Genomic DNA, 72,089 nt, shown 5'->3' with positions numbered 1-72,089 from the left:
AGGAAATATTTGAAGATTATCAGATAGCTACTTTAGATAAATTACAGTATTTTAATTAAAGACACAATTCAATATGTTATTCTATCCTCCAGCTCCCAAATATACCTATATTTCTTCCCCACCCTTCTTCCGGTCTTTAAGCAAAGTTATGTGGGATCTATGTGCTATAACTCACAACGTTAGATCAAGGTTGTACCCAGTTCTTAACAAAAGGACAGAATAGCTAAACATATAAATCTAAGTATTATTCACATACAGATATCTTATCCTGTTTGCAATTCCTTAGTGTTCTGAATTGCAAAATGTATAAATATTTACAAGAAAAAGCATACCTACTAATAACAAAGGGAGCAAAGGCATGGTAAACTTTGAAAGATTGCTTCTCAGTTTCTAAACCTTAGATAGTAGCCACAAAAGATTTATTGGGCTTTAGGTCTAACTTTGCATATGCTTACTAGTCTTAAAGTTTTTTAGTTAAAACAAAGAAAAAAAGCTAAACTTGCAATCTAGCAGATGCTCGATATAGTTGTGAGATATTTCACTATGGATACAAGATCATTACCACCTGTTTCAACATTTACATTTGCTCATAAGTAGAGCATCTTCTTCAGTAACAGTTGGCAATATCTTAGGAGCAAGACTGTGTGTGTCATCTTTTTTTCCATAGGTGGTTGCCAGCTAACAAGACTAAACTGGCATGCACTGCTCAGGTCAAAAGCCATTCTGCACTCATGTTGTACTTGTTAATGTATGCAGTCTTAACGAAGTAGACTGAAGTGTTCAATAAAATACAGATCTCTAAAAAGATCTTAAAGTATTCTGTTGCTATTCGAAGATACAATTCCCACCACTCAGCTAAAAGCTTTGTAATCAACAGTTTTGTAATCAATAATTTGAAACCTAAAATGCAACAACTGAAACCTAAGAACATTCTTACCAGCCTTTGTGTTCAATCTAGTAATGGTCTGCTGGAATAATTGCTGTTGGCCTTGCTAATTCAAAAACTATGTTAGAAAACTTCAAGAACTTGACTGTGAAGTGTGTATACTCTGATATGCATATAATTTCCTATGAGCCACATAGATCAAAAAAATAATACAAATGGGAAAACTGAACTGCACAAAAATAATATAATATAGGGTACTGAACACCTTAATAAAACACAAAAGTAATATAGACATTGGCTAGCTTACTTTTATGTTCAGAACCAAATTTATCAAGGTTGCAATGGAGAAAAATATATGTGGGTAAATTAGCAGAGATGCTAGTAAAAATCATAAGTTTTACTAATATTTTGTGCATTTTATAAAATAGGAAGTCTTTTGCAGATTTTTTTTATATTTCTTAGTAAATTATCTTTAATGAATGCAACCAAGAATAGCAAATGTTTTCAACATAAGTTTAGTTACTGTTTTCATCTAAAACAATTAAAGGAAATAAAAGACTTTAACTTCCACAAATAAACAGATTTTGTATGTGGAGTTGTTATTGGACCTATAAGTGAAATTATTGAACTCTTCCTGTTACAAAAGCTAGGTTCATATGTAATTTTATTAAGCATAAGCCATTTAGAATGAAAATTTCCAATTTGCATGAAAGTCTCCAGCTGAATTTATTAGGAAGAAAAAAAAAGCTGGGACGAATAAATTATCAATACCTGTAAGCAGAATTTCAGTAATTTTTACTGAAGATCTTGATGCTTGATGTGACAGGGAAGGAGGGTGCAGTCAATTACCGGTGACATACTTTCTCTAGTCTACCTATGAATGTATGTAATTTTGGCCCAATTAAAAACATTGGAACAAGGGTTTGAGTTTTCAGAGATTTACTTCAAGATTTGGCACATAAACATCCTAAAGATTGCATCTGCAGTATTCATACTTTAACCCTTCACAATTTCCATTTGCTGTTTAAAGGGTATGTGGGATACCAAAAAAGCAGACAAGCCTGCTTGACCAAAAAGGACTAAGAAAGATTTTCCTTCCAAACAATATCTGCTTTGAGAATAACACCAGACACAGAAAAGTGGGTAAGGTTTTCTTTCCTATGCCTCCATCTATCCTTCCAATGGTGCCAATGACCTTAAAGATGAAAAATCCTGAATGAAATGTAAGGGGGGTAGTAAGCAAGGAATAGAGAAAAAAGGAAGATGGTACCTTCTCAGAGGAAGCTTCTAAGAAATACTTACAGAACATAATCATTACTGGGAAGGCATGAAGGAAGGGTGAGGGTGGGGATTACAACTGAAAGTGCTGGACAGGAGAAGGCAGTTTAAGGAGAACACATTGCAGGCAGTGAGGAAGACAAAGCCTTTTGGAGTTTAATTTACCATAGGCAGAGTTTAATGTTAGGAAAAAGATAATGGAAAAGGCTAGCTGATAGCACAAGATTAAAAGTGTGTGTAATTATGACAGCTGTAAGTACTGATTATTTTCCTCAGAATCAAAAAAACAACTGAATTCAGTGATGGACCAAAAAAAGAAAAGCAAGCAAGTTCTTTTTTATAGAGGAGTGAAAAGGTGTTACTTTTACCTAAAAGCTACCTCACATTGAAAATAATTTCCTACTGCTACCATTGGTTTCTGAGACCTTAAAGAGTGAACATCTTGTTGTGATTCTTATTTTCCAAGCCCTGCTAGTAATGGATTTTTTCCAGAACAATGGGGTTTTTTTCCCCTCTCATACAAGTTCCTTTTGCTTTTGTTTCATGTTTTAAAACTGGAAAATAATGTGATAAGCAACTAGGTTAAAAATAAGATTATAAAGAAGATGAGAAATCTTACATTACTTCAGAACATTTATTTAACTGTTCATGTTGAATGAATACCATTGGATTCTGAGACCCCATGTGCCAAAAGGAACTCACTGAACTAGGATTCAAGCTTACCTGAAATAGGGACATATGGTTAATAACAGAGGTCAGAATGGTCCAACAGTAACAGCTGTGGATTGCATTGTCTTCTCAAACATCCGCTCCTTGCCTCTTCCAGAGGTGATATTATGGTTGTGAAATGCCAGAAGACTGCAGGTTAGCCCTTGTTTGTGAGCAAAACCATGGTGATTTGCAGACTAATTGTGGTGATTTAACCCCAGCCAGCAACTAAGCACCACGCAGCCACTCACTCACTCCCCCCGCACCCAGTGGGATGGGAGAGAAAATCAGGAAAAGAAGTAAAACTCGTGGGTTGAGATAAGAACAGTTTAATAGAACAGAAAAGAAGAAACGAATAATGATAATGATAACACTAATAAAATGACAACAGCAATAATAAAAGGATTGGAATGTACAAATGATGTGCAGTGCAATTGCTCACCACCCGCCAACCGGCACCCAGCTAGTCCCCGAGCGGCGATTCCCCCGCCCCCACTCCCCAGTTTATACACTAGATGTGACGTCCCATGGTATGGAATACCCCGTTGGCCAGTTTGGGTCAGCTGCCCTGGCTGTGTCTTGTGCCAGCTTCTTGTGCCCTCCAGCCTTCTCACTGGCTGGGCATGAGAAGCTGAAAAATCCTTGACATTAGTCTAAACACTACTAGCAACAACTGAAAACATCGGTGTTATCAACATTCTACACATACTGAACTCAAAACATAGCACTGTACCAGCTACACTAGGAAGACAGTTAACTCTATCCCAGCTGAAACCAGGACACTAATTTATAAGACTGATTCTTTCCTTCATCACACCTTCATTTTGGAAAAAGGGACCAATTCCCTTCTTTTACCATGAACTGGACAGAACTTCTGTTTTCATGGTTCTCACTCTTGATACATAAAGCTAAGCCATGAGCAGCCCCGTCTGAGGCATGTTAGAACTATTAGGACAGGAAGAAGGAAAAAATAACACTCATGCAAAGGAACCCCTACAAAAGTTGCCTTTCCCTTCCAGACTTCAGCTGCATTTTTAATATACCCTGTATATTTCTTTGCAATTGAACCATATTTCACCAATTGGTGTGTCAAGGTGTTCTTCACCTCAGAATCCTTCAAAAGCATGTGGGTTTTTTAGGATGAAATTACCTTGTCTGGATTTCATTGTATGTTGTTTTAAAATAAAAGAATAAGATTAACCACTAAAAAGTAACAGAAAATAGTTCTGGTATGGCTGGATTCAGAGCCTGTTTATTTTATACCAACTTTAGGTAATTTGCCTATATACACTATGAGCTGCCTGAAACACTGCACTTGTGACAATCTGAGTTCTGCATAGTACTTATATAATGTATTGGGTTTTTGTGGCAAGGTTTTGGTAGCAGGGGAGCTACAGGGATGGCTTCTGTGAGAAGCTGCTAGAAGCTTCCCCTGTCTCCGACAGGGCCAATGCCAGCCAGCTCCGAGACGGACCCACTGCTGGGCAAGGCCAAGCCCATCAGTGATGGTGGTAGTGCCTCTGGAAGAACAGATTTAAGAAGGGGAAAAAAGTTGCTGCAGCACAGAAACTGCAGCGGGAGAGAGGAGGGAGAACATGTGAGAGAAACAGCCCTGCAGACCCCAGGTCAGTGAAGAAGGAGGGGGAGGAGGTGCTCCAGGTGCCGGAGCAGAGATTCCCCTGCAGCCCGTGGGGAAGACCATGGTGAGGCAGGCTGTCCCCCTGCAGCCCAGGGAGGTCCACGGTGGAGCAGATCTCCACCTGCAGCCCGGGGAGGACCCCACGCCGGAGCAGGTGGGTGCCCAAAGGAGGCTGTGACCCTGTGGGAAGCCCGCTCTGGAGCAGGCTCCTGGCAGGACCTGTGTCCCCGTGGAGAGAGAAGCCCACACTGGAGCAGGTTTTCTGGCAGGACTTGTGACCCCTCGGGGGACCCACGCTGGAGCAGTGTGCTCCTGAAGGACTGCAGCCCGTGGGAAGGACTCACGTTGGAGAAGTTCGTGGAGAACTGTCTCCCATGGGAGGGATGCCACGCTGGAGCAGGGGAAAAGTGAGGAGTCCTCCCTCTGAGGAAGAAGGAGCTCCAGAGACAACATGTGATGAACTGACCGTAACCCCCATTCCCTGTCCCTCTGCACCACTGGGGGGGATAGGTAGAGAATTTGGGAGTGAAGCTATGCCCGGGAAGAAGGGAGGAGTGGGAGGAATGTGTTTCAAGATTTGGTTTTATTTCTTATTACCCTACTCTGGCATGATTGGCAATAATTTAAGTTAATTTTCCCCAAGCTGAGTCTGTTTTGCCTGTGATGGTAATTGGTTGAGTGATCTCTCCCTGTCCTTATCTCGACCCACGAGCCTTTTGCTCTATTTTCTCTCCTCTGTCCAGTTGAGGAGGGGAGTGATAGAGTGGCTGCGTGGTGCTTAGTTGCTGGCTGGGGTTAAACCACCACAATTTATTATAATGTAGAGGTATATATGCCAATCTTTAGAATATGAAATCCATTTGATTTCTGAATTCATGTATTTTTGCTATGATTTTTGGAGGTTTGTATCAAAATTCCAGAAGGTAATGGTTATTGATTGGCCTGTAGACAGAGATTCATAAATGTCTTTTGCAGTGTTTTACAAGCTGAATGCTATTAACATAATCACAGTAAGTTCTTGTTATGCAGACAGTATTATATGCCCCAAAACAACCAGCCAGCTAGTTCCCATGCAAGGAACAGAGGAAAAGCCGACCTTGTAACAAAGACATTTAAGCATACTCAATGACAACATAAACTGGGTCAGGACAGTTTGAAAACTTCAATAAGTTGATGGAAATGCAAATTTAGAATTGACTGTCTATAGCAGATCTGAAATCTGTTGGACGGTAGAAAATAACTCTAAGTAGCTCCTAGAAGACTAAAAAAGGCTGTCTAACAGGGATAGAGAAATGGAGGAAAAAAATAAAAGGTCCTGACCTAACAGCATTAATCAGCGTCAAACAGCAAGGAACACCAGAATGAGTGGCAAAACAAGACAAGAACCTGGAAACTATTTTAGAAATTTATGACATAGTCAAACATTGGTGAACTGTAGCCTTATTTATTTGCTGTATATATTAACTTATTGTATGTTGTACTTGTTGACAGTAATGTCACAAACAGGATAAGAGTTATAAAGTGTCCATCTATTCGTGCTTTAAAATGTCACGCTAAGTCAGGACAGCTTTTTGTTTTCACATAAGAGACCCCCTTGCTACTAGCTGGTAAACAGCATGAGTTTGGTGTTTTAAGCCTGAAGTATTCACCAAATACACTTTCATATACAGTCAATGGAGGAAAAGAGTCACCACCAGAATCTGATATCTAGATATCTAGATGCCCACCTTAAATTAATATGAATCCCTTTCTGGAGGTGGATTTTTCTCTCGTATATGTATAGACAGGAGATAATTAACTGGCCTTAGCTGCCTAAGTTGTAGATGCCTCCTTAGGGAATATGAACCTTATGTCTTGCTGACAAAGAAAGATGGTAAAACTGTGATGATCCACCAGTGACATGGAAATACAAAAGATGGGTGAAGGAGTAACAGAGTAATGAATCACCAGAGAATAAAGGAGTAAGCAGTGGATACTTTGGTTTAATGCTAAAGCCAACCAGTACCTCTGCTCACAAAGGAGTTAATGGTAAGAGGACACAATGTCTTTCTCCAAACATAAAAGAGAAAGAAGCAGACTGGAAGATGGCAATGAAGAGGGATTTTTTATTATTTGGAGGAGAGGCTATACCCAGGAGAATGTTAGATATTAGACAACTGAGTAAATTCCAGAGAATGGTTAAAGAGATGAGGAAACTGAGGCAGGGAGAAATATAGAAGTTAGATGGATTGTGTCTGACTATGCCCCTTTTTTATACTGGTGTAATAGTGAGAGAAACTTCTCCAAGGGCAATGAGGTCAATAATTCACCTACCAGAACAGGCGGTCTGTAAGAACAGAGCACCTGGAATTTTTCAGTACTAAAAAAAGTCAGAGTCAATATAGACATACAGACAAGGCCATGTCTTCATAGTCAAAAAAGGGACAGTCATGGACCAGCCTCTGACTGACTCACTTTGGTAGATGAGAAATAGCTTAGATCGTGAATGCTGACAGACAGCAGATAACTGTGGGTGGGCGTGAATGTTGGAAACTGAACTTTTGAACTCTCAAGCATTAGCCTGCCACTTGCTACCTGCAACCAGCAAGGTTTGGCTGCAAATTTTGATAACAACTAGACTATGCAGAAATGGCACATACTAAGACCTCCAATTAATAAACAGACCACAAGTTAGGAGGCTAATCATGCATTATGCCTCTGAATATAAGCTATTTAGATGGAGAAGAAAAGGTCTAGAAAAAAATAACCTGGAAATGGAGGCAGAACCTTGGAGACAAATGTCATGGAGCACCCAGGGATATCGTGGGTGATGCCTGAGACTGGCAACTTCAAGCAGCTGTGCAGCACAAACCAACATGACTTTCTGTTTTGACCTTCCTAGACCAGCAATTATCTCCTTAACAGAAGGGAAGTTGATACCAAGTGAATGTGACTTTGAGGGAGGAAGCAACTGAGAAGTTGCGTGTGATAATCAGATAGGGTAAAAGCTCTACTCTCGGTTTTTAAATAAACCTCAGTATCCAGAGCCACTATAGGTTGTCATTTACTCTATCTCATTCATGACACTTGCATGCACGCTGCTTAGGACTATGCTCCTGGAAAAAATTTGTACAGAAAAGAAATGATTAGCACTGTCAAAATCAGAGCCAAAGAGTAAACCAAGTCGTTAAGCTCAATTCCTGGTTTGTTTTTTTTTTTTTTTTTTATTATTTAGCAGTATAACGATGACCATTGGAACCACTTACATAAAATTACAGGAGACTGACCTCTGATCTGAGTGCAAACCTAGAAAGCCTGCTTGAATTCAGAAAATTATTCTTTTCTATCCCAGAACAATGAATCATAATACCTTAATCTAATGAGTTTCTAGTCAAGCATCTCCAAGAGGGCTGTAACAAATCCCATTACAGTTTGCAACCAGAATCTATACTTTATTGTATTTGAAACAGTTTGCTCATATCTTGCACAGATAATATAAATTGTAGTCTTACACCTCCTGATAGCACACCTTCTTGCCCCACTTTGACAAGGTAGAGACAAGCAAAATACATGATTTGGAATGCAGTTGTTTTATTTTACAACTGCAGGTTTCTGTTTTGACATTGTATCATTTCAGGGCCAAATTAGAGTCCTGCCTCAGAAGACTGTAATATGTCCTTTCTTCTTGCAACAGAGTAAATCTGTATCTGGTTTAATCTCAGCCAGCAACTAAGCACCACACAGCCGGTCACTCACTCCCCGCCAATCCAGTGGGATGGGGGAGAGATTCAGGGGGAAAAAAAAGTAAAACTTGTGGGTTGAGATAAGAACAGTTTAATAGAACAGAAAGGAAGAAAATAATGATAATAATAACAACAATAAAATGACATCTTCATAACAACAAGAACAACAACAACAAAAGGATTGGAATATACAAAACAAGTGATGTACAATGCAATTGCTCACCACTCGCCGACCGATGCCCAGTGAGTTCCCAAGCAGTGATCACCCCCCAGGCCAATGGCCCCAGTTTATATACTGGGCATGACATCACATGGTATGGAATACCCCGTTGGCGATTATGGGTCAGCTGTCCTGGCTGTGTCCCCTCCCAATTTCTGGTGCCCCTCCACCCTTCTTGCTGGCTGGGCATCAGAAGCTGAAAAATCCTTGAATTAGTACAAGCACTACTCAGCAACAACTGAAAACAACATTAGTGTGTTATCAACATTCTTCTCATACTGAACCCAAGACATAACACTATACCAGCTGCTAGAAAGAAAATTAACTCTATCCCAGCCAAAATCAGGACAACCTGGAATAAAGCAATTGCTCTTTCTCACTCATAATTTCAGAGACTAAGCTGTCACAAAATATACTGTCTAAGCAGTATGGCATTGGGGTGGGAATTTCTCTTTAACATTAGAGAAGAAAAAAACAGTATTTCAGTTAGTATAGTATAAACCATGCTATTTTCTGATGAGTTTGCTGCTTTTCTATAAATTTATTTCCCTATAAATGTTACTGCACGTAAACAAATTAAAACAAGCCTTATCTATTAATCAAGCTGAAATTCTACCATGTAGGCAGACATCTGATTCATAATGCAGAAGACATTCACTGTCCTCCCTTACCAGATATTACCACATTTCCACTTACTAATGAAATACCACAGATGCAATATCTCATACTGAATAGCCTCAAACTTATTTAAATTCCAAATTTTAATTTGTCAGCAATATTCCACATTGAATTTACACTAATTTCCAAGAGCACTATGAAACTTAAATTAGATGAAACCAACCTACACCATTTTTTCTCCCCTTGGAAACATGCTAGTAGGAAATTATGTTCTTTGTATATGACCCCAAGCATGGCAGGTTATATATTCCTACATACACCATGAAATTCATTAATATGGAGAGTGTGTGAGGATTAATTTATCTTCTTATATTTTCTATCATTCCCACTGGTATAATGCTATTATTTATATATCTTTGTTCATTCACAGGATTGAAAAATATTGTAACCATTTTGTACATTTTATAACAGCAAGTTGAATGTACAGACAAGTTGCACAGAAAGCTTGAATTTCAAGTAAATACTGACAGCTAAGGAATGTCTTATATTTAATTTTTCATTTATCTAATTGAAATGACATCTCAAACTTTTTACATATAGCTGATATTGCTGTAATAAAAAAGTTTTCTTGAAAATATGATTTTGCAGTCAGGGAATGCATTTCCTTGATTTTAGTCCTGTCACACCATTTAAAAAATAAAGATAACCTATTTCCATTTTCCCCTAAGATTGCATAAGGTTTAAATGAAGCTGTCATGACAGAAATGTAAAATGTGAAGAATAGTCTAAAAGATTACAAAAAAAACTTTCACTTATGCTATGGCTCTGCCATCAGAGGCTATTTGTTCCAATTTTCATACTAGCAGATGATGCAGTGTATGTCACCATGAGTAGAAAAAGAACAAAATAGATAGGAGAGTGTATGGGACAGCGGGGAGAAAAATATTGTAGGATTGAGCTAAAATAAACCCCCAAACAAGGAAACCAACAAATAAACCATTTAAATACAATAGCCTCCCCCCAAAATTACACTGCTTGCAGTCCCCAAATTTAAACAAATAAAATCACAATGGAAGGGTGTGATTCTGTCACCAGTAGGCAACTGTCAACGACTCTTTAAATTTATTTCTCTCAAAACACAAGATTACACATCTGACCTGTGTTTGAATTTGAGATGCTATGAGGAAGGACAAATAATACTGCTGTGTTCATCTGGGTAGATTTTGTTTTCAGGATGGACTGTCTCACTGAGTGGAGTGATCCCTGATTACACCAAAGTGACATGACTGCTCTTTTATTCCATGCGTTAGATGCAGCTGGTCCACAGGTCACGGCATTGCCCTACATTTGTGAGATAACTTCAAGCAGTCTGTAACAAATACTTTTCATTGTGTGCCTGTTAAAGATACCCACCAGATCATTCTCAAGCCTAAGCTACCCTCTTTCTTATGGAACCATTTTCCGAGCAACCTTAGGCAGAGTTTTCCAGGAAAATACTCTGGATCATGTGGAATCAGAAGTTCAAAGAGAGCAACAGCTGTCTCCTGCAGTCTTATGGGCATGATTCAGCTCCCCAGGCACTGCATAGGGTGCCATCTAAGAGCTCCTGGAGCATCTTGGGCATTGGCATGAGACTGGTAGACAAGGTACCACAACTAAAGGAGATCTGTGTCCTCTGGAGCAGTAGCTGTCCTGTCAGATGAACCTCATCTTTGGTATCTGAAGGTTGATACAACTAATATGTACCAATCTATACAAAACCAATTTTTCTTTCTCCGTTTCTCTAATATACACACAGGAAACAGTAATTGAAGGCCTATCTGTGGCTACTGTGTAAGTGAAACTATTAAGTGTTCACTTAGGCCAACTTTAGAGGGGACTGTGTCTTAAGACAGTTCCTTAAAATGTGCCTATCTTGCTTGTGAATTCAACAGTTGTAAGTTACAGGAATACTTTACCTGAAATGTTGCATTATTAATTTCAGGTAGTTTATTATAACTGATGTTCCCGCAGAGACAGTTTCTTGATATTCATTGCAAATTATACTGCTACTCTTCTACGAACTCTGTGAAAATAATCAGTATTAATTATACGGATTTTCTTTTCAAGTTCCTTGATGAATGTGTTACAATGATGACACTATTCAATTTACCAGCAAGTATTAGCTGCCTTCTTCCAGACTGTGTTGCAATGACTACAACCAAGTGTTTAATATGTTGTTTCTTTTGCTTACAAATGGCATAAGCAAAGCTAGTGTAGGAGTAAACATTGAGGTTCAGAGAATAAGAATGACCTCTCTACAGAGTACATGTCTAAACCTACTTCTGTAACAATGTTAAGTTTCAGAGTTAAAATTTACAATTAGTTTATAGTACGTGGAAGAGCAGCAAATGCTCCAAATTGTTTGGGCTTTGTTGAGGCCATGAACTCCGTGAACTAGAAGAATGTAAAATTCATCTCTGCTAAAATGGAATTAGGCCATCAGGTTTCAAGGGATGAAAATAGAAATACATAGGACATAAGTCAGTGACAACTACATTTGAGATCTTAAAAGAAAGGCAATACTACACTCTTCCTTTCTTTTATATATCTTCATTTAGTTTTGATATATAGAGATAATTCTTAATAAATTGGAAAGTCAAAGCTTCACAGGCCTCTACTTGATATTTATAGTACAATACCAGAGCTAAACACACTGTTCAGTAAAATTAGGGGTCCTCATTCTACAAAGATATTTCTTTGCATTCTTATATATATTAAGTTCTCTACTCTGCCTTATTCTGTAATCAGCTAACTATATGACTGAAAGTGGCCAGGAACAGAAATCTTTAAAATGAAGGGGTTTTTTTCTAATTTGTTTGGGTATCACCTAATATGTTGCAGGCACTATTGTAGAGAAAATAAATCTAGAACTGTGGCATAACTGACACTTTTAGCAAAGGGCTCAGACAATAATAATGTCACCTCTTTTCTTAAATTTATACAAAAGTAAATGGCAAAATAAAAAATAAAATAACAATGTAATTGGCTTAAATATAATAATAAAGCTTAATACATTACTATTGCTATCAGCTCAAGAACAACATGTTGCCATCAGCAGGCCTTGAAAAGGGATGTGGTGTCTATTTCCTCATTTTGTTGTATCACTGTTGTCTAGCCTTTTGTCTAGCCTCAACATTTCCTGAACTGAGCATGGAAATAATGAATACCACTGCTATCCATCAGTACTTTCATTTTATAAGCATTAGTAACCAGTAAAATCAGCTTAGAAATATGATTTATTCAGCGGAGAGACTACTAAGGAGAGTACAAACATTACTGTGAGTGAGAGGTTTTATAAAATATTTTTTCATTGAACACTAATCTCATTATGACTTCTGAAATTCAGACAAAAATGACATATTCTTCAGCAGAAAGATAAGAATTTCCATCAGGACACATCTTAAACTGAGTAAAAGAAAATGCATGTGGCTAGATTTCCCTTATGCCATAAAAAAAAAGACTCTCAATATTTTATTTACTTTTAAAAGGGAATTGGAAAAAAAAAAAAATCTTTTTCCCAGCACAAGAAGAGTATTGCATTGGATAGGTTTCATGGAAATTAACTTGTACCAAATTTAAAAATAATCATAATTGGTGTGTTTAGTATTAACAATGAGAACCACCTGCTTTAAAAAGGCCGATACGCAGTTAAATAAGTTTACGTTTTGATATCTGAAACAGGATTTACTACTATAATTATCCCCCTATAAGAAAAACTTGCAAGTAATACTGAAAGCAAGAAAACATAAGTAACTTCTACTGAAATTACAGCTGAAACACATCTGGAGGAAAAATGAATACCCATGTTCACAGCACACACAGTACCCCAATACCTACATTTTTCTTAGTTTTCATAGATAGGCAGCTTTTTCTCATTCAAAATGTAAAAGGGTTTTTTTGATATCTCTTTGCACTTGGAAAGGTAGACATAAAGCAGAAAAGCCACTAGACATCAGGTCAGTGTCCTTTTACCCACAGTCTCTCTGTTTACTATATTACTTTTAATAAAACTCCATGGTATTTGATAGTATTTTTGGTATCACCTTCTACTGGATAGCATAGTACAAAGTGTGCCTGCTGCTTTTTTTAAACAGACTAAACGGAGATTACTAAAAATACAACTTTTTGGGAAGTTAATATCTATTCCAGCCATTATACTGAATAATTACAACCTAAATTAGTCTTGATTATCCTTCAGCTTATGAATTAAAAATTGGGTCTGTCAAAAGAGTATTTGTAAAATTTAAGGTAACACTTCAAATTGCTTTATTAAGCTCTATATCACCTAGTGGAAAGTAACTATTTAGATATTTACAGTGTAAATATGTGTGTGTCAGTGTCTCTCTGTGTGTGTTTGTGTACAGACAGTGTTTATATCACTAATAAAATATTGTATATGTACTTATTTAACTGATAAAATACAGATGTACACATCTGGCTTCTGACAAAAATACTTTTATAGATACAGTCTGGGAGCCTAAGGAGTAGAATATTACTCATTCAGTACCCACAATTACTAGATATATTTACAGCTTGAGTATAGGATTAACTACTGCAGCATTTATGGTTAATGGCAGTCATTAAATTTAAGTCTTCTAAATGCAGAAAATTAAAGTACCAGTATAAACTATAACCAAACACTAACTCTTTTTCATACAGGCTGTCTCCACAGATGGAGAGTTTTCTTCTACTTTAACATTTTTAGTACCATCAGATAAGAAGTATATATTAATCAGAAAACAACTCAACTAAATTCTAAAATTTGAACACTAAGAATTTTAAGTGTGTTTCAGCTCCATATCACAAACACATGAATTTAGCTCTCAAGTGCAGGTGTCTGTGGGACAAAGGCAGGTAGTCTCCTACTGTAATCAGTTGATGTCTAGGGAAGCATTCAACTGCACATAGTTAGCCACTCTTCAGAAGTAGTTCCTTCCTTCTTTTTCTCACCAACTGGCCCTTTCCCAGTAGTTAGTATAGGGCAACCACAGCAATATTTAGCAGCTAAACTTCTGATGTGTTTAATTGTGAACATACAGAAAATATGCAGGGCGAAGTAACATCTGTGTTGCTTGTGTGTTCACTTTAAATGATTTATTAATTTGCCATAAAGTTAACTGGAAGTGATATATTCACAGTATAAAAGTTATCTTCACTTGAATTTTTGTTTTATTTTTTGTTCAACTGAAAGTCCTTAAACCAAAATGAAACGTCAAGTCTGTTTAAAATACATTTTGTTTCAGAAGATTAATTTCTTGAATGTGAGAAAATAGACAAATTATATATTTTCTTTCAAATAACTTTTTCAGGAGACATTTCTGGTTTTGAGATCTTTTTTAAAAACTGCAAAGACTGCTGTCCATTGAAAATCTATATTTTCCATCAGTAATTTCCAGATTTATTTTTATTTTTAATTTTGCTAAAATAATGTAATACATGTTGTAATTTCTTGTCTTTTTCTTTACTTTCCTCCATGTGCCACACTCACTAACTCACTGTTTCTATGATTCCTTACCGCTACTTTTTTGCCATGAAAATGGTATAGGACATATTCTAATCAGGTCTCAAGATTAGTGGAGAATGTGAACATAAAATATTTGAATGAACAATCTATGAGACATCTTGACTTCATTTATTCCAGGTTAAATCTATTGACTTTTCCATCAAAATTCTTCAACAACAAAATGTTTTCTAAAATTCTAAACTTTTCCATTGAAAATGGAAAAAAATCCTTGGTGTCTGTGCCAGACTGTGCAGGCTATTATGGTGTCTCAGTTTCTATATCTTTATACATTTCTGCATATTAGTTCCTATATTTTCTTCTGGATTATCCTTACCCTTCCTTAACAGAAAGCAAGCTGACTGCTTTGTCCTCTTGACTGAGTCATATCTTGTGGCTATGGTATAGTCAATTTAAAGCACAGATTTTAAGCCACGCTGATGTGCAATTGCGTAAATGCAAACACATGGAAATACTACCTCAGGAGCAATTTCAACTATTAGTCCAAGTGAGGATTAAACACAGGGTATTTCGACATGCAGTACTACAAGCCTAATTGAACAGACAATTGCCAATGAACATTTAAAACTAGTTCTATTGCACATACAAAATAATTGCATATACAATTTGGCTTTGTCTTGCATTGTGCTTTATGGATTTATTTTTAAATAATAGCTCACTTCTTATGGCATTGCTTTTCTCTGAGAAAATTATTACTTCTTCAGGTTTTAGTTTCTGTGTATTTGGATTTATGACTTCTTTCTTTTCAGTTCTAATATGACAGCAATTTTCTTCCCAGTTAAGGAAAATAAGTACAAATGGGGAAGAGTTTACTAAATATCTCTTATGTGTATTTTCATCAGCAATGTTCTCACAATCTTCCAAAATCAGTATATTTAGATAGACTTTCACAATTGGTCCATAGATAAATACAGAAAAAAAGAAAATCTGTATTTTTTGTCAGAATATATATTTTGCTTCTATCAGAACACATATGCAAAGCCATAGGAGTAAGAGAAACCAGAAAACATTTCTTATCAGGTTATTTGGAAAAAATATGGGTATCATCATTGGAGCAGTGTGGGCTCTTCTTGACACTAAGTAGTTTTAGTCCAAAAGCACTGAGTGAACTGGGAAAAGCAGTTTCAACAAGTGTCTTTTTGTGCCAGGTACTGAGATAAACAAAACAGCTTAGCAAGAGGAATGCACTAACCTGTACCAAACTTTCTATTTTGCCATGTCCAATGCCTAATCATAATGTGTGAGCTTTTACAGAGCTGGTAGACTAGACTTAGTTCTTCAGAGTTGGTCTTAAATGGAAATTGTCTGTTGTCCAAGCTTGCCTTTTACCAATACCAGTGAGTGCTTCAAATTACTCTACTTTAATCTTTTAATTTAATTTTAACAAAGATACCTCAGATAGATGCAGATGTAGCTCACTTAATCTGCATTAAGGCCATGCAGGGAAAAACAATGATTGAGAGTTCTTCACCCCTCTTTTTCTCCCCCATGGCTCTTATGGCATGCATGTCAATGTCATATGATACAGGTGAGGCTGCATATCTATTCAGCCTTCCTAGTTAGATCAGGCCTGTGTCTATTGCTGGTTGTGCACTCTGAAAAACAAAGATGTATTTTGGTTCTGCCTCCTGAGTTCTTGTTTAAACATGAACGAATTAATCAACCTCTTTAAGTAGGAAATGTTCCATTCAAAATTGCCACTGACAAATGCATTTCAGGAAGCGTGATGGTAGTTTGGGTTGTTTTTCATTTCTTGATATTTGCAGCAATGGAAGACAGGATGAATTAATTTGGGACAGAATAGATGGGAGAGAGGAGATGGAGCTAATTTAGGAGCTCTGTAAAACTGTTTCTCTCTTTTTCTCATACTACTTATAACAGGAAAGCAAATGCATACTCATAATAATTCCGCTGGCATCAATGGAGTTATTCTGTGGAATAATTTGACCTTCAAAATCCAGTTTTCCATTTCCTAACACCTTTTTGAAGTCACAGATACATGCTCTGAATAAATGCAGTAATTCTGGTATTTTGGTGGTTTTTATCTACTTCTTACATAGGTTGAATTAAGTTATTAAGTGGTGAGGTTATTAAAATGTAGGGTGGCTGGATCACCTCAAATCACCCCCCGCAATGCTACATCACAATTAATACTGTTTAAAATATTGTAACTCTGTGATATTGATTAAATATTGGCAAGGCATTATATGAGATTTAATAAATGCACTTTAACGGCTTTTATTGTCATGTGATTGTTTCAATTTTTTAAAAAAATACAGGTTTCAAATATACGTACAGATGTTTCAATTTATCTTTGGTATAAATGTAATATTTTATTTGGATTATTGTTTACCACACATTAAGGTGGAAAAGCTTCAGGAAACCATGTAGGATACTGCTATGTGTTTTCACATACCACTAGACATCTGTCCTTCTTCAGTTGAATCCCAACATGACACTATTGCTAACATCCCTAGAGGAACCTAGCTAGCTTTTCAGATGAACAGCCAGTAGGATCTCAACTGAACTGCCCACACACCAGCATCTAGTGTTATTTGAGGTTCCCCTGTAGACCTCCCATGACTTTCAGCAGTTGCACCAGTAAGGCAAGGGTCTTTCCAAGGCCCTGCCTTCTCTCTGCCATTTCCATGCCAATGCGTCTGGTTAGCTCTAGAGCACCTTGAACAGCACTGGACATCAATGTTTAGGCGATCTGAAGAGCTCTAAGTGACTAAAGAAAGGCTTGTGTACAGGTGAAGTATCTAGTTCAAGGTTTCAAATCCCAGTAAGTTCTGAGTAGCCACCACTATTTGGTGACAACCTTTTCCCATTTAACTCAAAAGTTCTCTAGTTATGCAGGAAAGCTCTGCTTATGTTTATGTAGACTACAGTCTAAATATTGTGCTCTAAGCTTGATAGAGTCACAAATATTTGGCATTTCTCTTCTGTAGCCCGTCTAGGTGTTTATCCACTTAATCCCTTGAAGGTGATTCAATTTAGTATCATCAGAGAACCCCTAACATGTATTGACAAGGTGAACACAATCTGATTGCCTATTTGTAGGTATTTAGTGCCATATAAGATATTCTGAGGTACCCTGGTATCCCACCTGGCTGTCAGCTTCCACTCTAGTAAGTCTGTCTTCCCTACATCTGGCACGGTATTGACCACATTTTTGGTGACACTCTTGTGTAAAAGAAGTCCCAGAAAAATGCGTATTTTAAATGTACTTTTGTTCTGGATTTTTTTTCCTGTTCGCTAAGATGATGTCATTCTTTTCTAGCTTACTGTCGTGGTTTAACCCCAGCAAGCAACTAAGCACCACGCAGCCGCTCACTCACTTCCCCCCCCAGCCCCGCAGTGGGATGGGGGAGACAATCAGAAAACAAAAGTAAAACTTGTGGGTTGAGATAAGAACAGTTTAACAGAACAGAAAAGAAGAAACTAATAATGGTAATGATAACACTAATAAAATGACATAATAGTAATAATAGTAATAATAATAATAATAACAACAACAACAACAACAACAACAATTGGAATATACAAGTGATGCACAATGCAATTGCTTACCACCTGCCGATCGATGCCCAGTTAGTCCCTGGGCGGTGATCCACTGCACCCCTACTCCCCCCAGTTTATATACTAGATGTGATGTCACATGGTATGGAATACCCTGTTGGCCAGTTTGGGTCAGCTGTCCCAGCTGTGTCCCCTCCCAACTTCTTGTGCCCCTCCAGCCTTCTTGCTGGCTGGGCATCAGAAGCTGAAAAATCCTTGACTTTAGACTAACCATTACTTAGCAACAACTGAAAACATCAGTGTGTTATCAACATTCTTGTCATACCGAACTGAAAATATAGCACTATACCAGCTACTAGGAAGACAATTAACTCTATCCCAGCTGAAACCAGGACAGTTAGTGATGTTTTGTACATAATTACAGCCCTATTATGCAAGAAGCCAGATGTACAGATTCCCCCAAAAAGTTGGTAGCTAGAAAAGAAATGGTATAGTACATCAAATCATTATCTAATCTTTGCATTTTGCATTTCACATACAAACTTTTCTTGACTTAAATCTACTATTTACTGTTTACCTTACATGGTAAATAAGTGTTGCATTAATTGTTCCTGTATAAGCTGTTCCGATATCCAGAGATAAGGAGATCTCTATGGCAATCCCAAATGATGAAAATCTATCCAGACTCCTTAGGATAGGACAGGCTAGCATTTCAGAGATTGGATAGTTATATTAAAGTCTACCATTGTGATCCACTCACTTTTTATATTAATTTTGCACAAAAGTAGATAAATATCTGGGATTTTTTTTTTCTCAAGTTATGAGAACAAAGTAAAAACTTAGTATCTTTTGTAACAGCTGTTGCTTATTGGGATTTGCCAATAGAAGTAAAGAGTTTTCAGTGTAAAATATTTTTAAAAGATTCTAGCTTTCAGAAAATTTTAGTTATTCATTTTTCTCAGTCCTCTAAAATAATATGTTGAGGAATTAAAATAAGCACAGCAGGGAAAAGAGTATTTGTTAAAAATCCTGACTAGAGGTCATGTCTTATTCACTCACTCCAAAATAACAAGAATAAATGCATTATGTAATCTGTAGATAATAATCTTTACATTTCTTGCATTACATGAAAGTTGTATTACCAAGTATTCATACTTCTGCAAAAAGATTTTATGTCTGCTTTAAAGACCAGAGTTGGATACTTTGAAATTCTGGATACAAATGTTTTCTCATCAGTTAGTGATTCTGCTTTGCTACCACTGTTTCAGTACGCTTCCATTCAAAACTATTTTACGTAGTTTGGAGGAATATAAAGATTTTTTAAAAACCTATAAAAATGTATGCTATTTATGCAATTTGCAATTTCTGTCCTTTGCGAAATGAAAAAAAAAAAAAAAAGAAGAAAAAATTGCAGCTATATAAATATCTATCACTTGAACAGGAGAATATCTTTTGTGCAGGGCTATTTATAAGCAATGAATTCACTGCATTCACAGAGCTACACGATATTAAACCTTTGTGCTACTATAAAGCAATTGTGAGCAGGAAGGAAAGATTTCACAAAATATTATGTTATTTTTCTCTGAAAGTGTCAGAAACCACATTTTTATATCTTGAAAGTGTATTTGTAACACAAGTTATTCTGCTACATTTAAGTACTTCCTAATTCAACACCAAAATACAATAAAATCTCGTCTTAATTATCCCTGTTAACTTGTGTAATAATTGCATCTTACAATATATGTACCATACCCATTGTTATTATGAAAAAATAATCCCAAACTCTTCATAAAAAGTCTGTTAAACATTTAGGCTTGCATCAATATTCAGATGTTCATAAGTTATCCAGATGTCTGTGTGTATTTCAGTCATAATTGCAGCCACATGAGCTGTGTTTGGGTGTTAGGGCACTAGCAGCCCAGAATCCATGTCCAGTACAGACTGCAAATGAAGTCAAGCCAGATCTGATGGCCTAGCAGATTTTATGGAGTTTGTTGTTTATCTAATTCCTTTAAGGTCATTGCCCAGAGACAAATTGACCCTTATCATATTCTTTATGCTACAGCAGAATTTTAAGAGTATTAAATAGAAAAAAAAAATGCATTTATTTTTACTGCACATGCATTCTTGTTTCATACCTTTTCATTCTTAAGAAGCTATGAAATGCTAGGCTGCTGGAGATAAGTATAATAACAGTTTGAAGAGGAACGCAGATTCACATTATTCTATGTTGCTTCATTTACAACTGTATAGATTCAGAGTACTGAGATCCACTAATATTTTGTACATATGTGTCTTTTCTATGGCAGTACCAATTTAAATAGTACTCCTTTGTTCAGTGTGATAATAGGAAAAATCCTGTGCTTACAGCACATATTTCTAGAGGTTCAAGGAGGATACAACTGACACAGTGAGGATAGCATTACGAGACATATTTTAGCTGCTAAAATGAGTGATAGCTGACAAGGACTGCCACTGAAAGGTCCGATAGGTCAAACAATTTTAAAATAAAATAAAATAAAAAAATATATAAAAGAAGAAAAAAAATCAGAAGCCAAAGGAGAGAGAACATGTTGTAAAGGAAACAGTTGATAAAAGACAGCTTCTGGCCTTTTGGGAAGACTAAAGGGGAATGGAGGAAGATAAAAGCATTTGCTGTTTCTGCTACTGATAACAGCAGAAAGAGAAAGTGAGACTGTCAGTACAGTGTTTTTAGTAAATAAATAAACAAATAAATACAACCATGCTGACAGCAGTCAGGCTAAGTTTGATATGTTAAGCCATTTTAGAGGAGACTGCCACTGAGACTTCCAACCTCCTCTTCTGCCTTACAGGGTTGAGATAACATTTGTTAACATATTCAAACTTTGGCAGGCTTTTCCAAACCAAAAGGAGCTTGTGAAAATTTAGAATATTACCTGTCACTGCTTGAATGCTTTTCTTCCCACAGATTTTTAAACTTCTTTATGTTGATTCCATGTCTGCAATTCAAGATTATTTCACATGGCAAATAAAGGGAACAATCTGTGTAATGTCATGCAGTCATATAGCACCACTGAGATTATTAAAAAGTACTCAACACACCCATGGCACTGGCAGATATGACACAGGACCTGCAGGAGAACTGGGCCATCTGTGGGTGGCAGGCATCAGCCTCGTGTGTTAACACACAGTATCTAAAATGTCACCGTGTTCAGGCACTAGAATTACACACCTTATTTCACTTTTAGTAAGAATCATGTAGTAACAGATGTTAGCCCCAGTTACTCCCCAAAATTTCCCTCAAGATTAGATTTTCTATTCATGCAAATCGTGACTATGCTAGGATGGCTCTGTGTTTGTACTTTGTGTGCACAAGCAGGGCCAGAAGATAAGCATGCTGCAGTACAGTACTAAGCCCATAAGTTATGCCCAGACAGGGTGTTTGTTTGCTGTCTGCAAGGACCTCATAGGAAGAAGATGCCTCTTCAGAAAGCTGTTTGGACTTCAGCTCTAAAGCCTGTAAGGCAACCTTTCAGACAGGCACAGTGTACTGATGATGGCATGACTTACTGCATTGCACTGTAAGTTAGGGGTGATATCACTGAAGTTATTAAGGTCAAACAGATCCAAGCCACTGGCAGAAAGAAAAAGAAATAGGCTTAATGAATTGTGTAAAAGCAGTAGTTCTGTTGCCATTGCTATTCCTCTGTTTTCTGAGTTAAATATTTCTCAACAAATTGCACATGGTTCAAGATTTCAGCAAGACTTTGCATGCATTCTCATGTACTCCCTTTAGTAGAGGAGGTAATTAATTTATTACTAAACAAACTATTTTCCATGTTCAGAACTATATTGAGCAGGTTATGTACAGTAAGGAAACATAGGACCCCAAAATAACTAATTAGCTATATATTGTGTCACTCTGATGATGAATATTCTTCCAGAAAAAAAGTAATAACATTTCAACAAAATGTATAACATTTTCAACTGGCAATAGATCTATTTTTTGATCCAAGCATTTTATGTCATCTAGATAATGTTATCAGTCAATCTTGATAATCAGATGCAGTCTATTCTGCCCTAGCTACTAATGTCATCAATTTGATATCTCCTTTTTAAAACACTAGTTTTCCCAGGAGAGTTAGAGTAATGCCTTTGAAGATTGAGTTTGACTGAAAAGTTTAGAATAACAAAAAGAACACAAAGAAAACCAGAGAAGTTTGCCAAGATGTTTTCTAACTCTCCTAGGTGAGTTAATGATATTAATATCCTTCCAGAGGTGCGTTATTTGCTCTAACCAATGCCAGGACCAATCTCAAAATTATCACACAGTCCCCATTTAGTAAATCATAACGAAAACATCTTTAACCACGGGACTTCAGTCTGAGAGAGTAAAGGAAACAATTCTTCACTAGAATATTATACTATTCCTTGTCATAACTTAACTTTTGCTTAGCTGTCTATGACTCCTGTTCACAAAGAGACTTTGGCACAGAGTTGAATTTTCAAACCTGGGTTATTCACTTTGGATTCCTGAAAAATACAAGGAAAGATTTTGATACATATTATTGTGACCCACAAAGTCTAACGATGAGTTTGAAACCAAAATAAAACACAGAGAACATTTTAAACACCCAACCTCAAATGCACATAAGCCAATATTCGGGGAAACTGTGTGGGCTGCAGCTGTGCTAGCAAACTAAGCTAGCACCAAGGCAAAGTAGCATAGAACAGCCTATGCCAATAGACTTAAACTCTCTGAATTTCCAAACCACGAACTAATGCTGAAGTTGCTCCATGGGCCATGCCTACTTTTGAATTATGCCCATGATCGAAACCCATGTCAAAGACCCTTATAAGAATACACCAGGATGTGAGAGACTGAATTGTTATCTTGAGCTGTTTGTCTCAAAGATTGTTAGGTGTGAGAGACTGGACTATCATCTCAAGCCATTCATCTCAAGAATTGTGAACTGCTTATCTCGAGCCCTTTGTCTCTGAGATGGCCTAAGCAGGACATTCCTACGTCCATAAGGATGATTACTAGGCCACTGAGGCATCCAGGAGAGGAAATGTGCTGAAGCCGACAAGCATGCAAGAATGTGGAGGCTACCATTCTCATGGAAACTGTGGTCTTTGAGATAAGATACTGGTTTCTGGTATTGATCATGCGAAGGTTGTGTGATAGACGAAACCTCCAGTGCATGAACAGTGCATGAACAATACGTATGTGCATGCATCATTGAAATATGCCCTATTAAAAACTGTGGAGACAACCCATGGTGTGCACCCACCACCTAAGAATTGAAGAGTGAGGACCAACGGGATGCTGCTGGATCCATGGTGGTGACTATCCTTGCAATTCTATCCTGACTGCTTGCTTGATTTCTGCCTTTTCTTCCATTCTATCCTTTTGCTACTATTTTCTACTTTTGATACTTTTGATAATAAAAACTCTTTTGGGCATACAGCATTTGACCTCATTTGTGTCTTAATCTTGCTCTTGGGATCATATCAAAACCTTCCCTGACATTGGATCGGGACACAGGATAGATGATCAAATTTCAGTGCCTGAGAAGATTCCCTGCCACTGTTTAATTCACGAGTACAGAAATATATTAGTTACTAAAATACCAAATTTCAGTGCTTTTAATTTCGATACCAGGTAATTGCAAGCATAGTCTGAACTCCTATAACAGTGAATCCTGTTCAGGAATTATACATCGTGACTTTTTCAGTCCTTTCTTGCATTGTAATGGTTGATCTTGCTTTTCCTAGCATTCAGCATGTATGAGCATAGATACAGGGTATAGTTTTCCTGATCACAAGACCATTGCGTATCGAGGAGTTAATGATCCATGTAGCAGTTAACCTAAGTCAGGTCTGGTCTGTGCTGTGCTGCACTGTGTCTGCAATTATGCCACCTGCAAGGCCTTGCTTTTGTCTAAAAGTCCACCAAGAAGTTATCCTGTAAATATCCTTTCTATTTGACAGCAGGAATGATAGAGTTGTTTTATTGTAAGAAAATCTTAAAACAGTTCGAAATACCAAAAATGAAGAGCTTCTCTCCACGGATGGGGTCTGCTCAGCATGCCGTGGGTAAACCCATCTGGGGTCTGTCTGAAGCTGCATGAACATGGGGTTCCCAACATCTGAAGGGACATAAGATTTACTCGCTCTCTAGGTAAGATTTACTTACTATCTGCATTCCTCTTTTTAGTCTACCTTAGTGAAGTGGCTATTTTATTGTCACTTGTTGTTGGGCCTTTCCCAATCTCTTTCGGAGATCCAGGAAGAGCCCTGCCCTGTCTCTCTCTCACACAGCAGCCTCACCCCAGTGCAGATAACCTCGTTTCGCAGTCGAAATCACAGTCTTGACTACATTTCCAGTGAAAAAGACATCAAAAGTGCCACAGATACCACTTCAAGCATTTTATCCCAGCCAAACCACCTTGTCTGTGGGGCTGAGCGGTGCCCTGGGGTGGGCGGGTTGGAGCCGGCTGGAACCGGCTGGAACCGGCTGTGTCCTGCACGGGGCAGCCCCGGCCGCTCCTCGCAGGGGCCGCCTGGCAACCAACACCCTGCGACCTGCACCCAGTGCAGTTGTAAAACACCAGTTCCCTCAGCTGCGGTACACACAGCAACATGCTGGTGGCTGTGGCACTCAGGATGGTGTACGAGATGCGACCTTTCACAGCAAAGGGCCAGAAATGTACTAAGCCTGCAGGAGTGGACTGAGGAAATACATGGGAACATTTTAAATGTAGATGTGTTTTCCAGTATGGTAAAATTAATAAAAGCTGTGTAAGAAAAAAATTCTGAGTTTCATGTCATCTGTTTCATCTTCCTCTCCTGTGAGACACACTGGGGGGCTGGCAGTATCCTCAAAAATATCCCACTGAATATACTTGAGCACCCCAGAGATAGAGGGAACCGTCTGCTGCAAGTTCTGAGCCTGACACAGGAGCAAGAACAGAAGCAGAATTTTTGCTGTATTTTCCTTTTTACCTTTGTAATTACTGCATTGTACTTCCTCCTAGAGACAAATCACATCCCCGCCCAAACGCAAATGACTGATGTCAGGCCTCTGAACACATACACAGATACTTGTTTTGAACCTTTAAAAAACAATCGAAACAATTCTTCTCAAAACCAAGTTGCTTTAATAACATCCTCACACTTCAGAAGTTTTTTGTATATAGTATCTGTGCGTTTCTAAAATTTCCAGTACAACCTACAGATTTAAGAATGTATCTGTCTTGTTATTAACCACTTACTTAAAAATCTTTTCAGAAATGACCTAAAGCCTTTCTCAGATGTTTGTTATTATGTTGAAGGAGTGTTGTTTATGCAGGAATAGATGATTTATTAGATGCCTACAGCCCTTAACACGTTAGGACAACTAAAGAGGTGCTCTGGAATGCAACACTTGCTAAGGGTTGCCTTCTCTTCAGCAGTAGTAAAAAGAAACTGTAAAAAATAATATAAAGGACTCAGGATAATAAGGGTGACAGGTTAGCTATTAAATGATTTAGATGTACAGTTCTGATTTCTCTAAGTTTACAGTTGCAGACCTGAAAAAAAAAAAAATCAGTTCAGAAAAAAATTCCTTAAAAGGTAAGTCCTTTATAATAAAGAGTAAACAGGAACTAGATTTTTTTTTTTTTTTTTTTTTAACAGAAGAGAGTTATGGAAGAAGAGATCCTTAACTAAAGGAAAGAGAGGTTGCTTGGTTTTGTTTGGTTTTGTTTGTTTATTGAGGAAGGAAACAGGAATAGAGAAGGTCCACTTCGATGACTTCAGTGTCCAAAAGTACTTTCAAAATGTACAAGTCAGTGGTACTAAAAGATTTTGCAAAATAGTGATGGCTCATAAACTGTTACTCTTTTTAATATAAAATAGCCTACTTTATGGAGGAATTCAATACTACTTTTTCCCATAATTTTAATTGAAGTATTGATGAATTGAAAGGGCCAGTTTCAGAGCTAACTTTTGTTACTTTAAACAGTTTGATATGAGAAAAATATATATATGAATTAAGGCAGTACTTGCAGGCAAATTAATTATATGACTCCATGAGTATAGATTTCATAGGCTTTTCTAAAGCTAAATAATGCTTCTTTGTGTTTTCTCTTAGATACGAGCAATAAAAGCACTGGAAAACTGGAGTTTGGACATAAAAGCTATCCAGTAAATAGTACAGATTGGATTTGAACATAATTACCCTGGGTTTAGGTATATGAGTTTGTTTTTATAGTATCAATCCAGTATAAAACAGAAGAGTTCAAATCATGGAATCACCTTTATAAATCCAATAAGTTCCATCCTTCATTAAAGTTTTTAGAAGTGACCTTGAATTGTCTGCCAGCAGTTTCCCTTATGTTTCATCAAATTTGAAACTTCTTTCAAATCTTTTTTGTAGAAAACTTTCATCCACAAACTTTCCTAATAAAATTTCATTAGACTTCTATACTGTCTGTATACAGCATATAAATTTGGTCTGCTGTATACAACCAAGCCTGTATTTTCTTGGCTCCATGTCTGAGTGTCATCTGAAGAAATGTTCAGTGAAATAGTGATTTCAGCAAACAGAAAGTCTGATACTGATTTTTATACCAAGTAGAGGAGAATATTCAGGACAGTTAGGGCAAGATTCTAAGCATATACCTACAACAGAGCAGGTCAGTTTAGGCTTCTGTATTCAAAAGTGAAAAATTAATGAGGAACAATTGATACTGTCTATTATAGATGCCAAATTTAGGCTTCTATGTATTAAATCTTGTAAGTGTTCATTTTACTGTGAAAGGATTCTATGTAATCCAAATGTAGGGTATTTATCTGACTTCAAGTTCTCTCATGGTGTTTATTTGGAAAGGTAGAAGTAAATGAAGAGGTACTATCTGTTCTCAGTGTAGCAAACTGTTAATGATATCTAGAAAAGTTATGTGTCTTTTTAAGGAAGTATTATTAAATGAGGATTTTGATTTCAGGCGCGTCTTTGAGCAAAGGATCTTCTGCTATTACAAAGAATGATGAGGAGAGCTACAGTTTCAGCCTGTCACTGATTGAACAGGTAGGAGTGGAGGCATGACATGCTTCAGGATGTTAATTCTTCCTTCATATTTATGTCAGATCAAGTTAGGAAGAGACTGTAAAAATGTCTTTTCTCTGTCAGATACTGAGTTGGTATGTTCAAGTAAATTAGGCCTTTTTCTCTTAAATGACCTGTGTGCCCGTGACTATGAATTTCACAAAGTCATTTTCCAAGGAAATGGAAAATGCCATCAACATTTAATTTCTTGATCTTTTATTACATTTCGTCTTATAGAAAAGATGTAATAAAAGAAACTTTCTCATTTGAGATGGATGTGGAGGTGTTCTCTGACAGCTGCTTTCTACCTTTGTCTTACAGGATGATAGATTCAAACTACTTTATTTACCTAAAATATAGATATCTAAGTCTTAGCTAGTCAGCCTGGATTAATGAACAAAAGTAAGCACATCTAGATGATAGTAGTGATTCATTTTACTTCCCTTAGATGCCTATGTTAATAGCAGATATATGTCCCCCTGGAGGTATGTATTTCTCTGAAGTGACTATGAAGAAAGTCTGAAGTGACTTATTTGGATTTAAATGCTTAGCTATTAGACATCAGAATTTAGGTGGGATGAATTTCACTCTGTGTGAGATGAAAAAAAAAATTGACATGAAACCACCTATTTTGTCATTTATAATCATAGCTATATAGGTTGCATTGTGTATATATATATTATAGTATATATATAAACATATAGATATGTTTATGTGATATATGTAGTTTGCAGCTAGCTACTAGGAAGATAAATTTATTTTCTGTTATTATTTAGGAAGATAGATGCCTTTTCCATAATTAGTCATGTTAAAGTACAGCTAAATTCTTGTAATATTCCTTGCTCTAAAACAATTGTATGGGTAATGACATGACTATGAATTTCCAACAGAATAACACCTGTCCAATACAACCAGTGGCTTTAAAATACGTATTTTTCACAGCTGTGATTACTCACAATTGTGCTCAGTCAGTTCATATTTTTCAATGGAGAAAGCTGGCTTCTAGAAGCAGACTCTACTGAGCAGACTGTGCAGGTGTGCTAGCAGATATACCTTATGTGGTAAGAGCTTGCCTGCACACCCACAACAGAGGACAGAAAGACAACAGCAGGAGGGGGAGCCCAATTAATATTCCTCCCTGGCTATCCTCTGGCCCATTACAGGAGCCATCAGCCCATCAAAGGCCCATCTCCACAAAGTGCAGGGGCACCATGGCAGGCAAGAACCCCATTTAGGGATTCAGAGGAAGAAACGCCTTGTCTGGCCCTGTGCCGGTGCTGTCCCAGGAGAGCCACAGAGCCCGTGTTCGTATGTGAAACCTACCAAGATAAGACAATGTTGGAGCTCCTTCTGGGCTGAGGTGGGTTGCTGCCTGGGGGTGTAGGATACATTATGGCTGCAGGGGAAGAGCATCTCAGGAGTGCACAGGACTTATTATGGGATGTTTTGAGGAGGAACCAAAGGAAAATGGATTTAGGTGATTTGGGGAGGAATAAGGGTGGGAAAATAAATGCATAAGGCAGTAAAAGGAGCCCAGCCATGTGTCTATAGTTTGCTGGTCAGTACACTTGTCCGACCATGCCCTGCGCCTGGTCAGCACAGTCTGCTCTATTTATTTATTAAATTCCTTTCTAACTATTTCCTGGGTGAGGGACTGGGGCGTGGAGGAGGGGGGAGGCACGTGCATGGGCATCTTAGTGCAGCAGCTGGAGTCAGACCACAGGTTGGAGGCCCCATGTGTCCTTCATACCAGGGACTGACGAGGCTGGCCTGAATAGACTTAACTGCCAGCCACTGGAGTAAGACCTCAGGCCACAAGTCCCCAATTTTAGTGGTGCCAGCACCTGTAGAGAGCATGGGCACGCAAGCAAGTGTGTGATCGCTAGCAAACATCATGCTGGACTAGCCAGAGAGTAGGTGAAGTGGCCTGGGTGATGGAGGCATGGGGGCTGTATCTCTAAGAACAAGACCACAGGAGGCTGATTACTGGGAGACCAGCAGAGTCCTGACCAGGGGTGCGTGTGTGTGTGTGTGTGTGTGTGAGAGAGAGTGAGGGGGTCTGTACTAGCAATGCGAGTGGGACTACAGACTCAGGGGTTCATATGTCCAAATACCAGCAACCAGGGAAACTGGGATCCAGGGACAGCTACTGAGCTGTGTTTGAGACCAGCTGCTGGAGGGAACCACCTTGTACATATGTGTATAGATACATATACTCTCACTAGCAGACCATCCTGCTCATCCAAGTTGGGGAGCAGGATGAGGCTGCTGGTGGTTTCTGTGTTTGTATGAGTGCTGAACGTATCTGTCTTGATCTGTGCAGTCAGCCATATATATATGTATATATGTGGTGAACGCGGGTGCTCTATATGAATGTGCTTACTGGGAATACATGCTCAGCCTCACAAGTTGCACCTGGGAGTACAGAGCTGCAGCAGCCTCACCTCTGTCAGGTCATTGGATCTGGCCCAATATTTTTTCCCTTATAATGCACACATGCCTACATATGTGGCTCTGAAGTCCAGCTCTGCCCCTCATCTGACTGCTTAGATACAACCAGGTGAAAGCACAGAAATGCTATTAGAAGAAAATGCCCAGGGAAATGCCCACAGCCATAGCTCTTCACCGGTGTATTCGCTTTCTTAGAACTTAGGGTATGCAGTATTTCATCAGTTTTCTAAGTAAATAAAGTGAAGATGAAGCATAATGAAGCATGACTCAGCCTTTCTGACATGTTGACAATATCGCCCGGTCCTGTGTTTCCACATGTTTAACAAAAATAGCAGCTTAGCTTTCCTATCACTTTTTACAATTAAGAGCAAATACTGCATTCTTTGTTCTCAGGATATATGAAAAGTATCCTTTCCTCATACCACTTCCATGCTCTTTTCACATTTTGAAATTCAAATCTTGGTTCTGTGAAAAGTTTCTTCCAAAATCCAGTAAAATATTGATTAATGTTCCTATTTTAAAACATCATATGAATCAATTCACTTAGAAGATTTATTTCAAGTAGCATATGTCTCTTGAGCCATTGAAAACACAGAAATTTTGTTCAGTATACATTGCAGCTTCCCCAAAATCCAAGGAAAATAATACATCAACTACAAAATAAAACCAATCCATAACTATTGGTGGTAGCTGTTGCTTACTGTACTTTAAGCTTAAAAACATTGGATGTCTTGCACATTTTATGGTAGCCAATATTATGAATAATAAAAATAGGCATGGTTCCAATGTGACTGACATGAATTCAGTTACTACTGTTGTTCAAATTAGGGTTAGGAACTCAGAAAGGTAATTGTGATGTCTTTTTGTGTTAAGTGAACATGCAGGGATATAGCAGTCTGGGTTTAAGGCCTTTAAAGTTTACAGACGCTAAATAGAAGAGTAAATATTTAATACAAGCCAAATGATTGGTGGGCAGAAAATATGTTTTATTACCCTCTCACTTTTTCCTTCTACTAAAACAGCGTACTCTGTCCCTTCCTCAGCTCACTCTTTCTCTCTCACTCCTCTCTCTTTTCTCTCTCATGTTGAGCAGCTTTATAAAGACAGAACGAGGACAGAAGGATGGATGGAGGGAAGGAAAGAAGCAGAGATATAAAGTAGGAAAAGAAGAGCTTTCAGCAATGCATGAAACAGTTATTACTTTTACTGCTGTTAATATTGTCCATGATTTGTTCTATTAAAACAGTCTTGTTAAGAAGCTATGACTGCCATTGTTCCTGGTTATTGTTTAAGATATCCTCACTGCTTTCAGGATCTGACATAAAACTGTATTTCTTCCTCCATCTCATGCAGCTGAGAAGGCATGAGCTGCAAACTCTATGGTTATTGCCAATGGAGTCACTGATCTCAAATGTCACGTTTCAAAGGATCAAAAACACTCATGAATGAAGCAATGCACTGTTAGAAAGCAAATCAGCATTCAGGAACACTCCTCACTGTTATAAACTCAAATAGCTGATATCCATAAAAAAGAGAGTAGAAGAAGAGCAATATTTTCTAGTTTTTCTAAACAAAACCAAAGCAAAATAGCTGATTGGAGATTTAAGTTTGAATTTACAAACTGTGGAATTTACGGTCACTAAATATTTCATATTTTTATGGTTTACAGCTGTGTTTAAATAAATCTATCTAATTATATTGAAGGCTGCATTGTAATCACAGACAAATCCCATTTGCCTGCCCAGAACGTGATAGCAATGAGTTCCATTGGGTTATTCAGATTTACAAATGGAGTGGGGTTTGCATTTATCCTAAGGTTCTTTTCTTTCCTTTTTTTTTTTTTTCCTCTAAATGTGATTGGCTTTCTGCTTCAAAAGAATCATGTTTATGACCTTAAACCAAAAATAAGAAAGACAGATAAGTCAATTCTTGACACTTTCCCACAAAGACCAGACCATCTGGACACTTTGTATTTGTAACAGGTGCTTCTGGGACTTAGAGCCTAATTCTGGCCCAGATTCTGTTCTGTATGGGTGACTCCATCACTGTGTGCAACTGCACATTGCATTAATTGAAGGGACTCAAAAAGGCCAAGTACAGTAATTAGTCAGTTGGTCATGCAGAAAAGAGACTAGTGGCTTAGTGCCACCAAATGTTGAATGCACAGATGTACAGCACCATCAACTTTTGCTCTCTGCGGTACTCTGCTAATCTCTGGCAGGTAGAGCAAAGATCTGTCTTAGTCCAGGTTTTCAGTCTCCTGGAAGCAACAACATAAATTTTATATCCACTTGGGAGAGAAAATCATGCGTTTGAATGACCTAGAAAAGAAGCCACATCAGCATAAAATTGTCAGAATAGTAAAAGTGCCAGATGGGCCAAATATGCTAGTTAGGTTTTTAGGTTCCAGTCTGAGTTTTTAGGTTTATCCAACAGCGACTGGCATATGTAATAGAAGCTATGAAATGTGTACGATTTTGTTTTTAGAAGCTTACTGTTTTGAACACTGCTGTTTTTCTTTGCACATACTTGACTTTTTTGTAGGCCTAACTATTGTGAGGTAGTGGTCAGAGACTGATCAGAATTGTTAGCTAGTGTTAAGTTAAGAATACGCCTGCTGTGCTACTCATTTCCACTGAGCAGTACAGCTAAATGTGGGTGGTGGCGGCATTCGAAAAAGATGTAAGTGAAACTGGTTTGTGTTTGAGTTTTTGCCTGGCTTACAGCAGGAAGTCAAGTCCTTTTTCTGCATCTTTTGCGGATGCCATGTGTGCTGTTGTGCTATACATCCATTCAAAGTGGGTCTCATAAAAAAGCCTGGATTGCTGCGTTTCACTGTAATGTAAAAATTCTAGACTAAACCTTTATTTTGAAAAACATAATTTTTACTTTCTGGTCAGAACAACCAGAAAGAAGAACTGGTAAATTGAAATCATAGTTTGCTTAGGCCATTGTTTTCGCTATTATATTAGGTTTTACATACATTGTCCCCTTGAAATCAGTATCTGCACCTTACATCGCAGTTATATAATCCCATCACCTTCACTTGTAGTGCTTACTACAAGAATTACTTATAATAGTAAAATGTAGTGTCTGAAAGAGTATAAAAACTGGTTTTAATCTTTTCATTCGAGTTATCTTGGAATTATGCTATATTTCACATCTCCTATGATTAGCAAACAGCAGTGTGATCATACAGGTATCATACAAGAAAGTTGAAGGAAAACCTTTAAAAAAGGTTTTAAAAAACTTTTTTTTATTATTTTTAAAAAGTACTGCAAGCTAGCCTGCATTTCTGTATTTTCTGCTAAATGTTGTTAACTCTTGGTATCCTTAATATTTTAGCTGCATAGTTTACTCCGGCTATGGACTGTATTTATAAAATTCTCTCTCTTCCAAGTCAGATTATCCTTTCTTTTCCTGTGCAGGGTCCTGAGAAATCAGGGGTGTAAGACCCAGGAGGTCTTGAGGAGGAAATATTGCCTTATTCTTAGTCACTTGCTCAAAATGACAGCTTTTTCCTACAACTTATATTCCTAAATTATAAAAGTGTCCTACAAGTCAAAATAACAAGTGTTACTTTAAACTTTACATTTTAAGATGAAAACACCTACAACAGGTACTGACTTACCTGAACTATTTTTGTTTAACCACAATGACATTTTTAAGGGAGCAGAAGAGAAAATTAACTGAGCTATAATGTTCAGACTTATATTGGTGATAAGTGTGAAAGAAATAAGATTGAAATTGTTCCTGAGGAGCTAAAGTGAGGAAAAGAACTGGGAAAGATACATGAACCCAGATACTGCTCTTGTTTGATATAGGTTTCAGTATTATTCCTCTGCTTTGCCTATTTAATTTGTGTGAGCAGGCAGGGGAATCAAATATCCTGGAGAAAAGGATTCAGAGGGCTGATCATCCTGCAAAATTTTCAGGGGGAGTTGTGTATATTCATCTCCTGGGATTACTGAGCATTTTACATGCCATATTTCAGTTCCCTACTTAATTAACATACAGAACAGAGCTGAGAGACAGCACAAAGAGATGATGTGATGTGTGCAGTGATTTAAATGAAACTACCACATCTCATTGTAAGCTCACTGGACTTTTTTTAATATCCTGAGCACATCGTGTATGATTAAAAAAAAAAACAACATATCGGTTGCTTCGATCGGATAACAAATATTGGAAACAGGTTTATACTTTAGCTGGAATACAGTATGCCTCTTCCCCCAAAAATTCATAAAAAGTAGACAAGTTACTGGTGTAATCTAAGATGTGTATGTGTCTGAAGTAATTCATCCTTTTATTCGAACAAAGCAAAATGTTTGTCATAGAATGCATGGATTTTGAGTTGGAAAACAAGAATGTTGCCTGTGGGGCAATGAAGATTGCAGGCAGCCTACCATGCTCTTTTATTATTTAATTCTCACTTTCCATGTACATTTGCTAAATTTACTCAAACATTTGTAAATCCGAATACTAATCTTAAGTCTAAATTTTATAATATAGAGATGATATATTATTTCATCTATGGAATTTCTGTAATTTAGAAATAACTCCAAATACAGATACCCTGAATTTGTACTGGTGTAGCTAGGACTAAAAGCTCACTTTCAGAGTCTATGTAGAAAATATTTCATGGCAGCCGTCAATACCAGTGGGAAGAACCATTCAGACAGATGGACAATAAGGTTTTGAATGAATATAATGTATGAAGAAACATGAAAAAAAAAATGAGAAATACAAAGACTGTCTTGCTAGAGAATCCTAACCCTACAAATACTTACGCTTACCTTCAGATGGTCACTTTATGATCACCAATGCCATTCATTGTTGCGTCACTGATGCTATGCGTTTTGAAATGACATCACTGAGGATAGCCTCACCTGACAGCTCTGCCATGAGCTGCCAGATGGCAAACTGATTCAAGGATAACACAACAGTAAATACTGTATGATTTCTTTAATTTTTCATAATTTTCCTGCTGGACACTCCACAGATATAATAATGTTTCTCTGAACATCTGGGAGTTTCTTCATTATATACATATACATGGATATGTATTTAGCTGTATATATGAATTATATGATTAAGTGGCATAGTGGTTAATTGTTTAGTGCTTCTTAGCAAACACCAAGCATATATCCAAAAAATGCCTGATATTGCAATATTGTCCTATGTATAGAAATTAAGCTTCTGAAAATCCTACTTAGCCTGTACAATGTAACATTCTCCCAGCAGGGTAGAATAAGGAATGAACAACAACAAAAAGTGTTTAATTGCACATTATCTCAGTTATATAATCAAGTCTGAAGAGACGTGTTCACCAGCTCTACATCTGAAAGTTATAGGGATTTTTTGTCACTTTATATATATATTCTATTGGTCTTTATTTCTCTGAAAGATGAGGTTAGCTCAAACTCAAGGCTGTCCCTCATCTGCATCAAGATAGTTGTACTAGAAACAGCACTAACAGCAAATTCAAGTGTAAGTAAGGTGACAGTTCTAGAAAAATAAATAATTAATCACATAGTAAAAAAATAAAAAGAAAGAAAAAAGGTAAAAAAGAAAAACAAAGAAAATTACAACTAAAGATATCTATTAACAACCTGGATTCCTCCATGAATGCGTATCATCTTGCTATATGTCCATGAGAAAGAGTGCCAAAGTTTTAAGACTCGAAAAGGAAATATCCCTTCTTTTTTCTTCAGTATAATTAACTCAGCCTTGTGAAATTTAATTTGCTGTATATACTTCATCACATGCAAAAATATATAAAACTTGTCAAATGTCAGTATTGATTTGCCTTTATTTTTATTTCACATTTAGTGCTATATTTATTTATTTACTTATTTATATGTTATTCTGAGTAGGGTCTTACAGACACTTAACATCTATTCTCAGTTCCCTGACTACTGAATATCAAAGGTGGAATCACCCGTCTGGACCATAGCATAGCCCTTGAGTGGCGCAGCTAAGTGACAATGTCTGACTCAAAGAATAAAGATTCTTTAAGGAAGATCAGCGATTTATCTCTGCTGCCCCCATCTGCCATATCCTCTTAGATGACACAATTTAACCAAACACTCTGGAAGTAGAATCAGGCCCTTCAACAAGAGAATCAAAACCTTCAGCAAAAGAACAGAGCTTTTCATATGGAAAACAAAGCCTATTGTCAGGACAATCAAAGTATCCAAAGACAGAACAAAGTCCTTTGGGAAGAGAAAAAAATCCTTCAGGAGAAGCATAGAGACTCTTCAGAGGAAACAAAGCACCTCGAGAAACAGGAAGAGGCACTCCAACAACTAAACAAAGCCCTCAGAGAAGAGATTAAGGCTCTCAAAGGATAGGAAAGAGCATTTGCAATGGAGGAAAAAGCTCTTCAGCATGAGATTTTAGCTTCATGGGAGGAAAACAAGGCCTTCAAAGAGCAACTTGAGGCTCTTCAAAAGGACAACAAAGCCATTCAGGAAGAAGTGAAAGCTCTTTGTGAGGAAAAAAATGCCCTCAGTGAGGAGAAATTTGCCCTCCAAGAGGGGAACAGGGCCCTTCAAGATGAGAAAAAGGCCCTACAAAGTCAGGAGAAAGCTCTCCAAGAAGAGCACAAAGTCCTCCATGAATGGAATAAGGAACTTCAAGAGGAGGAATAAAGTAATATAAGTAAAGAATCAGATGTTTAGGGAGATTTAGCAGGAGGAATAAAGAGTTTACAAAGACAGTAATTTTAATTGTTAGCCAGATATTATGGTCTAGTCTTCATAACAGAACATCAGCGGCAACTAATGGATAAAACCAGGCATAAAGTAGTCTGTTAGGCTTAGTGCAAAAGCCTAGGAAGTCTGAAATCAATGAAACATGGGTGTTGGTATCTTGGATCCCTGAAGCATAATAAATTACTGCTGGCAATACATAATGCATATCTGTAGTTGTCTGCTTCAATGAGATATCGAATACCACAGAAAACAAGTTACTTATTGTAGTATTTCAAAGTTTAGATTAACACAATTTTTTTTACTATAGAATATTGGAAGATATTCACAGAAAATGGATTCTGATGTAATAAACACTGAAGTCAAATACAAGTGAGACTGCGTCAGACTGCCACTTTTTACATCTACACTTAACTAGTAAAATAATGTTTCTGAAAATGATTGGTATGAAATGCTTTCAGAATAACATAATGAATCCTTTGCCTCAGAGATTTTCCTTCAAAGATCCAGTCTTAACATGAGTTTTGAGAAAAAAATTCAGTACATCTGTGCTACTAAAGAAAGAAGATCAAGAAACAAGCTTGAATGCTGTCTTCCTGGACTCTCCACAGTGCTACTTTTCTCTATTTCTGCTTTGTGCATCTCCAACACACAATTTCAAAGGCAATAGGTATGCACAATTACTCCCAAAAGCAATGGTTAGATGAGCCAGGGTTTGTCTTTAATCTTATATATTCCTCCAATGTCAGCCTTGTAGGGTTTGTACCCTTAGACATCTGCACATGCATTTGTGTCACATTCCAGTATCCGTAAAACAAAATTGTACTATCATATGATAAAAACATCACCCTAGTGGTATGCAAAGATATTTTAAAAGCTTGGAACTGGAAAACCCAACCACATCAGAATAAAACCAGCACATTAAGACTACCTGGTATGCATAGGAAACCAGGGACAAGAACTTATTGTGTGGATGTGGCCAGTCCGCTCTAGCTGTGTCTAGCCATAAGCAGGCTGACACAAGCAAATATTTGACACTTGACCTTGGCTCCAGGTCTCTGGAATAGATTTCCTGTTCACCCAGGAAATCAAGTTAGCAACAAAAAATGCAGAATACTTGTTAGTGTAGAAAAAAAAGGACTAGAAAAGAAAGTTCTCTAGTCATGGCTCCAAAATCTCAAAGAGAAGTGATACTTCAGGCAGTAGAGCGAGGACATGTGTAGCTAGCACCTGAGACAAACAACTTCATATTTCTTTTCTTTTGCCAAATATTAAACTCTTAACATTAATATCTCTGGCCTTAAAGGCCAGAAAGGCTTGGGAAAGTTGAGCACAGTGGTGTATTAGTGGACATCTAGCCTGAGAAAACTAAAGCAATTTGGAAGGCATATTGTCCTGGAGAAACATTAAGAGTTTTTTTCTCATACAGATGGTTTACCGATGAGAATTCTGATATGCCTTGTCTTCACTTTAGAGATTTTGGATTCAGACCCTTCCTTTGGATTCAGGTACTTTGCACGTTAGAATCATTCTTGGCAGACGTGTATCATACGGATCTTGGTTTATGGTCACTTGGAGCTTAGAAGAGATGAACAGTGGACTAGAGCGCAGTACTTGAACTTTTTTCTGGATGCAGGATAAATCATGTGACTACCTATGTAAATATCATATAATAATTGTTGAATGTGCCATGAGCCAAAAAAATTAAAAAACTATATAACCATAGAATGATTTAGGTGGGATGTGACCTCTAGAGGTGATTCACTGAAAGCAAGGACAGATTTCAAGTTACTGTAGATGAGAGGAAACATTAGGCAAGATTACCATAGAATGGGGGAAAGACAACATCTATGTCTTGTATTTGCCTGGTTCCTGTCCCGATCCAATGTCGGGGAAGGTTTTGATATGATCCCAAGAGCGAGATTAAGACACAAACGAGGTCAAATGCCGTATAGTCAAAAGAGTTTTTATTATCAAAAGTATCAAAAGTGGAAAAATGGTAGCGATAGGATAGAATAGAAGAAAAGGTAGAAATTAAGCAAGCAGTCGGGATAGAGTTGCAAGGATAGTCACCACCATGGATCCAGCGGCGTCCCGTCGGTCCTCAGGCAAGCAGTCGGTGGTGAGAGTTGCAAGGATGGTCACCAGCACGGATCCAACGGCATCCAGTCGGTCCTCAATCTTCGATTCTTTGGTGAGGGAAGAAAAGGCCCTCTCACCGCTTGTTTCTAGGGGTTCTTTATAGGGCATATTTCGATGATGTCATGCGCTGCAGGTTTCATTCATCACACAACCTTCGCGTGATCGATACCAGAAACCAATATCTTATCAGCTCCAGCCCAGTTTCCTCCCCTGGATGCCTCAATGGCCTGGTAATCGTCCTTATGGACAGAGGAGTGTCCCGCTTAAACCGGCCATCTTGGAGACAAAGGGCTCTGGATGAGCAGTTCACAGTTCCTCGATGACAGCCCAGTCCCTCATACCTCACAATCTTTGAGGCAAATGGTTCGAGATAACAATTCAGCCTCTTACAGTTCCCCTGCATGGTTCATCCGTCCAGTGTTGGAGAAGACAGATGTTACCAGATCACCAACGCATGTAGGTCTATAGTGCTTTATTTTCTACAGCTTCGTGTTCCTCCATGCCTTCTTGAATGATTCTGCCACCTGATGGTTCACATTGCTAATTTCTGGTTCCACCTGTGACTGCTCTTGCCTCAGTGGTAAAGAATATTCAGGACCCAAAGCAAACTGGAAAGTTGCCTGTTACCAAACAAAACAGTTTGTCTTTCTACCAGTTTAAGTGTCTTTTTCAACAACAGTCTTGTAGCTGTTCCCGGATTTGTCTCCTCTTCTGCAGTGTCCATGATAGGCCAGGCACCTCAGGTATGATGAGGTAGCTGTTGTGGGCAAAACAGTCTCAGCTTGAGGAATTTTACTTAATTTAATTTATTGCTAATTCAAAAATTTAATTATTCATTCAGGTATTGAGAAAAAAAAAACCAAAAAACAAACCAAAAACATAAACTAACAAGGAAATAGCTTTCCTCCTTGTGCTCAGCTTGATCCTCCCTCTTCCACATCTTCGCCCCGCTTGTTTTCATCTCACATTGCACGTGTCCCTCTCCAATCCTTCTTGCCATGTGGAAGGGTGGGGTCAGTGAGCAACGTTTTCTTTCTGCTGGTCCTTTCTTCTTCCCATTTCTATGCATGGATCACTCACGACTGTAGTCCCTTGGTGGTAGCTCTGACCTTACATGCATCACTTGCACTGTGCAGTCCCTCAGAGGTGCGTCCTCTGGCATGGAGTGCCTCTTTTCAGTAGTGCAGCTCCAGCTTTGTCCCCAACTATGGCTGATTCCATGTGTCCTCTCTATTTCTCTGGAGGTATTTCCTCCTTTGTTTTCTCATGCCTCCAGTAACTGCTGCTCTTTTGTGAATGGGTATGAATGAGGTCACTGGGGGCTCCCCTGCCTTGCTGCGCTTTTGGTGCAAGAAGAGGTGTTTCCAGCAGTGTCAGAGCCTGCTGAAGCCAGCTGTGACTGGCCCAGAGCAGCTCAGAGCCTCTATCACAGAGGGCATCGTGCAGCCACCAGCTACCCAGCCAGCCTACCAGTTACACCCAGTACAGTGTTCCTGTAACCACTTTGCTATATCACCAGTATGAGAATGGTTCTGTCCCTGAGTCTGGACCTTGTGTCAGGTAACTCACGCAGCTAGATATAAAATGTTTATGTGGGTACACTTCAATCATGTTTTTTCCATGCTGGATATACAGCTAGTGTTTCTGTGCCATTCAACTTCCAGCTACCATTTTCCACCTCCCCTTTTCTCCTATTCTGCCCACTCAGAGCTGAAGTGCAACTCATTCCTTGGACAACACTTCTAACCATGATTTGCAAAGCTCAACAACTCACAGTTTTGTCTGCACTGCAGTAGGAAATCCTAAGGGCTGATGCCCACAGTAGACAGAGGATTTTGTGACTGCAGTGGAAGGAATTTTAAAATTTTCATGCAGATCCAAAAATTGTTTTCTAGACAAGGAATCAGGGCAGTAAGTTGGGGTAGCTAAGACATGCATTGAATCAAAAGTCAGACTCGTGCAAGTTAGACAGCCCTGATTCACATATAATTTAAGTGATAGCCTATGCTTTGGCTGTGAGACAGGACATGTAAGGAGAAAACCCTTACACAGACATAAGACAGAGTTTGCTGTCATTCTACCTTTGTTCTTTTCTACCTGTGTGGTGACTAGCTGATGGAGAGCCATCAGTTTCCTCCATGGTAACTTGTTACACCTCGTTGTGTGCCCTATGAGACACTCACACAGAACTTGCACCTAAAGTTGTGGCTCCCCATATCAGTGATGAGAAAGGAGTTCCTCGTATATTCTGGTAGTCCAATATTCTGATATATTCTGGCTTCTGTTGAAGTATATGAGGCTGCTCTCCTAGAGCTGCTTTCTCTAATCTTTTTCTTCCCTTGGTTCCTTTGGAATTTTATGATGTGCTTACTCAGAATTAGGGACTATGATAAAAACTTGGTAAGATGATGTGCTGGTGAAGGTAATAATCCTTTTAGAAAATGCTGCATTTACTTCTAGTTACATGAGGGGTTATTTCAATTCTGGGTTAGGATATTCATATAATGAAGAAATATGGTGCTTTAATTTGTCTTTATAGTATTAATATGATTAAATTTACTTACACACAAATAAATTAATTATTCCATAAATACATTATGTTTAAAATATTACAAAATCATTGTGTGTAATTAGATACTTCAGGTATGATTCACAGTGTTTCAAAGTATTTTAAATTAGCTGTTTATTTCTTGTGAAAAATTAAACACCACTGTGGCATTAGGAGTCATGATAAAGCTTCAGCTACATGTATATACGCAGCTATACATTGTGTGATGCTGAAGGTCTTGGGTTGTGATCAGCAGAATGAAGTCCTGTTGGAGGCCAGTCACAAACAGTGCCTGCCAGGGTTCGATATTGGGGCCAATACTGTTTAACATCTTCATTAATGACCCAGAGAATGGGATGACATGCACCCTCAGCAAGTTTGCAGGTGACATAAAAGCAGGAGTGGCTAATATACCTGGTGGGTGTGCTGCTGTTCAGAGGGACAGGCTGGAGACTTGGGCAGACAGGAATCTAGTGAAGTTCAGCAAAATGAAATGCACATTTCCCCACGGAAATTCCTATGGAGAAATAACCTCATGTACCACTAAATGCTTGCTGCTGACCATCTGGAAAGCAGCTTTGTAGAAAAGGACATGGGGGCACTGGCAGACTCCAAATAGAACAGGAAAGGGCAGTGTGCCCTTGTGGCGTAGAAGGCTAAGGGCATTCTGGGCTGCATTAGCAAGTGTCGCCAGCAGGTCAAGGAAAGTGATCCTTCCCCTCACTGTGGGTGAGGCCACAACTGAGGTGTTGCATACAGCTCTGGGCACCCCAGTACAAGAGAGACATGGACTTACTGGAGAGAGTCTAGCAAAGGACCACTAAGATGTTTAAGTCACTGGAGCAACTCTCACATGAGGAGAGGCTGAGAGAGCTGGGACTGTTCAGCCTGGAGAAGAGAAGGTTCAGGGGGATCTTATGCATGTGCGTAAATACCTGATTTCGGGGGGGGAGGAAGGCAGTAAAGAATTTGGAGCCAGACTGTTCTCTCTGTTATCCAGTAAAAAGACAAGAGGCAATGGACTGAAATTAAAATGCAGGAAATTCCAGTTAAAAAGAAGAATTTAAAAAAAAACATTTTTATTGGGAGAGTTGTCAGACTTTGGTTTAGGTTGTCAAATATGTTGTCCATTGAGACAGTGGAGTCTCCATCCTTGGAGATATTCAAAACCTGACTGGACACTGCCTTGGGCAACCTGCTCTTGCTGATCCTTCTTTAAGCAGGGTGTTGGATGAGATGATCTCTAGAGGTCCCTTCCAACCTCAACCATTCTGTGATTCTCTGACTTACCCTACCAGACATCAAGTCCATTGATGAATACTAAGTACCTCCCACTTCTAACCTTACATCTAGGTTTCTTTTGCTTCTGTAGGGTTTCTTTAGATCTTCTGTAAGGAGACAAGCAGAAGAGTCTCAGGAACATCAAACAAGTTTTACAGTGAAGTACAGACGATACATTTAGAGTAAAGAGGGTATTATTACTATTACCATAATCATCATCATCATCATTCAGTTCAGATCAAGGTTAGGAAAAATTCCAAAACAACTTTTTCTGAAGACCATTTCCATTGGGCACTTATCATCTATCTAACCGAATGGGGTCCGACTAAATTGCAACCCTTAAAATAAAAAAAAAAGAAGGAAAAAACAGATATATACTACTACTACTCACTCTTCTCTCTGGCTGCATTTTCTGTTGCACAGCAACTTTTCCCCTTCTTAAATATGATATCCCATATAATATATATAACATATACATATAATGGCTACCACTGTCGCTGATTGCCTTGGCCTTGGCCAGCGGCGGGTCCGTCTTGGAGCCAGATAGTATTGGCTCTGTTGGACATAGGGGAAGCTTCTAGCAGCTTCTCACAGAAGCCAACCCTGTAGCCCCTCCAGCTACCAAAACCTTGCCATGCAAACCCAACACAAGGACACAAGCGGATCAGTATCAAATGCTAACATTGGAGGTAAAGGCGAAGTGTAAGCTAAAAATCTCATTTATGAACATTCAAACAGATGTGTTTGTACTTTGGATTCATTTTCATAATGAAATATATCTTCAGAGAATGTTACCAGATGAGGGACATTTCTGTAGTACCAAGCCCATCAGATTTGAGGATTATATTGTGAAAAAAATCATTATAATGAGAGGAACAGTAGATCAAATTTCGAATATCAAACAAATGTCATATATGCTGGAGCAGTCTTAGGAGCTCAGAAATTATGTCACTATCCAGAAACCTTTGAGACATAACAGGAAAGTAAGAGGGCTCTTAGATCCCAGGAAAGAGTACTGCTACTAGCAGAATCACAGCAAAGATGCAGAGACATGAATGCACATCCCTGGGACTTTACGGAAGGAGCAAACATGCCAAAGAATATGAAAGTACAGTGCTGAAGAGGAAGACTTGCAGGTGCCTTGCAAGAAGTTTACAGGAAAAGTACATCACTAAGATGATGCAGAAGATGAGGCTGTAGGGTGGAAATCCTCAGTCTCAGTAGGGCTCTACCTAAAAGCCATATCTATGTACATTTATGAGTTTTCGCCTCATGCTACTCAACTTCAATACCCTCTTGGTTCCAACAGCATAAGAGCAAACAGAATCCTCAGCATGGTATGCACTATGGATGGACTTAGCTCTGTCAAGTGTTTGCTATGCAGTAGTGAAACTAATAAAAGTCAGAATCTTCCTGAAGTGAATAATAATTGCTAGAAGTATCAGCTGGTAAGCAGGAACATTTTCTCCTGGATAAAAATTATATGCCTTTCATTGCATAGCAGAAGAGACCCTCTATTCTTGTCAGATGTTAGGGAAAGTTGAAGTTACCATAGCAGAAATGTGTTTAGCTCTACATTTAGAACCTACAAAGGAGTCTTTTAAGAAAGTTTGTGCCAGCTTAAGGCAAATCTATGAAAATATGGTCTTGTGTTAATTGTGTGGAAAAAATATTTCTAACCTTTGAAAATACTACATTTTGAGTTGCTCCAGGCAATTTTTTCAACTAAGTAGATATCTCATTCAAACCTCCTCATGGCATTGATTTGGAATATTAAATATAATATAAAATAAAATATAAAATCAACAGGAGGTCCAGGAGGCAGAGCTAGCTGTTAAAATAAGGTTTTGATGCTTATTAAAATGGCCAAAATATTGCAAGTCAATAGAATGAAGACTATTGATGTATAAATCTAATATAAAAAGTCTTTGTACTAGGGAATGCACATATTTTGGTTAGCGTAGTAGTACAGCTTCAAAAATTCTCTGAGCCAGAGACACACTTTTCTGTTTCTCCCCTACAGTTACAGACACTGGATATACTTCAGCTCAGTGTAGCCAGGAGTTTGTACACATAGACATGAATTAAAGGCATGCTTTTATAACTTAGGCAGAATTTTAGGAAGATGGAAGATAGACTGGTATAACTTTCACTGGATTTCTACTTGCTGGTAACTTTACCTGAAGCATAATATTAACAACATCTCTGAGTGCAGAAAGCTGTTTAGAAGCAAGCTAAAGTAAAAACAAAAATGGGAAAAAAAAAAAACCAAAACAAAACAATCAAAAATGTTTAGTTCCATACAGTTCATATTGCTTGAAAAAAAGAAAAATAAATTAAAAAAAAAAAAAGTTGAAAGAGTGCTTTAGTCTAGGGCTGCCCACAGGGTAAAATATTTTTTTTTTAGACCTCCTGTGCAAGAGCATAAAATTTAAAAAGTACAGCTCTCTTGCACAATGAGAGGTAGGTTCATGAGAAAAATATCTAACAGACCTACGACATCCAGTCTCTCTACATATATAATGAACTGTTTGAGGATGGAACAAGAAGAGTGAAAAGGATAACCAATAATGTGCATAATCAGATTCCTCAGAGTGGCAGACTGGAACAAAAATAACAATAATCCTAATACTGTGCTCACAGAGTTTATCAGTGTTTACACAGATTCTAAGACAGAGTAAAATCCTCCAGACTGAAATATGACTATCAGAACAGCCTGGAGTAAATTTTACATGATAGATCATTCTAGATTACAGTGATTAGAGATTTCCTCTAGATCGTGTTTCTGTACCACTTGCTTGGAAGTCATTTTCATAGTAAACTGCAGTTTAATCCAGTATTCAGTGCATACTGATTTTCCCTCAATATTTATTCCACAGAGTATATGGTGTGTTGTCTTCTTTGTCTTCACTACTGACATCAGAAAATTCATGCTTTTAGCTCTAAAGGTATCCAGTTCATTCCCCAATGTGTTGATCAAGATAATAATCATTAGCCGTCAGACAAATACTGAATTATTATATTTGTATACAGCAGATTAATGATGTGTATCCTAGAGTTTTTAGTAAACTGGTTCAAGGAGATTAGACTGAGAATAATAGCATAAAACTGAGTAGTGGGAAACAGAAGCTGAAAAATCCAGAAAACTTTCCAAATTAGAAATTGTCTAGAGAATTTTTCCCCTAATGAAAATTGTGGAAATATCAAAGCTTGAGTCTCATAAAATATTTCAGTCATTCAGATATATACCATACTAAATAATTGTCAATTTACAATTACAGGAACAAGCTAGCTGTCAGGAACAGGTCTTTCTGAGGTTTGGTTCATTTTTTAACTGATTATTAAGTTAAATGAAAGAAAGAGCTAATATCCAATAATTAAGAAAAAGTTATTAAGAGTCATGGGTTCTCAATAGTTTACAAAACATAACTGCATTTAGAAATTATGGGTTTCTCTCATCTCGTTTGCATCTCAGTCTGCATCCAAGCTTTTGCAGGGTTCATTCAGAGTCAGGAATTAGGTCCATTCTTAGCCAACCCAGTAGGAAAAAAAATAATACCTGGGACCTCCCTGTAGTATGTTGTTCAGGGCTTCAAGATGCATTTAACTTAGGTTTATTTTATTAGTATTTGTAAGAATCTTCATAGAGATCATTAAATCTATACAGAATTTACTGTTTACAGGATCACTAGGAGGAATAAGCAACTCAAAAAAAGAATTAAAATAGATAATCTGCAATGAATGGGTAAAAGACAGAGATTATTCATAGTACCTGAAGTACAGAGTACCTGTAAGAACAGTTTAGTTCTGGGGGTCCCAGTAGAACACAGAACTGGCCATTGTGGAGAAAGTCCAGCAAAGGGCCATGAAGATGATGAAGGGACTGGAGCACTCTCCTATGACGAAAGGCTGGGAGCTGGGACTGTTTATCCTAGAGAAGGGGTTCACCTTAGGAGGATCTTATCAATATATATAAATACTTGAAGGGAGGTTATAAAGAAGATGGGCTCAGGCTCTTTCCAGTGGTCTCCAGTAAGAGGACAAGAGGCAATGGGCACAAACTGAAACACATGGGGTTCCCTCTAAACATCAGGAAACACTATTTAACTGTGAGGGTGACTGAGCCCTGGCACAAGTTGCCCAGGGAGGTTGTGGAGTCTCAGTCCCTGGAGATATTCAAAAACCATCTGGACACTGTCCTGGGCAACCAGCTCTGGGTTGCCGTGCTTGAGCCGGGGGTGGTCCAGATGACCTCCAGAGGTGTCTTCCAACCTCAACCATTCAGTGATTCTTCTTTACTTCAAAAAGTAGAATTTAAAGGAAGAACTAAAGAAAATAAAGTGAATGGTAAAAAGATTCTTCACAGACATATATGGAAAGAGAATGAAAAGAGAAATGGACGAGGGATTTTGGAGGGAAAGATACAGATCAAGAATGACATAGGTGTTGCCAATATACTAAATACATGTTTTGCTTCTGTTTTCAATAAGGATGATGATGCACATAACACCAATGGAAAAGTAATCTAAAGACATTGAGAAAAGGGTATTAGAATATCATACGTGAGCTGTGAGTAAACTTTGGGCTGCTTGTAATGATTATATTGGATGCCTGAAAAATCTACATCCAGACTACTAAGAGAACTAACATATTAAATAACACATTAACAGACCCTAGCAATATAGTAGAATAGAAAAAAAAAAACTTTACTTAGGGAAAAAAAAAAAAAAACCAAAGCAGAATGAGACAAGTATAAGTCTGTTACTTTATTCTAAGTATCATGACATTTTTTTTGACAGAGTTTGTATCAAAGAAATCGGTATTATCAGAGACAGAAGAAAATGGACAATGATATAAAACACAAATGGGTTTATTAAAGATATATCACATTAGAGTTATTAAATATCTTTCCTAATAAGATAATTTCTGAGATAAGGTTAATACAAAAGACTTGATATCTAAACAGTATAATACTATTTAAAAAAATATTCAAGTTGGAGATCTTCCATGGGTTAATAAAAGAATTATAAAATGGATAAAGAGACTTTTTGGTGGGTATTAAATGCAGATTACTGAAATGAAAGGGAGATTCCAGTGTTCCTTACGTTCAGTCTTGCAATGAATATGTGTTTCCAGGCATAGGTCATGAAATCCATGTAAAACACAAGGTTGAAGAGTTTGACCAATATTGTGGAGAGCAGATCATAACTCTGAAAGAAACAAATTATGCTGAAAATTGATGTAACAGAAATTGTGATGTAATTTTAAAGTATATAAAACCTGTGTAAACTAGGGGCTTATTTTCTAGAGGCCATGACAGAAGAAGAGAAACTGTGATGACAACAAGCTGCCCGTGTACTGCAGTTTTCTCAGTGAAGTTCTAGAACTTCAGGTTAAAAAAAAAAAAAAAAAAAAAAAAAGAAAAAAGAAAAAGCATGATGGAAGTCTTAGTAATATCTTTGTAGAAAGCATTGTTAGTCTATGTGTAGTTGCATCCAGTTCTAGTTACCTATGTTCAGGAAGCACAAGTTTGAACTGGAAGAAGTGAAGATGAATGGAGAATCTATTTTACAATATGAGAGTAAAAATCCATGGCTAGCTTTGTTGAGCAAAATAAGTGTTGAAAAACATGATTCCTTTGAGTGGAAAATACTCAGGGAAGGGAAACAAACTATTTAAGTACAGAATCTGTGGACATACATTGCTCATAAACAAATTACTGCCGATTATTACAAAAACACTTCTCACTGTAAAATGACTACAATTACTCAGTGACCATGATAGTTACAAGCAAGGAACTCATTGCTTCACATCTCCTTAGATATACTTCCTGTAAATTGTCTTATTTGTTATTTGTATTGCACTTAATATCTAATACTTTGGGGATTCTTCTGGTTACCAAACAGGATTAATAGTTTTTCTACTCCTTACCTCTCAGTGCATAATTTGGCTTCTCTCTTACTGCGCTTACATAACCAACTGTTACATTGCCAAGTGGGAAGGACCAGTACTTGATTTGACATCATCAATTATAGTCCTAGGACCGTATGTTCACATGGCATGTTAACCAGGGATGTAGTCTATGTCAGTTGTATAATTCCCAGGAATGACTGATACATCCGAAAGAGCTAAGCTCTGCAAGACCTTGCATCTACAGTGGTGCTGATATGCCCTAGATGTGCCCCAGAAGTGACTTTGATCATGATTCCACCAGGAGGGAAATCACTTGAGTGCATCACTGCTGCTCTCAAACACCTGCTGTAGGACTACAGATAACAGGTGCAAGGCATATTCACACCTGAAAACAACGTAACACAGATGCACCTATTGAGGATGGATATACCAGAGACTGGCCATAGCTAGGAAATAATGAAGACAAAACGCACTGATGTTATTTAGCATTACTACAACCATGTTTGCACAGATTTTGTAAGTAGGCAGGAGCTTGCCTGAATGATACTCTGTTCTGAAAACTGCTAGAGCTGAAAAAGTACCTTGCAACCAGGCACAAAATAACTGACTGGAAAAATAAACTAGACATCCTGTAACTGATCATTTTCAGCATAAATCTTAGCAGTTACCATGGTTTAGACTGACTACATTCAAACATTTTTAATACTCAGTATGTTATCTATAGAAGGCTTATACTCATGTCAAGAGACTTTAAGCAAATGTGCATTGCATTTCTGAAGAAGGAAGGTTGTTGCCTTAACTGAAACCCAAATGAAAAAAACTTTTTTTTTTTTTCATTAATTGTGTATAAGAAAGTATCACAAAGATTTCTGGGAAGAGAAAGGAAACCTATAATACAGCTTCAGGGGATAAGAACAGTCCATATATGGCCAAAATATCTGAGGGGACCACAGTTAATGAACAGTAAAAGCATGTTGAGGCAAATAATTATGTGATTTTGATGACAGGCACATTAAGTATCTAGTAACTTTTGGGTTTAGTGTCAGCTGCAGATTCTCAGTATCTTTGAAATAGGGACAGTTTTTAAGCTGTCTGGACATGGATACAGACGGACAATACCTTCTGCATTTTCTAGACACTGAAAATTTGGTGTCAATAAATCGTGCAGTCTGTTTTGTGTTTGATAATGTATTCAGTGATGTACATGGGTTTTGGTGTTTATGCAATGTATGTTCTATAAATACTTCTAATTAAATATCTACTGATGTCTGTAGTTACTGAATATCATAAGCCATGCAGTCTATTCTGGTCCTGTGATTCCGTCTGCTATTCAGTATTAATTATGGAGTGAAAGGTTTTATTTCTTGACATAGAATTTAGTGATCTATATTTAGTGTGAAGTCTCTATTAGGGAAAGTGAAGCCTGGTGATGTTTTGTTTAAAAGAAAAAAGAACATAAGTAAAGTCTTCCCATTCAAATAATAGAGCCCTCAGAAGTCAATGTATTGAACACAAGTGTAACTTTAAATACATTCATAATTACTGTGAAATTACACCATTAAGGAAAAGCATCTGTTTAAGTACTTGGCTGAATTGTGGCCACCTCAGTCATAAAGGGAATGTTGACAATATCTGATCTGCAGATTAAAGGTTCAAAAGTCTTTTCTGTATTACATCAAATGACAACAATTCTCTACCATTCCTGTACAAAAGGGCAAAACTACAAATTAATTCCTGTCTAGACAGAAGAAATAATGGTTTTTATCTAAATTGTCTTGTGCCACTGCTGGGACATTCAATGAAAAGCTCTACTACTAATGAATAAAAAGACAATTTTTTTTACAATTAATGAGTCATAGATATTTTAAGCACTGCAATTCGAGGACAGAAAGCTATTAGATTTAGAGGAAGAATGGAAGAAAATAATGAGATCAGAAGGGTGAGCTATTTTGGTACCTGAGAAAGGTTGTTATTCTAATTCAATATTTATCATGCAGTAGCAACTTTAAAATGAGGAATCTAAAGAAAAGGTGCTTGCATCTTGGAAACCATCTGGAAAGTTCAGCTGAAGAGAATCATACATAAGGAAAGTAATAACATTAGTAACTGAAAATATGTCTGTAAAACACATTTTTTATTTAAAACAGAAAAAAAAAAAAAAAAGCAGATGGTAGAATTTGGAAGAGAAGATTAGAAATTAGCATATTAATGGCCAGATCCTGCAGTGACTGGAATAAACAGAGCTTTGCCATTGATTTTAATGAGAGTAGAGTAAAGTATGTCATCAGAAGTGGCGAGAAAAGGTTGTAAACATAAAAGACCACATTCTCCAACTGATGCAGTTTTCTGCTTTATAAACATAAATTGGACTTCAAGGGGCTAAACATAACCGCTGTCCAAGTCCTCTACTCAGGGAAACAGTTCTGTGGGAAAAAGTTAGCAAAAGTAGCTTCATTCCGTTGGATTTAAATGAGTTTTATGAGGGCAAGATGTGACATAGATACTCGTTTGTACTGGTTCAGTCACTGACATAAACTAGGGCAGCATTGTACTTTGATCTTCAACAAATCTAGGTAGCTCAAATCAGGAAGGAAGATCTAGCTCCCCTGTGATCCTGTGCTCTCTCTACAAAGTTCAGTTTGTTTTTGAACAAGGTAGGGTATCTGTCACTAAGGTATAATTACTGCTAAATTGCAGAATTCCATTGGGTTACACGATTACGTGTATCATGGTCTATTCTGCATTTACAAAGCATTCTCCGCTAGGACATTATGAAGAGGTAGATCCTTCTAAGGTCTCAAAGGCGTAAGCTTGTGTTTAAGCACCAAAAAAGGTATAATTTATCCCACAAAGGGCATGAGGAAGAGTTTATCTAATATAAACCCTTTTCTACAAAGCAAACACATTATGGGGACTGGAGCTACATTTTCAAATTGAATTGATATATTTTATCTCTAAGGGTCATTGCACTGTGTAAGTGAAGACTGAGGGACGAAATGTTAGAGCAAATATGATTGCGTAAAAACCCTTCGTCGTTATTTCAAAAGGAATGTAGCTACATACATGTTATTTACTAGTTCTTGGCTTTAATTAAAAACAAATAAAAAGGTGAATATAAATGGAGCGGGGAATACAGTGCTAATTTACATTAGTGTTTAATTTTCTGAAATACAATAGTTAAAGTAAACACTAATTACTAAAACTATTTTTCATTGTTAAAGTGCAAAACGTACTTATTTCTCAAGCAGCTTTATGTTTTTACAAGAGCTCTCTCTTGTGGCTATAACTGTTTCTGCATTGTAAGTAGTTCACATATTCTGAGGACCTTTTTAAAAAGAATTTTATACTGCAGTTTAAGGTAATAGGAAAAGCAATAACCTAACTCTGTCCAGCCATGCAGCAGATAATGATAATATAACTATAAATCTGAATAAATCACCTAAAAATCTGTTTATTCACCAAGGCATAAAGACTGTTGAAAACAGTTTCCTATATATTAATCTAATAGGAAAGCTTAAAATGATAGCCAGTGTAGAAAAGATGGCAAGAACCAAATATAATCAGAACACTATGCTGCAAAAGCAACGATAGGATAATCAAAATAAATGTAACATATGGACAGGAGGGCTGGTCTATAGTCACACAACACTGGAGAACTCTTTAAAAATGGTGAACGAAAACAATAAAGATGCAATTGTTTCAGCTTCTTTTGCGCAGTGATATACCTCTGTTTATCCACTGCAGCTGTGAAGGTGTGCTCCCCCCACGCCAGCAACCTGACCTGTATTTTCCACAACCCTGTTCAAGTGACAGCCACCAGTGGCAATTGTAATGGATGCATCTGGTCGTGTGGATTCAGGGGAGACAGATAACACAATAGCCAAGGGCTAGTTGAGCATGTGCCAACCGAAATATGGCTGGTATGCAAATATGACTGTAAGTCAATCATCTTACTCCATAAATAGTGGACAGCCCAGGGCCCGTTGAGCTCTCCTGCGCAGCAGCAGGCTGCATGCCAGAATCTTCCCTTGAGTAGGGATGCCTCGAGGTTGAGAGAATCCTTATCGCGTCAGATACTTGGTAAGTAATTCGGAATAAGCGCGCTGAAACTTTGAAATCTTAGCTAAGCTTTATAAAGCATTGATTGTGCAAATATAATCCTTTAGAGATAAACTGTTGATGAAGTCTGGGACTACGTCTGGATCCAGCCACACCTGAACTCCCCTCTGAGAAGGAGTTTAGAATGCAAGGGGTCCTTTCTGAACCTCATGACTCAATGGGAGAGTGTCCCTAACAGTTTTGTCTGACCCTGTGTGACGGAAAAATACTTAACTGCAAGGTTCAGGCAAATGACTTATTTGAACTTCACTTACAGACTTAACACACCACTATTGCAGGTTTTACAGATACAATGGAGGAATGCACTATTGCAATTTTTAAGGCAAGAGTAGTACACTATAACAACCACAAGCGATTCACAGACAACCATAAGCACACACGTGTTTACAAACTTAAAGCATAAACAATATTCACTTATCCCTCCAGGTAAGGGCTCTCAATCCCAGGGAAGTTACCTCGACTGGCATCCCTATCAAGGAGGGGAAGGGTTTCCTTCACAAGCCAACTGCATAGTTGGAGAAGCGACTCCCCCCCATTTCCAACCTGAATCTTAGAGTTTTTACCCCCTGACTTGTGGAATGGTGTGTATGACTATGTCTGAGTGGATTATGATATATGCCTAAATGGATTATGTATATCTGAGTGGAGTTTCCCCTTATCTTTCCTTTGCTGGTCTGTGATTGTTTGAATACACAAGGTTGTCATTTGAAACTGAAGCTGAAACTCTCCAGTTTTGGTTTTTTTTTTTTACCTTGCTTCCTCAGCAACTGAATAGTGGTTGGATTGAGACTCAGGGCATACTATTTGTTAAGGGATTTCAAGGCTCAGTTCAGGTTTTGGTTCTTTGAATGGTGCAGCCACCGTCCTGTTTACTTTAGGGTTTACCAGACAACCCAGGGCTAAGCTGTCTACACAGCTCCCCTGAGTCATCTCTGCAGAGAGACAGGGCCTCAAGGCAACCCAAGGCTGGGTCACTTTTGTAACCCCCCATGAGTCGTCTGTGTGCACTAGATATGGTAAAACTCGTTTGTGAACTATGAGCCGGACAATCCACACACCCTGTCCTCTATGCAGTAAATACTCAAGTGTATCTTGCTATCGAATCTTCTTAAACCACTGTTGCGTTTACCGTTGAACTTTAACTCACTGTCTTACATCAATAAAATATATTGTTGCTTCTCTCTTGTGAGTGAAGTGCATGACCACATCCACAACAGCATCTCTCTGTAACAAGAATATTCTTTTAACAGGTGAGAGATGCTCAGAAAGGGGGTTGAGCCAAGTTGTCCAGTGGCTTCTCTGATGTTGGTTTTGGTAGTGGTCATTCTATAGCAGGTACTTATTAAAGTGAAGTGTGCTGAGGACCTGGTCCACAACATCTTCTGACTGCATTCATGCCTGATGAAAACCTTCTACCTGCACTGGGGTCACAACTGCCTCGTTCCCATAAAAGGGGTCTTCCAGGAATCCCTTACTGGCCTGGATGTCTGGACCATCTCCTTTCTCCAGTTGGAATGGAGGGATTTTCAATATTAAAGTCTGCTCATCAGGAAAGAGTAGAGAGCAAAACAGCTTTGGGAAATGATGCCATAAAGGAACTGTGATTGCTATCAAGGATTAGACACCTAATCTTTAATGCAGAACCTGGACATATGACTAAGGGGAACTAAAGCTCTTTAATAGGGAGAAAATAGCAGTCTGGTGTCTAGTACTAATGGGAGTTACACTCACCAATGTTTGGCAAGTAGATTAATTACTCTTTACTAACCTGCTGTCATCAAATGGTGATGGAATCTTTTCAGGCAGGCTACAGGTTTTTTGTTTGATGTGGCTTTTCTGCTTCACAGAGCTGTGTACTGATATGTAGTTGCACAAATAATAAATGATAAATCCAGCTCTCAGTCTTCCCTAGCTCACTGATGTGTTACAAGGTTTCACTGACTCATTTATTAATGTTTTAGCAATACTTTGAGATCCTCAGATGGAAGATGCTATATCAAAACAGGTTATTGTCTCATGAAAGGTATCTGAAGAAATTGAGTTAAAAATATCTGCAAACCCTTTCATGATTTTACTGTGCTTATAAGTTTCCATATAGCTAATACAGATTTTCCTATAAAAGGCAACAATTGACAGTAGAAACAAAAAAGCTGTTCTTTCAAATTAGTCAGGCTCTTTTCAAAGTACACCACTCTGTAGTTTGGATATCACTAGAAGAACATAATAAATGAAAACCTTCAATCTCAGAAGCTAAATCTATGTCAACAGTAGTAAATTAAACAGAACTCAGAAACCTTCCTGGCCATGGGGTTAAATGGAATGACCCATATCTATTCGTAAATGCTTTTAGCCACAGAAAGAGAGCAGCTGCATGCAAACTGCCAGCTGACATTTAGACACAGTAGCTGGAATATTCGACTTCCTAAAACATACCCATGAATTAGTTAAGAACTTGCTAGTTGGCCCAGGTCAAAATTGTTCCAGAGAATGGTCTAAAAGCTTAAAAATACAGACAATTGCATTTCAGTCCTAAGAGTATTGCTTGCCTGGCTCTGTTTAAGTTACCAACATAGATGCAGTCTACAAAGTGATTGTGCATGGAATAGATGTAAAAGCTGAGGTCAGCAAAGACTTGAAGGAATTTATGGTGCGATTTAAATATTTTCTCTAACCATTAAAGCTTTATACAACTAGTTTGAAAATATATGTCATCACACTCTTGGCTTAAAATTATTCCTTTATCAAAGTTGGAGAGAAAAAGATAAATGGAGTTAAACCCAGCTACTGTTGAGTTTCCCAATATAGATAAAATTATATGCAAAATAAATAAAATAAATGTCACAATTCTCAAAATACGTTGTGATTTGACAATAAATAATAGCAAACTGTTAATAGCTTTATTCAAATGAGTCGTTTGACTGACTTCAGAGGCTATATGTCTACAGATTTAAAACATTAAAAAAGTAAGACTGACAAGCGTCAGTCCCAAGGCTATGCAAACTCAGTATGAAGCCCATGGCCTGATACTACTAATGGCATGACTGTATTTACTGCACTGCAGGACAATGCTCTCAGACTCCACCCTCTGGCCCTGATCTATCATTCTTCTACTATACCTATATGTGGAATCTGCTTGGTGTGGGGAAATGGTTTGTTTGATGTCCCAATCTCTGCAGGATGCCAACAAGTTCCTCCAAGCCCCTCTGCTGGCACTGACAGCTTTTTACTGACCTTCTCTATTTCAACAAGTGCTTCTGATTCAGTTTAGAACTGGACCATTCCTTAGTAAAAAGCAGAGAAAAGGAGTGCCAGGCCTCAGCAAAGGAGGTGGCATGATTGCCATTTTCAAGTAGGGTCATGCCATGAAAGCACAATAATCAATTATTGGTGTCATCTATGAGATTGCACTGGAGTTTTGTTTTAGAGTATATGCCACACCTTTTAAAAATTCTTACCACTTGAGCTGATTTGTCTCGTTGGTGATAAAAGTTGTACTCAATGCCCTCTTTGCCTCCACATTACTAGTAATATTTGAACTCAGGAACTGCAGGCAACTGAGACCAGTAGGAAAGTCTGGAGCAAGGAAGACTTAACTTTGATGGAGAAGGATCAAGCTGGGAAATGTTTAAGCAAACTGGACATACACAAGTCCATGCAGCCTGGTGAGATGCATCCATGAGTCCTGAAAGTGCAGTAATGTGAAATGCATGCTGAGATTTTAAGTCATGTCAATGGTGGTCAGCAGTAGTCCTGCCTGGTTTTCACATTTTAGACGGATGTTCTCAAGATCAGAAATGTGCTGCCTATCCAGAGATGCTGTATCCCGCTTCTTGCTCTCCCTGATCAGTGAATACCTGATCATTGCATGACACAGTATGGGTGGGAGCCTTTTCATTTGACTTTTGATGCCTGTACTGCAGATGTGAGTCTTACTTAGCCACCCTGTACCTCCTTTTTTCTGGCGCGAAAAACAGTCACTTTCGGAGTATGATTCATTTGCCCAAACACAAATGTTTGGAAGTGTGGAAAGTTCCACAAATGTGTGGAAGATAACTTCCTGACACAGCTGGTGAGTGAGCCAACAAGGGAAGGTGCCCCGCTTGACCTGTTGTTTGCAAGCAGAGAAGGGCTTGTGGGTGATGTGATGGTTGGAGGCCATCTTGGACATACCCATCAGGAAATTATAGAGTTTTCGATTCTTGGAGAAGTAAGGAGGGGTGTCAGCAGAACTGCCACCTTGGACTTCCAGAGGGCAAACTTTGGCCTGTTTAGGAGACCGGTTGACAGAGTCACTCGGGAGGCAGTCCTGAAGGGAAAAGGAGTCCAGGAAGGCTGGACATTCTTCAAGAAGGAAATCTTAAAGGTGTAGGAGCAGGCCATCCCCATGCGCTGAAAGATGAGCCGGCAGGGAAGAAGACCGCCATGGCTGAACAGAGAGCTTTGGCTGGAACTCAGGGAAAAAAAGGAGAGTTTGTGACCTTTGGAAGAAGGGGCAGGCAACTCAGGAGGACTACAAGGATGTTGTGAGGTTATATAGGGAGAAAATTAGAAAGGCCAAAGCCCAGCTAGAACTTAATCTGGCTACTGCCATAAAAATGATTGAATAAATACATTAGCAACAAAAAGAGGGCTAAGGAGAATCTCCATCCTTTATTGGATGCAGGGGGAAACATAGTGACAAAGGATGAGGAAAAGGCTGAGGTACTTCATGCCTTCTTTGCCTCAGTCTTTAACGGTAAGACCAGTTGTTCTTGGGGTACCCAGCCCCCTGAGCTGGAAGACAGGGACAGGGAGCAGAATGAAGCCCCCATAATCCAAGCGGAAATGGTAGCAACCTGCTACACCACTTAGACACACACAAGTCTATGGGGCTGGATGGGATCCACCCAAGGGTACTGAAGGAGCTGGTGGAAGTGCTCACCAAGCCACTTTCCATCATTTACCAGCAGTCCTGGCTAACTGGGGAGGTCCCAATTGACTGGAGGTTAGCAAATGTGATGCCCATCTACAAGAACAGCCAGAAGGACGATCTGGGGAACTACAGGCCTGTCAGTCTGACCTCGGTTCTGGGGAATGTTATGGAGCAGATCGTCTTGAGTGCCATCACACAGCACATACAGGACTACCAGGTGATGAGGCCCAGTCAGCATGGCTTTATGAAAGGCAGGTCCTGCTTGACTAACCTGATATCCTTCTATGAGAAGGTGACCCACTTAGTGGATGAGGGAAAGGCCATGGATGTTATTTACCTAGACATTAGTAAAGCCTTTGACACTGTTTCCCACAGCATTCTCCTAGAGAAACTGGCTGCTCACGGCTTGGACGGGTGTACTCTTTGCTGGGTTAAAAACTGACTGGATAGCTGGGCCCGACGAGTTGTGGTGAATGGAGTTAAATCCAGTTGGCAGCCGGTCACAAGTGGTGTTCCTCAGGATTCAGTATGGGGCCCAGCTCTGTTTAACGTCTTTATCAATGATGTGGATGAGGAGATTGAGTGCACCCTCAGGAGGTTAGTTTGCAGATGACAACAGGTTGGGCAGGAGTGTTGAGCTGCTTGAAGGTAGGAAGGCTCTACAGAGGGATCTGGACAGGCTGGATTGATGAGCTGAGGCAAACTGTATGAGGTTCAACAAGACTAAGTGCTTGGTCCTACACTTGGGTCACAACAACCCCATGCAGCGCTACAGGCTTGGGGAAGAGTAGCTGGAAAACTGCCCAGTGGAAAAGGACCTGGGGATATTGGTTGACAGCTGGCTGAGTATAAGCCAGCAGTGTGCCCAGGTGGCCAAGAAGGCCAATAGCATCCTGGCCTGTATCAGAAATGGTGTGGTCAGCAGGACTAGGGAAGTGGTTGTTCCCCTGTACTTGGCAGCGGTGAGGCCGTACCTTGAATATTGTGTCCATTTTTGGGCATCTCACTACAAGAAAGACATTGAGGTGCTGGAGCATGTCCAAAGAAGGGCAATGAAGCTGGTGAAGGGTCTAGAGAGCCTTCCTTATGAGGAGTGGCTGAGGGAACTGGGGTTGTTTAGTCTGGAGAAAAGGAGGCTGAGGGGAGACCTTATCGCTCTCTACAACTACCTGAAAGGAGGTTGTAGTCAGTCTCTTCTCCCAAGTAACAGGCAATAGGACAAGAGGAAACAGCCTCAAGTTGCGCCAGGGCTAGTTTAGGAAAAATTTCTTCACTGAAAAGGTTGTCAAGCATTGCAACAGGCTGCACAGGGAAGTGGTTGAGTCACCATCCCTGGAGGTATTTAAGACATGTAGATGTGGTGCTTAGGGACATGGTTTACTGGGGGACTTGGCAGTGCTGTGTTAAGGGTTGGACTTGATCTTGAGGGTCTTTTCCAACCTAAATGATTCTATGATTCTATGTTTATTTTAGGATGAGATGACTCATGTTCAGTGGTTGTGTGGATTGTCCGGCTCATAGTTCACAAACGAGTTTCACCATATCTAGTGCACACAGACGACTCATGGGGGGTTACAAAAGTGACCCAGCCTTGGGTTGCCTTGAGGCCCTGTCTCTCTGCAGAGATGACTCAGGGGAGCTGTGTAGACAGCTTAGCCCTGGGTTGTCTGGTAAACCCTAAAGTAAACAGGACGGTGGCTGCACCATTCGAAGAACGAAAACCTGAACTGAGCCTTGAAATCCCTTAACAAATAGTATGCCCTGAGTCTCAATCCAACCACTATTCAGTTGCTGAGGAAGCAAGGTAAAAAAAAAAAAACCAAAAACTGGAGAGTTTCAGCTTCAGTTTCAAATGACAACCTTGTGTATTCAAACAATCACAGACCAGCAAAGGAAAGATAAGGGGAAACTCCACTCAGATATACATAATCCATTTAGGCATATATCATAATCCACTCAGACATAGTCATACACACCATTCCACAAGTCAGGGGGTAAAAACTCTAAGATTCAGGTTGGAAATGGGGGGGAGTCACTTCTCCAACTATGCAGTTGGCTTGTGAAGGAAACCCTTCCCCTCCTTGATAGGGATGCCAGTCGAGGTAACTTCCCTGGGATTGAGAGCCCTTACCTGGAGGGATAAGTGAGTATTGTTTATGCTTTAAGTTTGTAAATGCATTTGTGGTTGTCTGTGAATTGCTTGTGGTTGTTATAGTGTACTACTCTTGCCTTAAAAATTGCAATAGTGCATTCCTCCATTGTATCTGTAAAACCTGCAATAGTGGTGTGTTAAGTCTGTAAGTGAAGTTCAAATAAGTCATTTGCCTGAACCTTGCAGTTAAGTCCTTTTCCATCACAGTGGTACCTATTACTCTTCCATGATGGTGAGAAAAGTTGGTAGTCACCAGATCAGATCAGTTCAGATACCCTCAATGTTGAAACTTAATCTACATTTATTCTTCCCTCACCAGGAATACCTATTCCAAGAAATGCTGAAGCTGTCTACGTGACACACTGGAAGCATGTGGACAATCTTGTATGGTCTTCCATGTCGTCTGAGAAGGGAAGAAGCTGTGGTAGAAGCACAAGCAATAGGCAGCCTTGAAGAGTGCTTAAACAGTGTCTTCAGCTTCCTCAGCGCACACGGACTGAAACAGTCTGAAGCTTGCAGTGATAATTGCAGAAATTGCAGAACTGCAGTAAAGATTGCAGAAAATATACACTCATGGTATAATTTAAAACAAATCAACTCCTACGTCAATTCAAAAATATTTTATAAGATCAGCCACTCTATATTTTTCTCCTTACTTTCCAAACTAAATCTCAAAAGAAATGGCATTTCCATAATTTTTGAGTACTGATCATAAGATCTTTGATTACTGAATTCATGGGCCAACACAACCTCAGCTTTGTTGTTAATTGTAATATTATTACAATTCTCAGCATACAACTCAGAACATAAATGCTTCTTTCTCAACATACTTGCAAGTAGTATTTACTTCCTCAACAACATTAGAGAAATTTTTGTCTATGTTCAAGTCTGACCTTATGGTTCTATAGTAAGTTTTCAGCACTATCTAAATAGAACTTTAATTAGTTTCTTCCAACATGGTCTTGATACATTATAGATTAGTTAAAATTACTTATTTACACTCCTTTCTTTTTTATTTAAAAATCAATTAGTTTTATCAAAAAGAAAAATAAATCATTAAAACCAATGAAACATAGCTGCCATCAGTTAATAACTCCAGCTTTTTACCATCTTTAACTTTATTGTGCAATTCTACATATCAAATATATTAAAATGTTTCTCAGTAATATGGATTTTTTTTTTAAAAAAAAAGAGATTACCTAGAGATAGATCTATTAAAATAAAGTTTAAAAAAAATATAGATCATATATAGATACAGAGTATTTCCACCAAGAGAGATTCCACCATTTCTCTTGGCAACCTATTCCAGCATTAACTGTTGTCATGGTGAACAATTTTTTTCTCGTGTTCAGACCTATATCCCCTGAACAACTTGTGTCCATTGCCTTTTGTCTTGTCACTGTATATCCTTGTGAAAAGAGCACCTCCATTTTCTCTATAACTACTTTTTAAATATTGGAAGACTGGGAGTAGGTCCCCCTGACCCTTCTACCTTGAACTTTCTAAGCAAAAGAAGCCCAAATCCTTCAACTTTTCTTTAAATGTCAAGATTTTCAGACTTCTAATCACCATGGTGATGCCCTGGTGGACCATCTCAATTTTTCTGATGTGTCTCGAACTATGTGAGACCCAAACTAGACACAGTATTTCAAGCATGTCCTAAAAAATGTAAAACTGGTCCCTTGATTTGCTGGATATATGTAAGGCTAGTATTGCCTTATACAGTATTTCCAGGGCCCATGCACACCAGAAGAGGTGTATAGCTTGTACTACCATATAGAATATTTCTAGGCATATGCACTGAAAGGAATGTGGGCCTAGAATTGCTTCATATGGTATTTTTGTCCTCAGTTCACACTGAGGACAGAGCTGGCACAAAGGGAGAGCAGAGAAGGGTTGTGATATTTGGTTAACAACTCCAAACAGTGCTTCTGTGACTCAGCAATAAAAAGGGCAGTCCAATCAGGGAATTCAGAATTCCCTGAGTCCATTGGCTGGTCCAAGTTTCTTGTCTGGAGAAGAAGCTATGTCCCACTTCCTGCCTGCTTGCCTGAGAGCCATGGTCATGTAAGTCTTTGCATGTCCAGATATTATGTTTAGCCCAGTATTGGTGAATTACTGTTGTTTTGACCTGGATAATTGCACTACTGATCTGTATTTGTTACTGTACTATTATTTAGAGATAAATTGTTTATCCCTTAAGCTGTTGGTCTGTGTCTGTTGACATATCCTGAGCCTATAATTTGTTGGGGCAGCCTTAAGTCCTTACACTATATGCTTACTGATGCCACTGAGGACAGACGCGGGTGCACTGTTGACTCGTGTTCTACTTGCTGTCCACCAGGTTCCAAGGTCTTTTTCGAAAGAGCTACACCCTAGCTACTTGGACCCTAGCCTGTATTGCTGTTTGGGATTATTCTGTCCTAGGTGCAGTACATTACATTTATATTTTTCAGACCTCATGCCATTCTTCTTGACTCAATCTTCCAGTCTGTTGAGGTCTCTCTGTATTGTGGCTCTTCTTCTGGTGTATCTTCTTTTCTTTTCAGTTTAGTTTTATCCACAGACTTGGTGAGGATTCATTCCACCTTGTTTCCCACATCATGTCAAAAACATGGACACTCACTATCAACCCCTAAGGAACTCCACTTGCAACCAGATGTCAGTTCAACTTTGAACCATTAACCACCTCCCTTTAAGTTCGGTTTGAGCTTGGTAGTTCATCCAGCTGTCCACTCATAACATGGTACAACTCTCCAGTCCTATTTTACCAGCTTGTCAACAAGGACTGTGTGGGACACTCTGTCACATAAACAATTATTCAATCAGAATTAAATTTTTTTTCCTCCTAGAAGGTATTTTGTCATTTGCTTTGTCATCCCTTATTTGGAAGGATACTTGGGGACTGACCTTACCCCTAAAAACTGAGGCATAGAAGACACTGGATACCTTAGCCTTTTCTGTGTCATTTGCAACTGTCTTGCCAGCCCTGTTCAGCAGAGAACGTACATCTTCCACATACTTCCATGTAATTTCTGAGTATGAAAAATAACAAATAAAAATGCAGTAATAAATGAAACATACAGATTGTTGGGACTTCTGTTTTAGGTATTCAAATGTGGGGTTTTTCCCTGCACATGCAAAATTAAGTTTACCAGTTTTCTATCTTCAAAGTACCAGCTGTTTGTAATTCCATAGTTTAAAAATCATAAATTTCATTTTATTTTCAGCAGTAGTCATGTAATGTGGTCATAGAACAATAAAGGAAGACATGGCAAATCAAAGTGTTGTATTGCTAGATCAGAGCATTTTTTCTCTATGCAATTATGTGTATTGTTTCACTGAAACCTTCTGCTTTATAAGTCATGTAACTACATTAGCCTTAGTTTCATAAACCAACCAGACAAAACACAACAACAAAAAACTCAAACAACAAACAACCCAAACAACAAAAAACCCTTTAAATTCTTTGGAATATTGAACAGTATTTAAAAGTCACATGCCTGATTTAAGACAGTCAGAAGACATAACACCTTTAGTAGCCAAAGATATCTTTTCCTTTTAATTCTTATGACTTTAAACCAGGAACGTCAACTTTCTAAAGGAACAGTATAATTGCAACTTAACACATGAAACTGCAAAAACAGTATTCTCTATTGTTGTGGAAATAGGCTATAGATTCCGGTGAAAAGGAAAGGTTTGTGAGTCTGTTGAATTGCTATTATTTAAACTACCTCAGGGTCTGAGCAGTAGATATTTTCAGGTCTAAATAATGGATTAGGACCTATTCATTTTTTTAGTTTCAAACTATCTTTTAAAATCTGTTTCTTATTGCTACAAAGGTGAAAAAAAAATCATAAGTTAAGCTATTAAAAATTATTAGGTATTTCTTCCATGTTACATAGCTGAAAAAAAGGCTTTCATGAACTCTTATGTTTTTAAGAACTAATATCTTGAAAGATAAGACATCATCAGAAGCCAAATTCAGTCAAGATGTACATATTGCAATAAAAATGTTCTTTTTGCAGTTTTGTAGCCCATCTTCCTCTTACATTGTCTTACCAGTTTTTTCCCAGCAAATATTCACTAGATTTTTGTTTGGTTTTTTCTTAGCTGTTGTGTTCTTGATATTGCATAACTTTTGAAACACACAGCCAGGTTATACAGCTTGTCTGTTCACAGAGTAGTCCGTGGTGATATATATCATCTCTCATCCTCTAATATGGAAATATTAGTAGTCTTTAAAATATATAGGAAGCAAATAAGGTTTCTATGCTTCATCAGTGCTGGATGTGGCACTAATTTTATCAGTGCATGAGAGCGATAAAAATTGAAAAATAGAAGTCAGAGCTTTGGAAGACTTAGGGTAGAAAGGAGAAACTCAGCAGTGAGAAATGGAAGACCAAAAGGAAAATTTATTTTAGAGTTAGAAACAACATGCAAACAAACAAACACAGAAGACATTCAAGAATATCCAAAATGAAATGATAGCTTCAAGGATTCGCTTTGGGAGTTATAATTTTGAACTGCTGCGAGCTGAGTGGGTGAATAGAATAGAATAGAATAGAATAGAATAGAATAGAATAGAATAGAATATTTCAGTTGGAAGGGACCTACGTGATCATCTAGTCCAAATGCCTGACCAATTCAGGCTGACCAAGTTAAAGCATGTTGTTAAGGGCATTGTTCAAATGCCTCTTAAACACTGACAGGCTTGGGGTATTGACCACCTCTCTAGGAAGCCTGTGCCAGTGTTTGACCACCCTCTCGGTAAAGAAATGCTTCCTAAAGTCCATTCTAAAACTCCCCTGGCACAGCTTTGAACTGTTCCCACCTGTCACTGGGTACCAGGGAGAAGAGCTCAGCACCTCCCTCTGCACTTGCCCTCTGCAGGAAACTGTAGAGAGCAATGAGGTCGCCCCTCAGCCTCCTTTTCTCCAAACTAGAGAATCCCAAAGTCCTTAGGCGCTCCTCATAGGACATGCCTTCCAGCCCTTTCATCAGCTTTGTTGCCCTCCTCTGGATACATTCAAGGACCTCAACATCCTTCTTAAATTGTGGGGCCCAGAACTGCCCACAGTGCTCAGGCTGAGTCCGCACCAACACTGAATACAGCAGGATAATCACCTCTTCTGACCAGCTGGTTATGCTGTGTTTGATGCACCCCAGGATGCGGTTTGCCCTCTTGGCTGCCAGGGCACTCTGTTGACCCATGTTGAGCCTTCTGTCGACTAGCGCACTCATGTATTCTTGAACAGCATCTGTTCCATGATCAGGTACTCATTAAACATAGTCTTATGGACTAGCAGCCAGCAAATGCTATAATGTGGGGTTTTTTGAACTAGACATGGGCTAAGCTATGTCATATACTGCCAGATGGACATAGGTGAATATAGTCATATGCCTCCAAATGGTCTGACCTGCTGTTGTATATAATTTAAAAGGTGCAGCTGTTTATAAAGAAAAATGGAAAATAATTAGACTTTCTTTGGAAATCTGTTCTTCCCTAATGACATGACAGAAACAGAAATCTTGCCAACGAAATCTTTACTCAGGTTTTATTTTCTCCCTTTTCTGTTGGGAACAGGCCTCAGAATTTATGCTATCAAAACCACTGCAAGTACTTTCTTTGAACGAAGAGGACATTAGCATGCAGTAGTACTGTTTTCTTTGCGTGTTTGGTTAAACAGCCACCAGATGTCAGTGCAGAATCGCAGAACCGTCCAAGTTGTGGCGGAGAGATGTTTCTAACACGTCTGATCCTTCTGATACGTAACACAGAACTGCAAAGTTGCATATCACTGATGCTGCTGCCAAAGAGTGCAAAACAGTGCAAAGAAAATCCTTATACTTTCTAAATGTCAGCCAAAAAAAAAAAAAAGAGTTTTGATTCTGTATAGTTCTATGTCTAGCACTTTTTTTTGGCTAATAGCTGGTTACAACTGCTCTGAGTTTTTATTTGTAAGAACAGAAAACACGGGGCAGAGAACTGTAGACACTGTGGCCGTTCAGATTCTTAAATATGAGAGATGAGGAAAAAAATGAGTGATCTAGACTTCTTCAGTCTTAATAAAAGAAGGCTGAGGAATAACTTTATTGCTGCCTTCAAATATCTAATACATTGTTATAGTGTAGAAGGAGCCAGACTCTTCTCAGACAAGCACAGCTATAGGATATAGGACAATCAATACAAATTGCAATAAGGAAAATTCTGATTTGACATTAGGAAAAAAACAACCCTACAACCTACAAATGAAAGTAATCAGACACCGGAATGGGGCACCCAAAAGCTGTCTTCAGAGATATTAAAAAATCAACCAAACAAGATCATGAGCAACCTCATCAAACTTCAAAGTTAGATCCAGCCTCAAAGTTGGTCTAGCAGTGTTTTGACCAGATGACCTCCAGAGGTCCTCTGCAACTTAAATTGTTTGCTGGTTTTATTTCAGTAACATTTCAGAAGCAGGATACATTAAGGCACATAAAATGTCATTAGGCTCCAATCTGCTGGCAGATTTTATTTTTTTAAAAAAAGATTATTTATAAAAATAAGCATACAAGCCTCCTGCCTATCACAGTCAGATATTTCTTTCAGGCAGTTGGCAGCTGCACTGAAATGCCTCAGTGATTTTCTGTGTTTCTTTGTATGAGGTATCTCTACATACAAAAATCAGTATCATGTAAACTCTTCTTAGTGACAGTTTAGCTTTTGAAATGTCATCATTTGGTTTTGTTTCATTATAAAACTGACAACTTTGTTTTATTTCCTGACACAATATTAAATAGGCCACATAAGTCCAGTGATTTTTAACTACGACTTCATTTAGGAAGTTGTTTCAGGACTAGTTTGCCTTGTTTGAAAAGTTTAAGAGTATACACTAAACATCACCAAAAAAAAAAAAAAGCCTTAAATAAATGGTATTTTCACTGAATTTAATGAGAACAATTAAAAAAACATAATAAGATTTTAATGAGAATGACTGTATGGACACTGAACAGTGATCAAATATATTTTGTTCTGAAAAAATCTATGAACATATTGCAGAATAATTTCATTCCCATTTTTTTTTATTTTTGCCAAGTTACTCTTTAAAATTTTTCAAATAAAAATTAAAATTCTGAACATATAATTAATTTCCCATCATTTTGCAAATTTTTGGAATGATGGATCCCTGTCATCCTCAATATTTCTTACAATACATCATGTAACTAATATGAATTATTTAGCATGGCTTTGAAAACAGTGGCATGTGGCCCGAGAAGTTTGGCAACAGCATTCCTACTGTTATTGGTTTGCCTTTTATTTATTTTTCTGAATGATTTTTTCATGCTATTCTTAAAAGAATACTGTTTTTACAGTACCATAATACCCATAAGATTTATGAATGCCTTATATGAACTAAAACCAGATGAAGGCTTTCGGATACACAACCCTTAACTGACATGTAAAAGAAGCCTTAATTATTTTCTTTTAGAAAGAAATGGAAATTGCATTTTCTATATTATTTCTAAAATAATAATGTACTTTCTTTGATTCATAGAAGAGATATACTGTTTTCTGATGGTGATCCCTGGAGGCACAAAACAATCTCCATAGAGGCCCTGAGCGGTTGCAGTATTGCCCACTACTGATTTTCTCCACAGAGGCCAAAAGCTGCTCAGCGTAGCGGTCAAAATGTTTAATACTGACTGAGAAGAGAGTTGTACTCCAGGGATGTATTGATTCAGAGTCTAACAGCTTTTGTTTGCAAGCCTTAGGCAAAAAATAGAGGTATTAGGATAGTGTCCCGACAAAACCAGAGCCTACTTCCCCACAGGGATGGGTCCCCACTGGTGCAGTATGAGATGACAACCATTTTATCTCATTTATCATGTTGTTCTGCTTCTTGGGATTCCAGCTAGAGCCAGTCTGCTGATTTTTCAGCAGGCAGAAGAAGCAGGCTTGGGTGTTCATGTTTTCTGTTTTGGGGGGGGAAGCATGTTTAGGTTTTTTGTTTGGTTGGCTGGTTTTTTGGGTTTTTTTACTTTTTTTACTCCACAGTTCTCATTGTTTTCAGCATCAGGATAATTGAAATCCCATATGATTAGTGGTCCAGCCATTTCACTATCTCTGCTTATCTGCATAAACAATTCATAGTCTACTTCCTTGTTTGACCCTGGAGATATAACAGGTTTTGTTTGAAACACCTCTGCATAATCTGCCTATCTTTTACTTCAGTCCAGTTTGCCTTTACAGTTTCCAAGAGCATTCTGCCACATAACGAGGCTTTTATTTCCTTTTTATTATTTTATAAATATCATCACATCTACAAAATATTTATTTTCTACCAAAAAGAATCTCCACTGAAGAATTTTATAACATTTGCAAAGGCAAACATCTAAACTGTGAAGTAAGGTTTAAGACCCAGGAACATTTCTTGGTTTTCAGGGATACCTTGTACCACATAAGTACAACCTATGTATGTTTACCAGTAATTAAAAATAAATATGTGCACTTCTTAGCACTCATGTGAAATTCATTAGACTCAATAAAAAAGGCAGCTTAATCAAAATATTAAAATTTGATTAATTCATTATGAGAGATAGTACAGATAAGTCAAAGAGAAATGGGCCTACTCTGTTATTATATTGAATTGTAACCTGAAGACTTCCAGGGCAACATAGTGCTAAGTCTCAGTTTTCTTTTCTATAATGTAAGGAAAATAAAATGTGTCTGCATTCTGAAGATTATGAGACATCTTTTATTGGCATGAGATTTAATGTCTTTTAGTGTAAAAATCAAACGTATCAATGCTTTCTAACTGCTGAAACTGGTGACTTAGCTAATACAATATTTTGATGAAAGAAAGCAAAAGGCAAGTTAGGAAGGCAGGAAGATTGATGCTTCAGGTTTTTGCTTAGAATACTGATTCCAATGCAGGAGGCTTAGTGACCATTGGGCTTACATGAAACGGCAAGGAGACATTTACACAACTATATGCAAATACAGGAGTACAGCACAGGTCAGGACAGGAATATTTTTTCTCGTTAAATTGACAGGGGCTTTCTCTGGGGTTGCAACAGTCTCCATGTTTCATTTCTGAAGTTCACAGGTTGACATGTAGTGCAAGTTACTCTCAGCTAAGAGAAAAAAAATTAACAAAATCTGTTCCTATGTGCTAGATGCACCAGAAAGGTGGGGGAAATGAGAAGTTGGTAATGTTAGTCCTTGTTTCCTCTTTACCATATCTAATATTTTGACCTCCATAGTTTCACTTAAGAAGTTTCTTCTGTTTTGAAAGGTTCCACCTGACTCCCAGAGAATATCTTGTAATAAAAATTCTGAAGTTCATCATCAGTATTATATCACTATAAATGTGATTCCACTAAACACATCAAAATTCACTATTGCTTTCAAATACCACTTATTTTTGTTAAAGTGTTATTACAGTACGAATAACAGCAAATTACACCTGTGTATGTTACTATGTCTACATGCTGATGGCAGTAGTAATGCTGGATATTCAGGACTTTTTAAAAATATGTAGTTGTAAAAATATTGTTTATTTACAAAAAATTGGATATAAACGCAAATTTTAGGTAACTGCTTATTTAGTTCTATATTACAAAATTTATTTGTCTTTTTTTTAATGTGAAGAGATTCAGAAATTCAGTCAATGTTTCCAAACAGCTACTCATAGCAATTAAAAATGGTTTTGTAATGGTCATGCTTACATCTTTTGCTCTTTTTACTAGAAGTTTCAGTCGCATTTTTCTAAAAGCTCTTTTATTCCTTCTAGTCAATAGTCTGCAGTGTAAAGACTCTTGTCTTACTTTTTGGCTGATGTCTCCCTGAGCTTTAAAGCCTTGTGTTCTCAATGCAGCACTGAAATAGAAGATTTTACACACACAGGACTTTGAAATTCATGGGAAATAATAAATGTTTTCAAATTTTCTAAAGTCTATGTTACAGAATGGATTAAAGTTCCATCTCATTTAATTCCTTTTTTTTGTCAACTAAGAATCTGACCCAGAATCAGTAAATACCATTTTTTAATATTTTCAGTTCTTTGACGGTGCAGTAATCCTCTATCAACAAGGATTTTTCCACAGTAAGTCTTTTTCAGTCCACAGAACTGTCTTAACAATCTTTAAGGGGTGAGTTGATATCAGTCACTTCCAATCGATGTGTTCTTTGACTATGCATGTTTAAAGAATACACTGCACTGAGGCTTATAAAGGGAAAATATTCAATATATTTATGATGTTTATTTTGAAAGTCTAAAATATATTAAAATTTCCTCTTTTTTTTTTCCCCCAAGTGCTACCTAGCATAAATACATACTTCTGTCAAGATGTCTCAAAGCAGTTATCAAATCAGGTCACTTCCATTGTCCCTATTTTACAGATGGGAAAAATTGGTATATAAAGCATACTTACTTTCAGTGACAAGAATCATAGTGTAGCTTGAGGCCAAAAGTCAGTCCTTTACTGAATAATGACAAAACTGCTACACATCTATTTACCTGTATCATTCAAATAAACCTTGCAAGCAACACAAATGATCAGAGTCCATCATAACCTACATAGGATAACTATTTCAATATGTGGACAAAACCAGCAGACAGGCTCAAGCCTTGTATGATGTTCCACTTCTTTCAATTTAACCTCATTTTCTACCCAGATTAGGAGATGCTTACTTGTATAACAGTAATATTCTATAAAACAATTCCAAAGTTACTTCCATTTGATCTTGCAATTATCTAAAAGAAGGGAATATTTTCTTGGGTCAAACAAAGTGACGTACAGCTTTTCCATCTTCCTTAGATTTGAAAGCACTTTCATTTCTCATTTCCTACTGTATGTCCTCACATTTAGCATTATATTGGGGTTTTATTTCCTCCTTTACTTATTTTTCTCTTTCTATTTTATTCCCAAGCAAACTCATTAGGTCCACATTAGAAATTACAGAGCATTGAAGGATCTGGCAGTTTTAATGGTACGAACACACAGTTATAGCTTTTAACAGATTTTTTTTTTTAAATAACTCTGTGTGACCAATCCCTTTGAAATTTGTGCCTACATATTATGCACTTTTAGTCACTTTTCTCCCTTCATCTACCAAATCTTTATCAAAAGCATAACAGAAGATCATTGAATCACATATCTAAAGGAAGGACATTCATTATTATCAGATGTGTTAATATTTCACGTTAATCATGCCCCCAGGTTTTAAAAATGCCAAGCACAAGGGAACTATTTGATTGTGGTCAGTGTCACCTCTTTGTCTTCCATTCTCTTGAATTCTTACTTAAGTTATTGTACATGGCTCCTGACAAATTATTTTTTCCAGGAGGGAAAAAAAAAAAAAAAAGAATTTAATAAAAATTAGTTCAAATCTTGACATTTTGGGTTCAGCTTAATATGCAAATATATAAACATATTACAGAATTCTTTTTTAAGTTCTATATGCACTATGCATTTACATTCTGCAGATTAGGTTAACCAAGGTGTTTCGCACAAGTATAATGCAGAAAATGTTTCTTTCACTCAGAATTCCCTTTTGTCCACATTTTTATAGAAGAAATTTAATAACTTTTTCACAAACCCCCCCCCCCCCAACTGTATTATGTGACTCAGAATTGAGACTACATTCTGTGTAATGTAAAAGTATTTGCTGTAGTATAAAAGAAATTAAACTCAGTTCCAGGCAAACTTAAATCTTTGCTTACTCTTGAGGGCTCACACTGTCTAGGAGAAATTCTTTCAACCTGGTTGCTTCCTATGTTTTAAATACCTCAAGACAGTAGATAAGGCCTATGTTGGCAGTACACACTGAGCATTCTGCAGGACAAAAGCATGGCAGTTTCCTGGCACTGCCTGTGACTCCTTCTGTGATTTTTTTTGACAAGTTTTGGACAATCAGTTTTCAAATCTTAATTCAGGATTAGCCAAAAATTCAGCCTGGGTTTCCTCTAAGCCTATCTGTGAAACAAATGGCTGAAAGCTGGGAATCCGTTACTTCAAAAACTCCGCAGAATTAATTAGATGGACCTGTGTAATGGGAGGGACTGAAGTGAAAGGTTGAAGTGAAAGATTATGCTTACTCTTGGGACAGTGTGGGGGGAAGAATGATATTGTTTCACAATACATCATGCTCATTAAGATTCCAGCTGTGTAAGAGCATAATAACTGGAGCATTTTCTTACAAAACCAAATATCTGGCTCCAGGTCCTCCAGGCAGGCAGACTGTTTGTAATAGCAACCAAAATTAAGGTCTTCCCAAACACCAGTGTGTCTTTCAAAGCATCCCTGGGTTGTTTCATTTGTATGCTCTGGTTTCCTTCAGGCTATCTAATATCAAGTATTAATCAAAAACTTGTAATCTTAAACAGAGGGGAAAAAACTGTGAGGTCACTCTTATTGATGCTAGCAACAGCCTATCAAAAGGACATTTTAAAGTTCACTGGTTTAATTTTATTTTCTAGATCTATGGAAACAGCTACAAGGCTGTCCTCATTTACTGTTTCTCACTGAAGTGATTTTATAGGTATTGTTCTATTTCACATTTTTTTTCAGGAGAATGCAGAGTGGAGAGGATTAAATGGAAGCATTTGAGTAACATTCGTACTATATGGAAAAGGGGGAAA

The sequence above is a fragment of the Aquila chrysaetos genome, chromosome 14 (assembly GCF_900496995.4).
Source record: "Aquila chrysaetos chrysaetos chromosome 14, bAquChr1.4, whole genome shotgun sequence".
Lineage (NCBI taxonomy): Eukaryota > Metazoa > Chordata > Aves > Accipitriformes > Accipitridae > Aquila > Aquila chrysaetos.
Note: the sequence above shows the minus strand (reverse complement) of the source record.